The 72,089-nt window shown below is 34.8% G+C and overlaps 2 protein-coding genes and 2 long non-coding RNA genes across 7 annotated transcripts; 1 reads left to right on the top strand and 3 right to left on the bottom strand.

Annotated features, from left to right (window-relative positions):
• Nucleotides 1-14,040: 14,040 nt before the first annotated feature.
• On the top strand, nucleotides 14,041-16,343 carry LOC100790184 (transcription factor MYB61). Its single transcript, XM_003535260.5, has 3 exons — nucleotides 14,041-14,616; nucleotides 14,752-14,881; nucleotides 15,028-16,343. Exons 1-3 carry the CDS (start codon nucleotides 14,484-14,486, stop codon nucleotides 16,052-16,054), a joined length of 1,290 nt encoding a protein of 429 aa, XP_003535308.1. The 5' UTR covers nucleotides 14,041-14,483; the 3' UTR covers nucleotides 16,055-16,343.
• A 23,275-nt stretch (nucleotides 16,344-39,618) lies between these two features.
• LOC102659841 (uncharacterized) lies at nucleotides 39,619-40,695 on the bottom strand. The gene has a single exon (XM_006590088.1). It carries the CDS (start codon nucleotides 40,693-40,695, stop codon nucleotides 39,619-39,621), a length of 1,077 nt encoding a protein of 358 aa, XP_006590151.1.
• Nucleotides 40,696-45,679: 4,984 nt separating this feature from the next.
• LOC121172876 (uncharacterized) lies at nucleotides 45,680-48,264 on the bottom strand. Of its 2 annotated transcripts, XR_005886637.1 has the most exons (4): nucleotides 48,053-48,264; nucleotides 47,481-47,812; nucleotides 47,079-47,397; nucleotides 45,680-46,976 (listed from the first exon to the last, which is right to left on the bottom strand). It is a non-coding gene; the product is annotated as an uncharacterized lncRNA (long non-coding RNA). The 2 variants fall into 2 exon arrangements; XR_005886636.1 differs by having other exon boundaries at nucleotides 47,481-48,264.
• A 141-nt stretch (nucleotides 48,265-48,405) lies between these two features.
• Nucleotides 48,406-64,193, bottom strand: LOC106794913 (uncharacterized). Of its 3 annotated transcripts, XR_005886634.1 has the most exons (14): nucleotides 64,096-64,193; nucleotides 62,679-62,750; nucleotides 57,135-57,251; nucleotides 52,996-53,284; nucleotides 52,685-52,902; nucleotides 52,331-52,594; nucleotides 51,488-52,231; nucleotides 51,148-51,392; nucleotides 50,887-51,054; nucleotides 50,709-50,812; nucleotides 50,540-50,612; nucleotides 50,350-50,445; nucleotides 49,812-50,252; nucleotides 48,406-49,019 (listed from the first exon to the last, which is right to left on the bottom strand). It is a non-coding gene; the product is annotated as an uncharacterized lncRNA (long non-coding RNA). The 3 variants fall into 3 exon arrangements; XR_005886633.1 differs by having other exon boundaries at nucleotides 48,406-50,252; XR_005886635.1 differs by having other exon boundaries at nucleotides 48,406-50,252; nucleotides 50,709-50,771.
• Nucleotides 64,194-72,089: the final 7,896 nt, after the last annotated feature.

Below are 72,089 nucleotides of genomic sequence, written 5' to 3'. Positions count from 1 at the left end.
GTGCCTTTAAAAACTCTTATAATTTCGTCTCGTTTTCGAAGTTAATTTCCCTTACCTAATGGGCGGAACTTAGTTAAAACACAAGCTGGATTTGTATTAGTTTGATTCCTACAAAATATGTATTTATTGGGAGATATAAGAAATTTAAGTATGATTAAAACTTAAATTTAATATTAGTTTTATAGTCATCTCTAAAAAATCAAAGCTTATGAAAATATTTTAAAGTCAGAGGCAAAGATTCTACTTGGTTTGGTTAAAAAAAAAATCCCTTATTCATTGGAGCTTTCTCTCTCAGTCTCACTCAAAACACTTTCTAGATGCTTACATGTTCTATAAATAACAATATAACAACTAACTATCCCAGCGAGTAATGAGGAATGTAATGTAGAGTTTAGCTTAATAATGACACTTTATTGGCTATTAATCTTCCATATAAGGAAAGCAACGTCACGAAAGAGACACTCATGTTTTTGTCATAATCGTTTATTGCTTTGACAAGACGAAAGATAATTAAGCAGATATTAACTAAATTATGAAATATGCATGTGCTTGTGTTTCCAACTAGCCTTAATGGGCCAATTTATGAGGATAACTTGAGGGTCTTCTCAGATTGGAACTTTTGTGAACCTTAATAGATTCTGGCATCCAACAAATTAAGGAGGGGAGCTGGCACTACAATTTCTGCTCTATCATATCATAGTTTGTACTATTGATATTTCTTCTCATAGGAACTTACTAATTACTTAAGGAAGATATTCTATTTCTGATCCAATACGTAGTCATAATTGTGAAAGATGGCTCCTCTGCTTGCAATGTTAATAACATAACGCATGTAAGGGCCGGGGGAAGCTAGCCTAAACAAAAATGTTTCAGTTAATTAGTTTGGTGAGGGAAATGATTTGAATTTAAAATATAATAATAGATAAAATCAATTATAAAATTAACACAAGTAAATAGGAAAAAAATATGTTAATGATATTACGAATATGAAATAATATAAAAAGTGACTAATTAATACTAGATGATGCCCAATAAATAGAGTTAAGAAGAGAATATAATGAGTAAATCCAATCTATATATTATGCTCATTTTCTTTTTAAAAAAAATCATTATTTTCTCATATTCTACGATATAGATTATTTATAAAATCATGTTTTATATTATATAATGTCGGCTTTAATTTATTAAAATCTATTTATTTTGCTTATCTTTCTTCGAAGTATAGTAATTTATCTTAAAATTAAAAGATAAGATAAAATAAAATAATCCAGTTAATATGAAAGCTCCTTCATTTTATTTTTATTAATTAATGGTGATCTATTGCGTGATCGATGATGTAGTCAACAGAATTTCTCACCAACCTCGTTTTCCTCTTCTTTGGTTGCCCACCATTTCTCTCTTTCATTCACCACCTATTGCATTCCATTCCTTTCTCTTCATTCTACTTCATCTTCTTCTAACTTTGGAAACACTGCAGGGTTTTATGGTGGCAATGACAATGTGAGGAGATTATGAATTTCAATAAATCGGTATGAAGCTTCAACTCATTTACTTTGTGAATACCTCAATTTTTGGTGATTTAGGAATGGATAAGTATTCCAAGCTTCATGCAAATAAGTGAAAGACACTACCCTCCAAGCATTTACCAATTTGGTTGCTAGCTTTGCTTGATCGTGACCACTCACATGTACATTCACACTCTCGTATGGGATGGGATCAAAAGGTCTTTGATCTTTGAGAGGACAAGATTAAACAATCAATAATCTCTCTAGCTAGCTAGGTGTTTTAATTAGGTGATGGAAATCGTGTTTGTATTGGACAATTTTTCTCCTACAATTTGTTTCATAACTAAGTTTAATAACAAGGACTAAAGACATATATACTTTTAAAAAAAGTTAAATGAAAATCTAATAGAAAAACTGTAAAAGTTAAAACCAAAAAGGTAATATATTTACCTAAGTTAAAAATATATTTAAGGTTTTTCACATTAAAAAAATAAATTCAAGTTTTTAAGTCTAAAATAACTAGTCAACGTTAACCCACTCTTTAATTTAATACTATAATACTGTATATATTGATAAAAAAAAAAAAGAAGTAGATTCCGGTATAATCTCCTTGCTTCCTGCAGGGGTCTTACTAACGAGTCAAATCAGGACTACATCGACTAAAATATTTAGTGGGAGCTAGCTTTGACAGAGACCAAAAATTACAAACAAATTAGCATAATGGTGGTGTTGCAATTTGCAACTGTTGCTATAGTAGCATGCAACTTATTTTAATCAAATAGTTGCAAATAGATAACTATTGCAACTGCTTAAAGTAAAGAAAATTTTTCTTATGAAATAATGAGATATAGCTATTGCTCTTTCTTGTCAATTAGTTGTCTGTTGGAGAATTATATTAAGAAAAGATGGTTTTAAGGACAATGCAGAAGCATCTCCATTTTTCAAGGACATATCGATTATGTCTCCTAATTCAATATGATTTTTCAAATCTTTCGCTTCATGAATTTCATTTTCACAAATTTCCCATCAACATCATACTTTGCTTTACACGGATGCCATCGTTTACACTTGTTAAAATGATGAAAATTGTTGGTATAGTCGTACTAATTGACATTAAACTTTCCCTCATGATAAGATAGGCTTCACAACGTATGTTTCAGGTAGGTATAGCAGCTCCAGGTAATTTATAGAACCAAATTATACTTTAACTCATCTTCATATATATAGTCAACAAAGAATAAGAAGACTAAAGAGACGTTGTAGCTCTCTGCTACATGTTACAATCATAATCATGTGATTGCAGCAAAAGAATGCCTATTTAAGTAGTATGGTTTGTTCTATTGTTACTATGCAAAAAATGAATTTTGCACTCAACTTCCTTTTCCAATATTTTTGTCTAAAGTGCTTAAAATTCATTAGAGTTTCTAATTTCTCCTTCATAAAGTCAACCCACAGGGCCACAGAAACCTTGATAATTAAAAATCATTAATAAATATGATCACGTATCATTTTGTTGTTTGAAAGCTATTTTAGCAATCTAAAAACACCTAGATGCATTAACTTTATTAGTATCTCTACTCTAAAATCACCATATTTTTTCACTTTATTAGTTCTTGTTAGCACTTATAGCTAATAAGTCTCAGAGATTACTTGGCAAATGGATCGTCAAGATTACATTAATTTGTGCATGGTGTGTTAGATTGAGAAATATACATGAAACAACCGAGAGTTTCAAAAGTAAGGCTCTCCAAATTATGTGTGCAATTAAAGAAAGCACTATACAATAACAAGAACATGGTACAAAAAAATGCAATTTTTTTAGTACAAAATGGATATTTAGTGACATCAACAAACTTAAGCTTGTTTTTCAATGATCGAGATAACAAGAGTGTTATAATTCTAGTGTATGTATATGATCTTATAACCATTGAAAATGATGAAAAGTAGGTTCCCAAAATAAGGGGTAATTTGTTAGAACATTTTCAAATGAAGGAGGTTGTAGTACTAAAATATTTTCTAGGACTTAGGGTTGAAAAAACCAAGGACGGGTTATTTTTATCCCAACAAAAGTATGCTTGAGATCTAAAAGAAAAACAAGGCCTGACAGATTGTAAACCGATTTCAACTCCGAACAAGCTAAACATGCATGATATTATATTGGAATTATAAGATTGATTAGGTGATAAAAAGAGAAGAAAAAAAAATATCATAAGGTTGATTCTTTTAACAAACAATTAACATTTGTAAAAAAAAAATGAGATTATGTTTAATACTCTAGGGGATAGACTTGAAGGATACTACAATTTATAGATAGATAGTCAAGGCAAGGGTTAAGACATCATCGACTTTTAGATAGTATTATAAAAGTCTTACAACTTGCATAACATTGTTTTGGCCACTATTTTTTTTTTATCATATTCTTTATTTAGTTAAAAACAAATTTATACTATTTTTATGAATTTCCCTTACCTAAGTGACAAGCTTTGTACGTATTTTTCTTTTTCTTAAGAAACACACAGAACAAACATATTAAGAAATTTTTTTCTCTCATCCTCCGTTTATTCTTTTTACAGTTGGACCACATGTCAAAGCACACAAAGGGCTTTTGTGAATAATTGTTAATTAGGACCGTGTTGTTCAAGGGAGGGCTTGTCGAAAGGACAAGATTACTGCTATCTATTTCAACATTAGCAATCAATGATTTTTTGGACAAATATCAAGCAAATTGAGAACAAAATTGTTCAATAAAAGAGGACTTTAATCCTTTTTTAGTCTTCATTATTTGTGGCACTATGCGTTGGACCTAAATAAAAAGTTTAATTTTAGTATGGCCTACCAAGATTAGTATCACATATTCCCATTGACAATAATGCCACTACTCAATTATTTCTCTAATGCAGTTTTCCTTTCATGCAGGGACCGGGTGCTCCATATTTACTAAAATTTCCATCCGTATTAATTCAAATTTCCTAAAAGGAATCCCCAGCTCAGCAACTTGTGAGACAAATATTACACAGCAAAGTGTACAAGCGATATCGGATTGGATTTGTCTCGACCATTGTCTCCCTCTGATTATCTCAATGATTCAAGAAAAAACTTGAGATACATGTTGGCTCTTACCTTTTGTGACTAAGCTAGCTTTGTTTGAAAATTAAAATAAACATCAGATACCATGAACCAGCGTTTCCATACATGTATGTTTCTTCTTCTAACAAGAATTAAATTTCCACTTTACGTACTCTATCTAGTTCTATAGATGGAAATATTTGCCTTTATTTTATAATGAAAAGATAGGTTACTTCGCTACTGTTTGTGATAAGAGTAATTGCATGTTTGGATCTTAAAGGCTATATAGACAGAGAACCACTCTAGGGGCATTGTCTTTATTCTTTAATAATTTCTTTAGGCTATTCTCTAATAAGTATTTTATCATGATCCCTTCAATTATGTTAATTAACTCACGTTTCTATCGATATTTATCTCTACGCACAAAATTTGTATTGTAAGAAAATAAGCTCAATTTGGTTTTTGTTAAAATATTGTTGTTTCATATGTTTCAATCATTGGCCGTCAGAAATCGATTCCCATAAACAGAGTCATCAACATTTGATTGCAAGGAGGCAAAGAAAAAAAAAAGAGGAAAAAGACGACTAGAAAACATTGGTTCAAACTACGTGGCTGGACCAACTTCATTTTAGTCACTAATTAAATGGCCTGATTAATTATGTCGTTGCAAATATACAAAGTACAACGAAGCCGACACATATTATTAATGTAAAGAGGACGCATGCAAGAGTAATGAAAAGTATAAAACATTTTACAAATTTTTGGAGTTTGACTTAGCTGAACAGCTCATATGGAAATATAAGATAAGGCCATGAAGGTTTAATTTATAATTCAAATGTCCAATTGGATGGCTGAATTAGGACATGGCTAAGGCCATGGAACCTTCACAATGTCAGAGCCAAGAGACAGGCTATCACAGAAAGATATCAATATTAATTAATTTCACCCGTATTTTTTTTCATTGTTGAGAACGTGTTATTGAAAAATAAGCGCTTGAAGACAATTGACTAGTTTGGAAGCTTGTGTGCCACGAATAACTTGCCGAGAATATTGTGCTATTTATTTGTGCCATTTAAGAATGACAATGTATATGTTTAATTTGCAATGCGCACAAATGTCCTTTGATCTTTTTAACCTCGATCGAGTTTATGTATTTGTGTTTATTTTCTTAATAAAACAAAAACACACCGTTTAAATTTAATGTTAATTTAAGTTCATTTTTTTAATTATGATATTGATATGAAGTTATCTTGTAAAATGAATATTTTTCTCCCAACATGATTTATTTTGTATTTCAGAGTATTTCTAATAAAAATTTCTTAAATGAGTTTTTTAAGTTACTTTTTGTGATCTCCACAGTATTATATTATTCTAAGAAATTCATACATAATTTTGTTTTAATGGTAAGAAATTTTAAGAAATTTTAAAAAATTCATATTTTTATATTTTTATTTTTATTTAATTATGATACTACCATGTGTTATATAAATATTATTTTTTATTATTAAGAAGTAATTTCTTGCAAAAAATACAAATCTTATTTTTAAGAAACTCTTCCTAACATATAGATTAAATTTGCTATTAAAGATGCTTAGGAGTAACAATGATACACACTTTCATATATATTACATACTGTTAATTGTTACGCTATTATCTTAATTTTAATATAATATTTAATACTCAAACAAAATAATAAGATTTCCAAATTAGCTAAAAAAAAACTTAGCACTGCAATTCCTCAATATAATTTTAGAAAACATCTATAATTCAACAAGTTAACTTATTTTAGAGTTACTCCATATATGGTTTTAATGTGTAATTAATGCTAACCATTATATTTCAAGAGAGATGAATAATATTTTTTTAAAATTATTCTTAGAATAATTTTATTCTTCCTCTAATGAAAATCAATAAAAATAAATAAATATATAAGATTTGATTAAATTAGAGATAATATACCATAAGCATCTAAGGGGATGTAGAAAATATTTTTATTTCTATTTTTTATTTTTACTTTTAGTTACAAAGATTAAAGAATGTCATTTTATTTTTACGTTGTTTCTTGTTTTCAAAAATTTATATAGAATACAATGAAGTATTTTTTTGTTTTCATTTTTATGTTCACTATTTTCTATAAAAAATTATATATATATTTCATACTTATCACCTGAGTTTAATTTCTATAAATAATAAAAAAATTATTTTCTCTTTGTTTCTTATTTATTTTTATTTACCTTCCTTATTTCAATAATTTTCCCCCTATTTCTTTCTTTCAACCTTATTTCAATATTTTTTCCTCTATTTCTTTCTTTCAACTAAAGGACCCATAGGGTTTGAGTTTCTAATAATGTGTAATTACAATTAGAATTCAGAGAAAGAACTTGTTCACTCCTAATAATTCTACTTGACTTGACTCAACTTATAGTTTGATGTCGAATTTGATGAATACTGCATATCAATAATCCTAGACAAAGAAATTAGAGGCAATATTCCTCAAGGGAACTTTTGCTGTAATCTTGTCCTATGAAAATAAGATAGACCTAATTATTGCGATGTATGAAAATAAATAAAAACTATAAATCTTTTAAGTTTTAGACAAGACTTTTAATTATTTTTTATTTGAAATTTCTGCTACAAAGTTTAGTAGCCACATGCAGGCCTGATTTCATTAATTAGATTTCCTTGAAGACTAGACACAACAGAGAAGCCAATGAGATGCAGATCGAAGCTTAGAGACTCTCATTGAAGACTAAGAGGTGATCACTTTCGGAGACATCCCATGTCATTCTTCCTCAGAATTGATTCATGATGCGTCTTGTATTGATCAAATAATTTTGTGTTTTCATTCTATATATGAGTATACATAAATTCCCTAGTTTTTGTTAGGGTAAAGGCATTGCTTGGTTTGAATAATGAGGTATTAATTTAGATTTTTTTTGACATAGGTATTTAGATTCTTAATATTTTATTTATGAGTGATGCTATTTCGTACTAATAAAGGTTGCACAAATTACACGAACTGCAATATGTAAGGCTGAGATTTTTTAAATAGAATTTAATTTATAAAGGTTGACAAAATAAATGGTTTGATTTGATACAAATCATGATTTGTTTCTTTTCACGAAATTTTTTTCGTAACATTTGTCATTTTCCAATTGGAGTTATAGTTTTTTTTTTTGTTGTTGTTGAAAAGATTAGAACTATAGTTAATCTAGCGAATCGATGTATTAATTGTAGATAATAATTAATTTTGAATTCTAAAAATGTATTTATAACACATTAAATTTAACAAAAAAAAATTTAGTTTAATTGATTGAACCTAAATGAAATTGTTATAATTTTTTTGGTACTGACAGTTTGACCCTTATCTTCCAATGAAAAATATATGTAACAATAGTGTTAAATTTATTTATAATGTATAAAAGCTGAATTCTTTATTATTGCTATTACGTGAGCATAATTGATGATTTGGAGGAAGGAAAATATTTTTCTTTTGTGTCTATCACTTCTTTTTTCCTTTTACTTTCTTCAATATTATTCATAACATAACAAAATCCTATACCAAAAGAGTAAATATACTATCCTTACTTTATCATTAATTATAAATTTTGTTTAAATAATAATTTTGTATAATTCATCAATATATATTTCTTTACACAATAAAATGTAATATAAAATATTATATTTTCACATCTCCCTTTTTAATCGATTATTTTTAGAAATAAAGTTATTAAAGTTACTTTGCGGACAAACATAGCCTCAAATTTTTTTTTCTTTCTACTCTTTTCTTTTCTTTGTATACATAGATAATTCAACCAAAAAAATATGGATAAATTAGATAAATGGATGGTTAAATTGTACTTAATGTTTACATTAAACGATTGTCATATGTCATTTGACTATCAAAATTGAAATTATTTTTCTAAATTTAATTTTTATATTAAGTTTTAAATATATAATCTTTAAATAATATTTAAATAAAAATTGATCCATAATTTTCTATTTCTTTATTTTTATGTTAACATGTTTATTTAATTTGATATCTATTTATTTATTTGAGATGTTTCTTTATTATCTTAAGTATTGTTTTCAATTCAACTTATTTAATAAATAAATAATTTTAATTCAATTAAGTCTATATCATACTATTAGCTTACAATAATTTTTTTTATATTTTATTTACTATTATAATTTTAATTTACTAACAATTATATTTTAATAATTGTTTTTCAGACGAGTATTCAATCAACTCAACTTCAAGTATAAAGATCTATATCAATCTAGACAATCTTGATTTTGCAAAGTTCAAGATACGATAAAATGAACTTCCTTCTTTTATTTTATTTTATTATACACATTTTGTAACATTCAACAACAAACAAAATCTTTAGTTTATTCTAATTCTTTGATTGATGTAGTTAAAAAATTATAAATTTTATTTTAAATAATTACTTTGCAGAAAAAAATAGAACAACATCAAACTAAAGAACTATCTTCTTCAAATTCTACTAACATTGATCTTAACAAAAGAATGTCAAAAAATAGAAGATATTTGCAATATATAATGTCCATGAAATGAGTATTCACAGGTATGCTAACCTACCATGACCTTCATATTCATAATATTCAATAATACATGATTTTTTTCTTAGTTTTAACTTATATAAAATAATAGGATAATGTGTTCACAATTCATGCAACAGTTAATGAGATCGACGATATGTTTGGTTGAAATTATGTTGCATGTGAGAGATGCCAAAAGAAAGTTACAAAAGAGGGAAATCAATACACATGTAGAAAATACAAACAACCATCCAAGTACCCGACAACAAGGTTTAATATTTGTATATAATGAATTATTTTTTATAACATAATTAAATAAATATTACAATTTTTAAAATCTATTTTAGGTTCAAGATACAATTGAAAGTCTCTGATGATATTGGTGTAGCAACATTCATAATATTCGATCGAGATGTACAACAAATTCTAAATACAACAGCATCTGAATTCCTTCACACCCAAAATGCAAATAAGGTTGACATACCCTCAATATTGTATACCATTTGCAAACACACTTTTAATTTTGAAATCAAGCTCACAACTTGAAAGAAGGATTTCAAACCTATACCATCACAAGGACTTTTATCCCTAAAAATATCATTTAGCATGATCATCTCCTCAAAGAAATTATACAAGTAACCATATTTATAATTTATTTACATTTTTATTTCTTGTACAAAATATTAATAGTTTTATCCACTAATTAATATTTTTATTAAAAAAGGAGTCTACTTCACCAAAACAAATATCATCAAATAGGTGAGATGAAGAACTAATTATAAGTCAAAGTCTAAAGCTACAAACATCTAACAAGTCAAAAGGTGCATCTTCATCATCTAATGAAGAAGTTTACCAAATCTCACAAAGTCCATTAAGAAAAAAAGCGAATAAACAAACTGTCACAAGTCAAAGTCCAAAACTACAATTATCTAAGAAGTAAAAAAATGCATCTTCATCATCAAATGAAGTTTATTCAATCTCAAAAAAAGTTTAAAAAGGAGCACACCAAACAAAACAAAATTCAACTATAGGTCATCAGCAAAAGGAAATAAATACAAAAAGTCTATTTAAATGAACAATTTTCGATGTTTTATTCATATTATTTTTATGTGTTTTACCATTATGATTGACTATTTTTCTTTCATTAAATATATTTTTTGGTTGTTTTATTATGTCAATTTCACTTTATTCTTATATTGTTCTTTTGAAATTTATATACAACACTTACTTTTATTTTCACGTTAATCAACTTTAATTGAGTAGTCAACCTCTAATTTTAACATATTTTCTTATAAATATATTGATAAATAAAAAATATTTTAATTTATATGTAATTTTTTACCTCCTTTAACAAAAATGGTATAAAATATTATTGACAATTATATTTTTAAATTTAATTTATCAAATAAATAATTTATTTAAATATTTCATTAATTATTTATAAACTCGCGCAATGTGCAGATATTTATCTAATTTAGATAAAATACAAGTTGTGAAGTTTTTTTTTAATAAATGAAGATAATAGTAAGAGGTTTATAACACTCATTTTTATTCAATAAACTGACTTAAATTTCTAATATAAATGAAGATTCTAGTAACTTGAATATCTACTATTTTGTTATAAAATGTGATGTCATATTTTGTAACTGGGATCAGTTGGCAAATTATTCAACGTAGCTTAGGGATTTATTGTTTTACTAACTGCATGATAACTAGTTCCTGATATAACTAACTTGTGAGAACAGTTTCTGTAGCCATACTCAAAAGGGTAAATACTCGAATTTTTAGAGAATTGCCGTTTATGCATGCACGCATCAACGTCCCCACCCGTGTCCCCTTTTTTTTTTTCCTTAATTTTTATTATTACATACATGAAATTCCTTCATGATGGCACGGTCATTTAAATTTGACATTGTGTGATTAAAGTCAGAAAGCTTGTGGAATGGCAAATATACAGTGGCCTATTTGTACCTTGGATCTCTCTGCTCTGCTTTTCTGATTTGTCCCTAGAGGGGGGAAATGGTACTATTAGACCAAAACCGTTGAATCTTTTCTTCCCAAACACAAAAACTTTTTATTTTGTCTCATAATCATTTGGTTAATTTTTTTTTATTGCCTACCTATGCAATAGCCACAACCTAGATGAATAATTCCGATCCCACTCAGTGTTGGTCTGCCATTCAGTTGTGTTTATGAAGTGACACGACCCCTTTGTTGGACAACATCTCTCTTGGTAAGATTGTGATTTGTGCATCTTCCTAGACCGGTTTTTCTTTTTACATTTACATATAAGATCTCATAATAATTAGGGTGAAGTTAAACTATTTTAGTTTGGGCAGCTAAATCTATATAAAATATAAAGAAGGGCTTTTTTCTTCTATCTTTTATTATTTTAAAATTTTATGAGTTGCATAATGATCACTTTAAAAGTAATTTCATATATTTAAAAGAAAGTAAATCAAACTTCAAAATTTTTGTAACTCTAAAGTTTATCAAGTAAAATAAAATAAGATCTCGCATTTAAAATGTTATTGGTTTTGGTTTAAATTAAAGTCCTACTTATTTATTGGAGTAAGATAATTGTAATTAAGTACATGTATAAGTATTTTTTAAGATCGAAGGTTTTTCTTGCCTTAAATTGGGACAAGATCTCTCCCTCCTAAATTTTTATAAATCAACTTGTATGTTTTATAGATATTACTTATACACAAGTTTCAAGGATTGAAACAAGTTTACTTAATTTAATCCTGATTAGATTAATATCAGCACAACAAAAAAATATTGCAAGTTACATTACATACATTATATGAAAAAAAATAATAAGTTACTACCTCATAAATCAAAAGATTTAATTGAATAATAAAATTACTATTTGAAATCAAAAGTAGTTTTATATTGTAGTGTATGGTTAAGTTTTCCTCTTGATATGTGTTTCTTTATAATATTATTATATAGTAAATTTTTGTCTATGACAAAATAATCTATATATAATGAAAAATTTATCAAAAAATTTATAAATTAAGTAAATTTTGATAAAATCTTTCATTCTCACAAATTTTGGTAAACATATAAATTTTATAATATAATATAAAATAAAGAGAATTAAAAGTTTAGGGGGCATGATCCCTTAGAGCTTAATGTAGCTATATTCCTGTTCATAAAAATTCATTAAGTTAATTTTTTTTCTAATGATAATATTAGTATGAAGTAGTTTTGTTGGAAGTGGTGATTAATCTTGGTCGGAATGATGACACACAAGATGAGTATTCTTCTCTGGTCCAACATGATTTATTCTATATTCAAATATCAACGTGCAGGAATCAAACCTTATATCACTTGATTAAGAGATATAAATCCTTATCACTTCTGACCCGTTATTAGTACTTTGTCAAATTAATGATAGAAATTTTGGTAATTTATATAATATCTTATAATCAAAACTTTTTTTTCTAAACCATAATATTTTGTACGGGAAACAATTAATTTTATTTAAACTTGATAAGATCACTATAAACAATAAAACTCATTCAAAATATGTATTTATGGTAATTATTCTGAACTCAAATTCAGATCTCTAAACTAAAACATCTTCACCCCAATTAATACCCAATTCCACGCGTTCAGTGGTTATAATCAAACCTATCGAAAAAAATACAAGAAGTCATATTAATTGCATGCAGTAATAAAAGTTTTATCCATTAGAGGGTGGCTGCGATTTGTAATATGTGATCATCCAACATTGTCTGCTTTCTTATATATCAGAGAGGCAGAGATGCAGACTGCAATCAAAAGGGACAATTGCATTATTGTGATACTATCGCATTTGTATATAGAAGTACAGTTGTTTATTTCCATTATTAACTTTGGTTTTAGTATCCTACCTAAAAAAAACAACGGTTTTAGTATCTTACCACACGCACATAGAAGTCGTATGAAGTCAGAAAATTGACATTGAAGAAAACCACATTTAATTGACAAGATACGTAATTTTCAAATTGCAAAAAAGATGAATCATTCGGATAGTTAGTTGAACTTCCAGCAGTTTCTAAGGGGGGAAATATGACCTTAACCTGGACAGATGTCAAAAGCAAATTAGCATTCGTTCCCAAATGATGAAACTTTTCCAAACCATCATGGTTTTTAAAATCCATCCCGAAAAGCCAAAAAGAAGAGAAGGGCAGTTTTCTACATAGGGTACCTGGCTGGCAGGAAAAAAAGTTAGTCAAGAAAAGGAAAGGGCCATAGAGTGTTCAAATTTTTTAGTGTAATTACCAAAGCGGAACAAAAGAACCTAGAGAAGGTTCTGTTATCATCAATTTAATGCAGCATACTTTGTTTTGCACACCTTGCTACTCTCAGACTTTACTTGTCTATGAAAATTTTGCCCTTCTCAAACCATGTGGTTTAATTTATGCTTCATGTTTCTATTCTTGGAGTAGGTTTAGCCTAGCAAAACCACTCCTTCAATTTCCATACATAGTTCTTTCATCCATAACTCTCTCTCTTCTTGCTATTATATTATATCATGTGAGAATGGGGACGTTTCGTCACACTTGAGAAGTTTCAAACACACGAGACTAGAATTTAGAACTCCCAGCTCTAAGCAGCATGGTCCATAACCACCTAGGTCGGTGAAAAGTAAGAACCCTCTTAACTAGCTTTGTAGCATATGGCAATTACCAAAAATTGGTATATGCAGCCACATGAGGATGAGAACTCTTATCTGTTAAAATTTTGAAATCTCTTCTTATCCAATCTAAAATCTCTTATTAAACTAAAATAATCTCACGGGCAGTTACCCACACACGCTTGATGATAGACATAATGTATGTAACTGTATCTGTATCTACGAACAAACAAATCAAACTAATTAAATATAAATAAACTTGTGCATTACTCTCTTGGATAGAAACCGTGGGAGCATCAGGGACCGTCCAAACATGATGACCCAGATGGTGGGACCAAGGTGATTATGTGGATTGTCCCGTGAAGAAGGGAGAGGAGCCCAGTTCAGGAAAGTCAGATATAATTTTTTAAATTAAAAAATAAGAATGGTACTGTCCAATCAGCTCTTGGTACAACTTTCTCCTCTCTAAAGGCTCCTCTCCTATTTATTTGATTCCCTATCATGCTGCCATTTTATTTTCTCAACTTTGCTTGTCTAACCATAATAATAATCCTGTTTAATTAACTAAAGGCTAGCTTCATAACTCTTCCCCTCACCCCACCAAAACACCCCCTTTAGTTTCCTGGTATTCTTCTTCCACGTAGGTTTAATTTGGAGGACACAAGAGTTTTCAAAGCATCATTGGTGGTGGATTGAAAGACTTGGTGAGTGACATCGTACACATGGGAAGACACTCTTGTTGCTACAAACAGAAGTTACGGAAAGGCCTTTGGTCTCCAGAGGAAGACGAGAAGCTTCTCAATCACATCACCAAACATGGTCATGGATGTTGGAGCTCGGTTCCCAAACTAGCTGGTATATACATACATAGTACTATATATAATAATGTTTGTTTCAACACTTCATTGATGTTGTAGTGTGCACAATGAAGTACAATTCAAAACACAAGAGAGTCTTTAATTTCTAACCTTAATTGTAAACACATGCCAGGTTTGCAGAGATGTGGGAAGAGCTGCAGGTTGAGGTGGATAAATTATCTAAGGCCTGATTTGAAGAGAGGAGCATTCTCACAGCAAGAAGAGAACATGATTGTTGAACTTCATGCAGTTCTTGGAAACAGGTAGTTTTAGTTATATAGTTATATATTTATATATCTCATACAAGGCCATTTTTTTTTTTTTTTTTTTCAGCGTACAGTTATTACTTTGACTTTTGTTCTTGATGTATGGTTTTTATTAATTTTTAGCTTGGTGGGTGCTTTATCAGGTGGTCTCAGATTGCAGCACAGTTACCAGGAAGAACAGACAATGAGATTAAGAACCTATGGAACTCGTGCCTGAAGAAGAAGCTGAGGCAAAGAGGCATTGACCCAACCACACACAAGCCACTCTCTGAGGTTGAGAACGACAAGGACATGAATATGATGCCACCCTCAACCGACAAAAGCACTCAGAAAGCCTCTGTGGGATCCAATGAAGTAGTGAGTAATTTGGTTGATCATCATCAGCCACCAAAAACCATGCCTAATTCTTCATCAGAGAGATACCCTCTTGAAGTTTCCACTACTAGTTCCACCCAGGAACTGTTCCTAGATAGGTTTGGCACCACCACCACCACCTGCCACGAAAACAACAACAACACTTCTGATTTGGTAGGATCATACTTCTCCTTCCAGCACTTGAACTATGGAACAACAACAAGCATGGCCCTCTCTTCAAACCCCAACACCTCTCTTTGTTTCATTCTACCCTCCACTTCTTCAGACATTAATAATAACAACTCCATCATAACCTCCTCCTCCATGCTCCCTTCAATTTTCCCAACACAACATGTGAAGCTCCAATCTAATAACAACAACCCTTCTTCCATTTCATCTGATGGGGTTCAAAACTGGGAAACAAGTAACAACACAAACAAAAACAATGGGAATATGCAGTTACAAAGTAGCACAAACTACCTTGACAGCACGTGGGGGGTGGCAGAGTCTATGAAGATTGTTAACATTAACAAAGAGGCTCAAGTAGTGCCTCTACAAGCAGAACAAGAAGATCTAAAATGGTCTGAGTATCTTAACACCCCGTTTATTCTGGGAAACAACACAACGCAGAATCATCAAATTCAAACCTCTCAATCTATCTACACTGAGGTTATTAAACCAGAAACAGGTTTCATAATAGACGAGTCATGTACTAGTAATTGGCACCATCATCAGCCACCACCAGCTTTTCAACTTTCCGATATATATAGCAAGGATCTGCAGAGATTTTCAGTGACTTTCGGACAAACCCTGTAACGTGTGTGTACGTAATTAATATATGTGGAAACTTCAATTCAACGAAAGAGACAAAGATGTTGCTGCCGACTTAATTTTCCAATATGATGATGATCCAGGTCAGAATTTTCTCTAGTCAGTTCTGACCACAGGTGTGTGCTATAAAAAAAAAATTACTTTCTTTCTTTCTATATTGTAAATTGTGTTACAGTGTAATATTTGTGATTAATTCCAGCTTCTTATTCCACCCACCATTTTGTTAATCAAACATTTATGTAGAGGCGCTACTGCTGAATAAGGCTTGTTCCAATCCAAGGCTTCTCTTCTCCTCTTACAAAATATTCTTCAGTTGTTAATTATGGATGTGTAGCTTGTGAGTTGTGAGTTTTTTTTTTTTTTTTTTAATTCGTGTGTACACAGTTGACAGCATTAATTGTTATACATTTTTTTTACCTTAATTCAAGTTTCAATGTTGTTATTTTGTACCTATTAGTTCATGGAGCGTGCGTGTGACTGAATAGTTTCAAATCCTATTATCTTTAAGATGTCCGGGATTTGTTCTCTTCTCACTTTTTACAAAGTCAGCTTTTCACTTGATCCTTTTCAAATTGAGAATCCATTGAACTTCTCATCCTTTTTCTTTTATTTTTTTCTCTCTCACTATCAAAGCACCAGGGACCCTATTTCTTAAATGGGTGTCTGTCACTGTCTCCTACAGATAGAGATTGTTTTCACTTTTTGAAAGACCTCAGCACACACACTTCCCCTTCCCCTCTCAATGACTCAAGACAAGAAAGTATGCAATACTTGTCTTCCTTTGATTTACCTCTTTCAAAAGGCTCATCCAGTTGTACACACTACACACCACACACACAGAGACATGGATATATAGATTTGATTACCAATTTGAACAGTTGTAGGCACTAATAGCCACAAAGAGGCAAAAAAACAACACAGCAACTTCTGCCACACCACACCACCGACTAGTTAAAGGCCACAAAAAGAACATATTTAACAGCTTTCTTCGGTTAACATCTTCGTACGGACACAGTGAAGAATGAAATAAAAAGAAAGCAAAAGGAAATGGATTCATAATTCAGTGATAGATTAGAGGATATTTTGTTTATTGTTAGTGTATTGGGAAGTGACACGAATTGTACCAATTTTAAAACAGAAGGATTCTGTGTGAATGTTGTGGGCCTTTTCCTCTAAAAGCTTCGCACCAGATAATGGGTCCCTCAGTGGGCATCTACATGTTACTGTTTCTGAAAGTGAAAGTATATAGCAAGATGAAAAAATAAAATAAAAGAGGGGATGGGGTGTTCACTTCACACAGACATGACAGAAATCACCGAGAGAAACAACTTGAAAACGAAAGAAAAGAAAGCAAGCATCATTCACCTAGAACTTGTTCTCAAGAAGCACCCCCCACCCCCATAGAAACAAATTTATTTATTTTTTTCTTTTGTTTCCTTTCAAAGGAGTGAAACAGTTTCGATCAATACTCTTCCAACATCCATTAACAATTGAGTTGCTACACCAAAACCTTTGAAGTCATAAAATTTTCACTAGATAAAATAATAACAATAATAAAGATTTTTTTTACAGACAACATATATTTTTTGAGACAATTTTACGTGAGTCGAATAAAATAAAAATATGATAGACAGTAAAATTATTCCACTATCATCAAATATTTATCACAGTTGGGCGTATTTCGAAATACTAGTTAAATTAGAACAAGTATTATAAAATAGAAAACAATATTAAAGTTGAGGATAGCAACTAGTAGGAAACCCAGTGACTAGCTAGAGAAATAAGTATGTAGAAAGTAAAAAAAAACAAGCATAGGGTTTATAGTATATTTACCCCTTTGACTAGCTGCAAGATGAAAACTAGTTCCAAGTAAAAAAAAATATTGGTTACTCTTTTTTTATTTTGCAATTGGCATCAACAAAGAGGCTTAAGTCAAATAGTTTCGAAGCATCCGTGACAGTGATTTCTTTTTCCCTTTTAGCACACAATTCCTCCAATTACATGTCAAAAGGCTAAAATTTTACAAGTTATCTTGCCAATAGGAAGAAAAGATTCATACGTCATATTAATTAGATATGTCTCTATTATTAAGCGGAAAATGGAATATCTTTGAAATATTAGGATTTGCTTATTCATACATTAGGACAATATACACTCGCAACCTCGTTGATTGTCCATGTGCACACAAATACAACAAGTCCTCTCGGTCATTAAATATTTCCAAGCTTATTATTTCTTTAATTTGCAGGCGATAGTGATGGTGCGTTTTTAATCTCCATGCATGTGAAACAAATAATTGGGTCTATTTTGCTGGGGCCCTACAATCATCAGTGCACAGGAACAGAACAAAAATCCTGAGGAGGATAATGGGGTGGTGGCTATGCAATCCCAAGTTTGATCCCCCGTAAACTATTCATGTACTAGTTAAACAAGCTTCGATCATAAAGTTTTTTTAGTTTTTAAATTCCTTTGCACTCCTATAATTGAGTGAGGAACAAAATATATTTATATGCATCTGTTCACTATTCATATAGTGATTATTAAAAAGGCAAGGACAAGAAACTAATAAACCAATTGTTGATTATGATCATAATGATTGAACTGATAATGACGGTGTTGATGAAGCTATATAATATAGCCTTATCGATAGACTTGTTCTGGGTGACAGATAATTTGTGAATAGTTTTAAGAAAGTGAAGGAGAATGAACAACACAGTGACCAATCAAATGTGAACTCTCAAGGCGGACACTGTATTATTTTTCATCTCAATGTCTCTCTGTCTTTGCTAAACTTAATGCCTCTTCTATATTTTAAAAATACATCAAGTATATATATAATTTCTTTTTTTAAAAAAACCTTTATCAAATGCTAATTTATCCTCCATTTGTTTGAATGGAGTGAAAATGAGGGGAGAAAATGTTAAGGTCAACTTTTTTTTCTTCAACTGAAAAAACTAAAATATCATTATATGTGATGTGTTTTTCTCTCTTTTTTTTTTCTTCAAACATAATATTAGTAGTATATGTTGGAATTCTTTAATCTTTATTCTTTATGGGGAAGCTAAAAATTTACAGGTTTATGATCTAGGATAATTTACCAAAAACCCTAAGATATACAATATATTTGATTATTAAGGATTAGATAAAATACCTGGATTCATAGTTGGGTCTTGATTTAAGTGTTCTTTAACATTTGTCGTAAAATCTTAGTGGTTATCCATCACGATCACAAATAATAACATTATGATTCTTCCTTAATCGGAACCTCTTTATTCTTTAATAAAACCTTCATAACTCTTCAGATGGAAAAAATAAAAACTATGGGTGACGACTTGGTATTAGGGACCTTAGCCTTCTTATAGCATGTTAACCTAATAGGGTTCCCATTATCTTTTAATGGGTCAACACTAACATCTACTCATTTAAGTCCATATCATCTTATTTAGTTGTCTAATGGACTCACTTAATTTGACCATATAAAATAAAACCCTAATAATAAATAACTAATATAATTGTCTTATAATATTAACACACATTAATTATTGGAATAAAAAATTCCAACAATCTCCCACTTGGGCTACATATTGTAACAATTATATAAAAAATTCTTAGACGCGCATTTGTATGCTATTTACCTTTAGACTTTCACTTAACAATCTGGTTCATCTCATGTATCAATAATGAAATCACTACAACTTTCGTCACTACAACAAATGTGACTAGATCTCAATGACCACCACATTAATACACTTAATGACCTAGGTCAATATGGATAAATAACATGAAAATTACATGCAATGTGATCTCAATCATGTCTATTTCCAATTGCTCCAACTTAAGTCTTTAGCGAGATCAATCTTAAGTCCTTAAGTACAATTTAAATATTGCACTTGAACAAACAAGTTTCATAATAAACTTATAAACTCTAATATTTATTTATGCAAAAATGAAATACATGAAATCTAAATCCAAACATAGAACATAAAGACTCCCACTAAACCAAGACAATAATCGAAACAACACCATACGAGCAACAAATATGCTCACATTTTAAGTGTCAACCATTAATTAGTGGGTCAGTTAGCATATTGTCTTTTTCTATATGTTCTACAAATATCTTTATTTTTTTTAATTCTTTCTTTAACAATCATATACTTTATGTCAATAACCTCTGACCTGGTTGAACTCTTGTTGTTGTTGGAATATAATAGTACTGAGTTATTGTCACAATAAATATTTAATGTCCTCTTAATATTTGTAACAATAGGCAAGCCAATGACAAAATTTAGCAGTCATATCATATGGTTCGATGCTTCAAAACAATATATTAACTTTATCATCATGGTTAAAGGTGTATCCTATTGTAGAGTCTCTTCTAGTTAGGCGTCCCACAAAATTGGAGTCAGAATACCTTATGATCTCTAAACTTCTAAACTTTTGATATGTAAGCATGTAGTTTCTTGTTCTCTTTAAATAGTGTATTACACACTTTACTACTTTCTAGTGTCGCATACCATGATTACTCATATATCTTCCCAGGACTCCCACTAAAAAGTTATATTAGGGCAAAAACAAACTTAAGCATACATAAGACTCCCCATAGCTAAAGCATAAGGAATCATTTGCATTTTTTTAAGATTACTAATGGGACACTATTTGAAACTAGCTTGTCTCATTTAGCAACATGTGCATCTTCTGGTTTAATATCTTTCATGTTGAATAAATCCAACATTATATTATGATTAGAAAGTGGTCATCAACATGTATAATACCAAAAGGACAATTTTACTTCCACTGAAATTTTGGTAAATGCAATCATCAACCAAAATTGTCTCAAAACCATAAAAGGTAATAACTAGATGAAATTTGTAATACCATTGATGAGAAGCCTATTTAAAGTCATAGATGGATTCTTTTAGTTTGTACACCATAAATTTTGAATCACCTTAACAAAGTTTTCTAGTTGGACCATATTGTTTCATCAATGTTGTCATTTAGAAACATAGTCTTTACATCCATCTAATGCAACTTTAAATCAAAGTGAGTCATCAATGTCATTATAGTCTTAAGAGAGTCTTTCTATGAAACCAGAGAAAAGTCTCTTTATAATCATTGCTTTCCTTTTAAGTAAAGTCTTTGGCAACAAGATGAGCTTTATATATTTCAACATTACCCTTTGAATCCCCAAGTTATAGATATTTGTTTACAACTTATGGGGTTCACACCTTCAGGTAATTTGACGATATTCCAAAAGTCATTGTCAACCATTGATTTATCACATAATTAATAGCAATCATCCACCTTTTAAGGGTTAGAACATTGTATGACTTGACTAAAGTTTATTATATCTTACTCGGTCAACCTAATGTCATATTCATGTTCTTAAAGAGATGCACCATAATAATTTGAAGTTGCATTTCTCTTTTTTCTAGTGGATCTTTTAAATGACACTTCTTGAGACGGTTGAGTTTGAACTATAGGTAGTGCTTGAGGAGGAATCTCAGTGTTGTCTTGTCCTTAAATGATGTCAAGAATAACATCATTATTAATTACTAGATATGTTTCTTGAACAATGGTAAGTACAAAGACTTATCCATTGTCAATAAAAGATTATTCTTTAAGGACAACACTCTTTATGTTTCCTCCCCCTCCAAACTCAACTTCCTCAAGGAATTTTGCTTTTTCATCTCAAAGAATGATCTTATAGTGAGATTGTAAAACTTACACTCACGAGAGCGCTCAATCTAACCAACAAAGTAGTAATTGATGCAAGCTCCATTGGAGCTTGTAGGCCTAGGATCTTCTTCATCAATGGATCCCTTTGCTTCTTGGAAGATAAATGGCAGCGGAATGGAGAAGGAAGAGAGAGAGGAGACGCCACTTCAAGGAGAAGATGAGTCTAGAAGAAGCTCACCACCATAGGAGGCCATGGATAAGAGCTTGGAGGAAGAAGGAGATGAATGAAGGGAGAGGGAGAGAAGAGCACGAAATTTTGTGCTCAAAAGGAGCTCTGAAATCTGAAGTTAATATTCAAATGATCAAAGTTGAAAAAAAATGCACACACATGACCTCTATTTATAGCCTAAGTGTCACACAAAATTGGAGGGAAATTCAAATTTCACTTGAATTTGAAATTGAATTTGTGGAGCCAAACTTTGGAGCCAAAATTTCACTAATTATGATTAGTGAATTTTAGTTATGGTTCAGCCCACTAATCCAAGATCAATTCCAAGATTCTCCACTAAGTGTGCTTAGGTGTCATGAGGCATGAAAAGCATGAAGGACATGCACAAAGTGTAACTATATGATGTGGCAATGGGGTGTAATAAGCAAATGCTCACCTCCCCCTCTAAAATTTAATTGGATTGGGCTTCTACCAATTCAATTAAATTTATTTCCAATCACACACATCAAATATCCACTTAGTGCATGTGAAATTACAAAACTACCCCTAATACAAAAACTAGTCTAGGTGCCCTAAAATACAAGGGCTGAAAAATCCTATATTTCTAGGATACCCTACCTACAATATGGAGCCCTAAATACAAGGACCAAATATAATGACATCCTAGTCTAATATGTACAAAGATAATTGGACCCAACCTTGGCCCATGGGCTCAGAAATCTACCCTAAGGCTCATGAGAACCCTAGGGCCTTCTCTTGCATCTTTGGCCCAATCTTCTTGGAGTCTTCTATCCAATGCCCTTGGGGGGTAGGATTGCATCAGTAATTATATCTTTAAGTTTACTTTACCTTAATGTGGCCTATAAGGCCTTGCTTCAACTAAACATTCCCAAATGTGCATGTGCCTAATGATGGGCTTATTCCCAGTCCATAGCTCATGGAAGGTTTAGTGACTGCTTTAATTGGTAGCTTGTTGAGGATATAAACTGCAATCTTTAATGTCTTTCCCTAAAGTAACTATGGTAAACAAGAATCATACTGCTTACCATATCTTTAAGAGTTCAGTTTTGCCATTCTTATACGTCATATCTACCGTAGTAGTCACCATCACAATCATATTTGACAACCTTAATTTTTTTCCTAATTAAGGTTCAACTTCAACTTTAAAAGACTTGAAAACATCTAGAAATCAAGACTTCTCATCAATTAAAGAAAGAGTAGTCGTCTATGAAAACAATAAAATACATTTGTCCATTCCATGAATCCTTAGGGAAAGGACCACAAATATCTGTATGAATTATTTCTAAGACATCCTTAGCTCTTTCGGCACTTAAATTTCTTTTGTTTGTTTGTTTTCCCTTAATATACTCAATACAAACTTAAAAGTCTAACAAATATAAGGGTCCAACAATTTTCTCCAGTACAAGCTTCTAAGTTCTCTGTATAAGGATGTGGCCTAAATGCCTATGTCATAAAGTGACAAAATTCTCATTTAATTTATATTTCGTACCATGTGAGTCCTTCACAATATTTAATTATAGGAACACCAATATCAATTAAAGACCCATAATCAACATCATTTGAATCACGAGATTAACTTTATTATTTTCAAATGAACAAGAATAATTGGATTTGTCCAAAATAGAAATAGAAATTGAATTTTGTCTAACAGATGGTGCAATATATGTCCCAACCAAATTCATATAACAATTCTTTAAAAGCAACCTAAAAGTTCATATAACTTCAAATGCAACTTTATTTTCATTGTCCTGTATAGGTGATTCTTTCAACATCACTTGGCAAATGACTCCACAAGTAACCTTGCGAAAACATACTTATGTGAGTAATAACACCAAAATCTATCCACCAAATGCCTTTGGGTACGAAAACTAACTTAACTTTAGAACAAGAGAAGTTTTCCCTTCTTTACACATCAAACAGTGCACTTGGGACACTTTTACTTCATATGTGTACTGTCCAGGACCCACAAAATCTATGTGGCATCCTGTAGAAGCAAGCTTCATGATGAATCAAGATTTATTCAAAGAGTTTTGATGATAACTAAGATGATGACAAAAAGCTCAAAAGTCAAGAACACTTCATGATAACAAAGATGATGATCTCAAAAATCAAAGAATAAGTTCAAGATTGAATCAAGAACACTTCAAGGTTCAAGAGGAAATTTGATTTCAAGAATCAAGAGTCAAGTTTCAAGATTCAAGTTCCAAGAATCAAGATCAAGATTCAAGACTAAAGATTTAAGAATCAAGAGAAGACTCAATCAAGATAAGTATTAAAAGTTTTTTCAAAAACTGAGCAGCACATGAATTTTTCTCAAAAACCTTTTACCAAAGAGTTCTCTGGTAATCGATTACTAGATTATTGTAATCGATTACCAGTAGCAAAATGTTTTTCAAAAAGCCTTCAACTGAATTTACAACGTTCCAATTGATTTCAAAATGATGTAATCGATTACAATGATTTGGTAATCGATTACCAATGTGTTTGAACGTTGGAATTCAAATTTAATTGTGAAGAGTCACATCTTTTCACAAAAAAGCTTTGTGTAATCGATTACACTGATTTGGTAATCAATTGCCAGCAATAGTTTCTGAGAAAAATCAAAAGATGTAACTCTTCCAATAGTTTTCAAATTTTTCTAAAAGTTATAACTTTTCCAAATGGTTTTTAAGTTTTTTTTAAAGGTTATAACTCTTCTAATGGTTCTCTTGACCAGACATGAAGAGTCTATAAAAGCAAGACTTTGATTTGCATTTCAAGCATCTTTCAATTCATTCTTTAGACAACAAACTTTTGCCAATTGATTTCTGAATCTCTTTGAACTCCTTCTTCTTCTTCCTTTGCCAAAAGCTTTCTAAAGTTTTATAGTTTTTCCAAACCTTGAAAACAAAACTTGTGCTATTCATCTTTTTCATTCCCTTCTCTCTTTGCCAAAAAGAATTCGCCAAGGACTAACCGCCTAAATTCTTTTTGTGTCTCTCTTCTCCCTTTTCCAAAAGAATGAAGGACTAACCGCCTGAATTCTTTTGTGTCTCCCTTCTCCCTTGTCAAAGAATTCAATAAGACACAGTCTGAGAATTCTTTTGATTCTTCACTTTCCCATATACAAAAGATTTCAAAGGACTAACCGCCTGAGAATTCTTTTGTATCCCCATTCACAAAGTTTCAAAGGTTTAACCGCCTGAGAACTTTGTCTTAACACATTGGAGGGTACATCCTTTGTGGTACAAGTAGAGGGTACATCTACTTGGGTTGTTGACTAAGAACAAGAGAGGGTACATCTCTTGTGGATCAGTTCTAGTGGAGGGTACATCCACTAGGTTGTTCAAAGAGAACAAGGGAGGGTACATCCCTTGTGGATCTTTGCTTGTAAAAGGATTTTTACAAGGTTGAAAAGAAATCTCAAGGACCGCAGGTCGCTTGGGAACTGGATGTAGGCATGGGTTGTTGCCAAACCAGTATAAAAACTCTTGCGTGATTGTCTCCTTCTTCCCTACTCTTTTAATTTCCGCTGTGCACTTTAATTCCCACTTTTACTTTTGGTTAAGTTTCTTTTCTGTTCTTCATTTACTTAACAACATAGTAAAAGCCTTAGAAGAGTAAATTCTTAATTAGTAAAGAATTAGGAATAATTAATTCAACCCCCTCTTCTTAATTATTCTGAGGCCACTTGATCCAACACATCCTACTTGGCACTCAGAGACACGTGTCAACCCTCCACATCATCCCTGCTACAGGAGTGCGGACGCCTGGTCCTTAGCAGTCGGGCTCCCTAACAAACATGTTATCTCTAACCTAATTGATATTCAAATATATTTGAATATATTATCTATTGGCAGGTATTAGATTATCTATAATGTCACGTTATCTACAAGGTACGATTATCTTTTACCTTTATCTATAATTCAAATGTTTATCTCTAACATTATCTCTAAGCTTCTGGCAATTATCTATAAGCCGGGAATTATCTACAAGGCTACAACAACACCTATAAACAAGGACCAACACCCTCGCTCAACTAATATAAATATAGGTTCCATCGAACCCTTCTACACGATGGTCATATACAACTGGCTCACACACTCAGCACACAACAAGCCTGTGCCACCCCCTCTCTCTCTTTCGCTCATACGAGCACCATTACAACATATACTTGCTTTACTATCCTTACACATTGTCACAACCTACCCTTCGGCAGGAGGGTGAGGTGAGATCAAAAGCGCGTCTTCTCATGAAGAAAATGCGTGGAGTTACCGCCAACGTTTATTCGAGGAAAACGTTAGAAAAAACAAAAAAAGGTCTGCGAATATTAAAAATAAGGGTTTGGGAGTTGTTTACGCCTAAGGAAGGTATTAGCATCCCACGCGCCCATCACAAAGGACGGTAGCCTTTAATCGAGTGTGCAAAACATGACTTCAAAATTTTTTATTTTCCCTTTTTATATTTTTTATTTATTTTTGGGGTCGACAAGCGTGTTGCCCTTGCTCCTATGTATCCTCAGGTGCGATGAGGAACTCAGACCTACGTAGTTCTTTAAGTCTGAAAGTTTATATGTTACATTGGTTTTATATTTTTTGAAAGATTGATTTTAATTATGAACAAAAGTTTTTTAAGGTGTTGGACCTTGAAATAATGTTTTAAACTTTGAAAAAAGCGAGGAGAGTCGTTAAGGCGTTGGACCTTGAAACGACCTCAAGTGATGTTTGATAAAAAGCGGAGAGAATTGTTAAGGCATTGGACCTTGAAACAATCTCAAGCGATATTTGATGAAATGAAGAAGTTTATGAGTTGGTTTTATTTTGGTTTTGCTTATTAACCTTCAATCCTTTTTAAAGATAACTTGCGACACTAATGATCGGTTAAAACTTACTTTACAAGAAGAAAATGAGATTACTGATGATAGAAGAAGGAGATGAAGATGAACAAAGCAAGAAAGAGGACCCCTAAGGGTGCATAGATCACATTCAAATCCTTAAAACAAAAACTAACCGGATGACGAATGAAGAACGATGTAGAAGTCGATTACGGTCGTAATTCGGTAGCGCCTCGGCCTCGTTTTTCTCTTCTTTCTTCTTCTTCTCTCTGATTTCTCTTAATGATGGACCTTGGAACCCTTTTACTCAGCCTCCCTCACACCTATTTATAGCAAAAGATGACATTAAGGGTCATGGCAGCTCGCCCAAGCGAGTTGGAGCTCGCCCAGGCAAGTTATTGCTTCAACCTGAAGTAACCTTGCTCGCCCAGGGGAGCTGGTTACTTCACCCCTAAGCTATTTGGGGGCCTAGGCGAGCCAGAGGCTAGCTTGGGCGAGCCAAGGTTCAGAAAACCCCTTGAAATGACCCTTTTGCCCTATCCTTTCGGTATCTTTCACATTCTTGATCAAAACATTGAATGATCATCTGTTTCGCATTGTAACTGGCGTTCAACATAGTAAGTCGACTAACAAGGATCAAAAGATCAATAAATGTAGTCCCCAGATGAAATTAGGGTATGACAGTTGCCCCTCTTTACTTATCTTTTATTGGAAATAAAAGGGAAGTAAAAATAAGGACACTAATTTCTTTCGAGCGATCTTGTTATTCGACCGGGCAACTAGGAAAAACCAAGGAAGTGAAACTGAGAAAACATGAGGACATTGAAGTTTTGTAGAGTGGAAGACATCTGAAGTCTTTTTTTTTTCAAAGCATAGAAATAGAGGACGTCGAGTCCTATGAAGCACAAACAAGGACATTGAGTCCTATAAAAGACAAAAGATGTTGAAGTCTTTGAAATGTAAATGAATACGTTGTAGTCTTTTGAAAGCGTAAATGACTGAAGACATTGAAGTCTTTTGAAATGTAAATGAAGATATTGTCGTCTTTTGAAAGCATAAATGACTAAAGACATTGAAGTCTTTGAAATGTAAATGAAGACATTGTCATCTTTTGGAAGCGTAAATGACTGAAGACATTGAAGTCTTTTGAAATGTAAATGAAGACATTGTTGTCTTTTGAAAGCGTAAATGACTGAAGACATTGAAGTCTTTTGAAATGTAAATGAAGACATTTCCGTCTTTTGAAAGCATAAATGACTGAAGACATTGAAGTCTTTGAAATGTAAATGAAGACATTGTCGTCTTTTGAAAGCATAAATGACTGAAGACATTGAAGTCTTCTGAAATGTAAATGAAGACATTGTCGTCTTTTGAAAGCGTAAATGAATGAAGACATTGAAGTCTTTGAAATGTAAATGAAGACATTGTCATCTTTTGAAAGCGTAAATGACTGAAGACATTGAAGTCTTTGAAATGTAAATGAGGACATTGTTGTCTTGACAAAAGACATTGAAGTCTTTGAAATGTAAATGACATAGGGCTTTGAGTCCTATGAAAGCAAAGACAGAGGACTTTGAGTCCTATGAAAGATAAAGCGAGGACTTTGAGTCCTATGAAAGATAAAGGCGAGGACTTTGAGTTTCATGAAATCATAAAGCAAAGGACGTTAAGTCCTATGAAACAAGCCAATGGGAACTAGTACCAAAGGGCTCAACCTTATGAGAAAGCAAGAGATTGACTCTTTGAGAGAACCTCTCATCCTAAAGATAGGACATTTAGATTTGGGAAATTGGTATATAAAGAGAAATCTATGCACTTATAACCTAACATGATTTTTGGGATACAGATACATGCAACCTTCATCTTGAAATGCAGTAAAATGCAAAATGTTTTGAATCATGAAAATTGTGTAATGCTCATGACATTCTTTCCTATTTTTGTGATTTTGATTTTGATTTGATTTTTCCTCTTCTTTTTTTTGTGGGAAACACAGATTGACTGTCTCTTTCTGAAAGACGTGATAACTCATGAGACCTCATCCTATCTTTTTGCAAATCTCTTCGGGGGCTTCCTCAGAGTGTATGTTTTGTTTGATTTAGTCACTTGAAAATTTTGGGTGACGACAATGGAGCCGTTTGACATTTAATCAATCAACTGAAATATTGATCCTAGGGTTTTCCCCTTTCCTTTTTTAAAAACTTCGATTACTTTGCACAACAAGAAAACATAAGGCTTTGGGATAGATCGTGCGTCCTATTGAAGGATGGCAATGAATTGTCACACTTTGGTATGTGACCAAGTGAAACTTTCCTAATTTAAGGTCATAGAGTGATGCCAATGGTCTACCAATCCCGCTGAAACTTGATGACATGGGCTGATCCCGAAAGAATTTATACAACAAAGACCGCCCTTGGATTCAAAAGGAATCCTAAGGAGTTTGCATGAGTGACTAACATCAAATGTACCCTACTATCACAATAATCTTTGGGCATTTTCCAGGAGCTCCTGGTTGAATGAGTTTCCTTCTCAAATGTGCAAGTGCGAAATTACTCATTCCTTGATCCACATGGGCTTTATTGGGCTTGTAACGTGGTCAGGGGTAAGAGGGCTATGAAAGAAAAGATCAAAGAGTGTTTGAGGGTTATATTAAGTAAGAACCTTGAGAGTCTTGCTTGTATTTCAACTTTTGAGTTGGGCTCTACTACTTTTGTCTTATACATTAATCCTTATTGCACTTTTTGTGCTTTCCTTGTAAAATCTGGAGATCTTTTGTCTCTTTTTTTTCTTCACTCGCCTTTGGCGGATTTTGCTTTATTTTTCCTTTCATTGTTGCCCAACTTCATGCATGTGTTCTTTGCATTACTCTTCCCGCCGGTTTAGCGGTGGTTCCCACTCAGGGTTGCTATTTTTCTTTTGTTGTTTTTAGAAAACAAATATGCTTTGGCTCGGAGGGGGTAGCAAAGGATAAACTAGTGTTTGGGATGTTGAAACATGGCCATGTGTCATTTCAAATCTTAACTTAGATCCTTTTGTAGTTTGGATTTTGGGACAAAACCTTAATAACACGCCCCTGATTGTTTTTTTTTTTTTTTTTATCATTTTTTAGTTTTATTTTATTTTATATCAACCCTAATTTTTGCTTAGGCTGCCCTTTCGGGTTTTCAACCTAATGGGTGAGAACTTTTCATCTGCCCCTAGGTTCGCTTGAGGCTCATGCATGGTGCCTCTCATTGCCCCAGTGTAGGGCTCTGAGGTATCCATTGTTGTCTTTTGTCATGACCTTGTTGCAAGGAAAAATTAAAGAAACTGTGCAGGTTCTCGAAAATGAATTTTCAAGGATGAGAAATATTTAAAAGATTTTCAATTGACAGATTAAGTCAAATGACTCATGTTCCTGATTACTCACTTTTCTCTCAAAAAGAAAACTTTTAAGAATGACATCACATGAATGTCTGTACTTCTTATTTTGATTTAAAAATAGTCAATCAAACGTTCTTTTTCTTCTTTTTTTGCTTTACTTGTCGTTTACGACACCCCTACCAAACGTATAGAATGATCAGTATCTGATTAAATAGACTTGGAGATCAACTCAGGAGCGCAAGTGACTTGAGCAAAGAAACCAATGGCTTACATTCACATTCCAGTGAAAGATAAATAAGCAAAGATTTAATTGTGATAGAATGAGATAAGGACATCAAATTTATCCATATTATTAGCATTGTGATTGTTGTTTACAGTAATGGCATAAACTTGAAAATCCTAATGAGTCATTGGAGACATCTAACAACAACCTTCAGATTTCCCTATGCATAGTGTCGCTTGCCAACGTCAAAATTCATAAGCGATTATCCTCCTCAAAATTTAGCCAGCCTGCATCAATCAGATTTTGCACCTTATGTTTTAGGGTCATACAATGCTCAATGGAATGCCCCAGAACCCCTCCATGATAAGCACATATTGCGTTCGAGTTGTATCCTCTGAAAAATGGAGGTTGAGGAACCTTGGCTGGGGTTATGTCTACCATTGCATTATTGAGTAGATATGGGAGTAAGTTAGCATACGGCACCGGAATTGGGGTGAATTCTATAGGCTTCTTTGCTGGTTGGTGTTTTGGTTTGTGTTAAGGGTGGTGTTTGGTATTAGATGATTTAGGGGTGGCCTTTGTGGATGATTAAGTTTTCTTGGTTGATAGGGTGGTGGGTAATGAGAAGGGCTAATATTGGCTGAGTATTGATATTGTTGAGTTGGTGGGAAATTTGGCCATGTAGGAACGACAGTCACAACATGGGTTCTTCCCTCCTTCTCATTCTCTCCATTTGCCCCAAGCTTCCTATTCATGAAAGCAGGATAATCAAATTTGCCTCTTCTCAAACCCAATTCGATCCTTTCGCCGCGAAAACTAAATCAGCAAAGCTTGAAGGTGTGTAACCCACCATCTTCTCATAGTAGAACACCGGTAACGTGTCCACTATGATTGTTATCATCTCCTTCTCCGTCATTAGGGGCGCTACTTGAGCTGCCTGTTTGCTGATCGGCAAGTGTACCAATTTTCACAAGTAGTATTTAAACGATAAAATCGAGTATCGTATCCACAAGAAATTTGTTTCACTTAGATGATGTATATTCAGTATGTAAACACTTTTAACTTTTGGAAATGAAATAAAAGATTCAATAATGGTTAAATTTTCTGCAATTAATTACTCTACTTATCAACTTACGAAATAAACAAAAAGCTGTAAAATGCGGTAAATATCAAGGTAAACACGTCGAGGAGTCTTCTACTGAACTTTCTCTTGCTGTATTAAAAGGTTTTTCTCTATTTAACGTTATTCTAGTGCTCTTGCACCACCTATTTACTCAGAACATGATTCCTCACAAGAATGAGCTTAACTCTCTTAGCTTTTGTTCTTGATTCCTCAACAAATTCGTTCTAAAAGAGTTGCAATACACACACAGTATAAAATATACTAGATTACTACATTCTATTCCTAGATACACAAACCTCTAGCTGTTCTATCAAGTTCTAAGGTTTTCAAGCATTTTCCAACACTAAAAAACCTAACCAAACATACAAATGGATGATCAAGCCACAAGCATGTAAAATAAATGCAAACAGAAGCAAAGAACACCAGAAAATAACATTAAATAGATAGTTAGAAGTTTACATTAAGAGTGCTCATTAGAATAACTCCCCAACAATGATGTTCCTAGCCCTCCATTGACAAGGAGAGCTTAATACAAAGAAAAGATATTGTTTTTGTGAAATAAAATGGTAAAAGATGAAGAAGAATGTCTTCTCTGCAGTCTCTTTGCCTTATTCTTTCTATTTTCACATAGTATAAGCTTGCTCTTCCTTGGTGCCCCCTCATTTTCCACCAACTCAGTATTTTAAAGACTTTTGGACTTCTCAGCATACGAAGGCGCGCTTAGCGAGCATGTCTCGTTGAGCGAGAGTAAGTGAAAATCTGCTATGCGAGCCTGAGCGTGCTAAGCGCGAGAAGAGACAACGTCCTTGCTGGGCAGGTTGGCTGTGCGCTAAGCGCGTTGCTCTCTGACTTATCCTCTTCTAGGGTTTTGCATCCGCCAAGCGAGCTGGCTGCCTCACTAAGCGAATGAGGCTCGCTTAGCCAATCTGCCTCATTGAGCGAGTTCATCAGCATCATTTCACACCTTTTTTTCTTTAGCATACAAACTGAGTTAAATTCAACATTAGTTCACAAAAATGGAGTTTCTACTTTATAAATACATACAAGAATAAAAATATTTACAATTTCCACAAAAAGAACCGTAAATTAAAGGCACATTGCTATTTTCTTACTTATTTTTAATGCACTAAAAGCTCATGAATATCAATTAACAAACTCCACCAAATTTACAGTTTTGCTTGTCCTCAAGCAAAGAAAAGAGCAGTTTTCTTGTCCTCAAGCAAAAGGACTTAACAATGGTTAACCAAAATGGTGTTTGTCTCAAATGTATCAATCACAAAAAAGAGATGACTAAGCATGCATCAACCAACAACCTTTCAAAATGAAGTGCAATATTTTCAGATATGAGCATGTGCATTAAGTAGCAAAAATGAAATAGACTAACAAGCATGACAAGTACCAAGGAAGGTCAACCAAGCTTAATTCTCACGGCCACTATTTCTCTCATATGCACAAGTGTTTAAGGTAATTCTTCAAATAGACAACCAACACAATTTCCGACTTTTGCATTTCATCTCATTCCATACAGTCATAAACACACAAAATGAATCTGAAGGACTTTCTTTGGCTTGTAATGAGACTGGGCTAAAAACAATTCATGGTTTTTCTAGGATGCAAAACTTAGGTTCTAGGAGAGCATTCATCCATAGATTACCTTTTTCTTTAACCTTCCAGCTTTTATTGACATGCCACAATTAGAAGTGCAATTAACAGCGCACAGAGCTTCCTTTATTTTTGATATTCTTTTTCTCTCCTTTTTCTAATTTTATTTTAGAAGTTTATAATTATTGCTAATGGTTGAGACTTTAACTCTCTGTGTGGCTGTTACTTACATTCCTGAAATATAAATCACCCAAACACACTCCCCCAAATTTGGGACAAATTTGTCTTAAACCATATAATGCTCTCCTATAACCTAAGGTAGGGTGAACAGAGATAGCATTTACATTTAGGTTCAGGGTTCAATGATTCATTCATTCATATTCAAGCTCAAAAGGGTACAAGGGTTTAATCATTCATGAACATGGTAAGGCTGTTTGGCTAAGTGGCTAAATCAATTCAATTATGGCCTTCATCATTTCCAAATCATGCACTCATTCAATATTCAAAGATTCATGCAAAAATCAGTACTTGATGCTAGTTGTTCTCTCACAGTTTAAGATTCACACAACTCACCAGGTTACAACAATTGGTTACCTTCACTATTTTCCTGTCATGCAAGCTAACATTTTCATTGACGCCCCTAATTTTCATGCTCATTCTCTTCTACATAAAGCAAACTTATTCGAGGTATCTGATTTAGTAGCGCAAGTCACTCATATCATGCAATCAATTTAGTTCAAACCAATATCAAAACAAACACCACTGCTGAATAAAACCATAAAGTGCAAAATTAAACCACTGTTCAAACTTCAAAACCAGAAAAATGTTTCAAAAGCAGTAAAATATTAAGTAAATAAATAAAAGCTAAATTAAAAATTGCTCAACAAGTAGAATAATTAAATCAAGTCTTGTATGCTTCAATCATCCTGAGTTGGAGTGGGATCATCCTGAGCTAAAGTGGGCCATGGATCCCAAGTCCCCTGTGCCGCAGTGACATCTGCTACATAGTCCTCATCAATGCTTGCCTCTGCTGCGCCTCCCTCCTTAGCAACCTTCATCGGTGTGTCTACAGGTGTCTCCTCAGCTTTCGCCTCTGCTTCTGGGGTATCATCTGCAGCTGCTTCAGCCGAAGTATCTTCAAGATCTTCAGGAACATGTATCTGTGGCTCCTTGGCCACAGGAGCCTCACCTTCCCCCGAAAAGGAAGGCTGGACTCCAGGCCAAGCCACCTATGCCATGACATCCTCCATGCTAATAATTGGCCACTGCTGAGCTAAATCCTGCATCACCAAGCAAAGGTCGTGGTGAATGCTTTGTAGCATTGGCACGATGGCGTCACTGCTCGATGTGGAGGGGTCGGCTGGCGCTGAGATAGGTGCTGAAGGTGGAGGTGCAGATGCGGGAGCTGGAGCTGGAGCTGAAACTAAAGCTGAAGCATCTGAAGGGGCCCTGGCCCTGGCCTTGCAGGACCTAGGAAATGTGATGGAGGGATCCTCTAGGTTCTAGCAATTCTTCCTAATATAGGTCAAATTAATGGCCGGGCGGAGGGACTCGAAAGTCAGTGAATCAGAGACAACCCCTCTGGATATGCATAAGGCTATGATCAGGGAAGGAAAGCTCAACCTAGAGGAGTTGGACTAGGCCATCTGTGAGATCTGTTCGGAATTGATTGAGCCCAGGTCTATGTCCATCTTCATGACAAGGCCGTACACCAACCTTGCTCTATCCATATTAAGGTAATAGGTGTGAGACATAGGGGCGAGGTTGGAGTAGGAAAGGACACTCCATGTCTGAGCAAGAGTGGTCAGATCCTTCCTTAGCAACTTCCAAGGTGCCCCTCACCATTTAGGACAAATCCTCTCCATGGTATGCATAGTTTTGCTGCGATCTCCTAAGGTTCAGGGTGAGTATGACAGAACCAAGAGTAAGCTGAGTACCTCTCTCCAGGCTCGAGTACCACCGAAGTCTCTAAGAATGTGTTAAGCGTAATGGCATCGAACTTTATCATCTTCCCCTGCACCTTGCATTGTCTGGGGGAGCGATCCTCTAGGTCATAGAGGTTTGAATAGAACTCTTTGACCAAGGCGAGGTCAATGTGATTCTCCATTTGCCTTGTCAAGTTCCTATGCCACTGGCGCCTCTCCAGCTCCTAGAGGAACTCATCATAGTGGGAGTAAGCTAACCCACATTTCTCTCAGGAAGGATGTTCCTATGGTGGACATCAGTTTCATATCTCTCCCATGCGACCTCGAAGATGAAATGTGAAGTGTTGTAGGGCTCTTGGGGTCTAAAAGATGAAGCACATCTTTTCTTTGAAGCCATCTGCACCAAAACACAGCAAATGAATGAAGTTAGGCAGGATTTTATTGAAAAACAGACCTAAGAAAAACAAGTAGTAAAATAGGGTGGGCGCTAAGCGAGATGGGCTCGCTTAGTGTGCCTTGCAGAAACAACAACAATGCGCTTAGCATGCTGGGCGCGCTTAGCGTGACAACAGAAAAATAGGAACTATGGCTAAGTGAGACCCCCTTACTTAGCTGAAAGACAATAGTGGCTAAGCGAGAGTGACTCGCTAAGCCTTATTCACACACAGAGAGGTAATTGCGCTTAGCACGCAGGACATGCTTAGCGCGACTGACTATCTAGGCTTAGCGCCAATGGGCGCTTAGCGAGACTCATTACAGCTAACACTAGTGGCTTAGCGAGAAAGGCTCGCTAAGCCTTATTCTATGACAGAGAGGTATTTGAGCTTAGCGGGCATGGCTCGCTTAGCGCATGAACAAAACATACAAAAAACTAAATTGGCTTGGGCTTAGCGAGACAGGCTCACTTAGCCCAATTTTTATTCTAGAGACGTATTTGGGCTTAGCGAGCCACAAAGGGAATGCAAAAAGCCTCTAAGTTTCAGAACTATCTAAGTGTGTTTGCTAAGCACGGATGATCGGCTTAGCGAGTTCATACGAACCCAGAAATATAAAAGCAAAATTCAAAGACTCGCTAAGCCGTAGTGCAATGGCTTAGCGAGTTCATACAAAATGACGAAATTTAAACAAATTTGATGATATCACTTAGCGGAACAAGGCGCGCTTAGCGAGTTCATCCTGAAACCCAGAAATTCATCAAAACGTATGAACTCGCTTAGCGAGGTAAGCTTGCTTAGCGAGTTCATCACAAAGCCCAAAATTTGGGCTTGTCAGCCTCAACTCCCTAAGCCACCATTCAAGCTTGGAAGTTTGAGGCTTAGCCCTCAATGCAACCTATATTATATTCCTAACATCATACTAACTAGACAAAGAACTAACAATCATCAACAACAACAAACTTACATACTCAACAAGCAACTTTTTAAGTCCTCTACCTTAGGGTTCAAAAAATTGAAAATTAACAAGAGAGGGAAAAGAAAACTTACTTGGACTACAGAGATTGAGTGCAAATGCAAAGTAAGCAGAGTGCAATGGTAAGCAACACAAATGATTAGCAGAAGAAATATGAGGTGTAGTTATAGTGATAAAAAAATGTAGCTGCCCTAAGGAAGTTATGTTTTCCTTTTTGATTTGCTCACTAAGCGCGAGTGTCATGCTAAGCGAGCACTCTATGACGTTTGAATTTTCAAAATTTAAATTCACGCGCTTAGCGAGACAGACTTGCTCAGCCTAATTCTTTAAAATGTGAACCCGAGAGGTTTTTGGGCTTAGCGCTTAGAGGCGCACTTAGCGAGTTCTACAACTCTGATTGGTTTGCAACTTCTGCTAAGCGGGCCTTGGCACACTCAGCGGATTAAATGAATAAGGATGCAGTAGTGGGGTGGCGCTTAGTGAGACGGTCTCGCTTAGCACAATTTCCATTCCAGAGAGACTTTTGGACTTAGCGAGATGGTCTCACTTAGCCCAATTGTCATTAAAGCCCAGATCGGGAGGGTTTTGCGCTTAGCATGCTAGCACGCTTAGCGAGAGAACATGATGCACTTAACGAGCTGGCTCGCTTAGCCCAATTTCAATAAATGCACAACCCAAGAAGGTTTTGGGCTTTGCGTATGTGCTCGCTTAGCGAGACCCCATTAGCCACTACATGAGGGATTGGCACACTTAGCAAGAGTGTTGCTCGCTCAGCGCATAGGCTATGTCTTAGCGCGTGTGTCATGCTGAGCGAGTTGGATGACTGAAAAATTTGTCTAAGTCTTTCCCATCCTTAGCTTTAGAGAAGCTTGTGGCCAACCCCTTTTTCAATTAAATTCATGCTTTTTCACTCTACTCTAGCAGTCTCAAATGAACTCAACCTAACTAATATGCATTAAAACAACATAAAATGATTGAGAAAGGTAAGAAAAGTTGGGTTGCCTCCCAGTAAGTGCTTCTTTAACATCACTAGCTTGACGTGTGTCCCCCCTAAGGGTCATTTAAATACAAAATAGTGGTTAATCTCTCAATGCTCCCACCATGGTACAACTTCACTCTTTGCCCATTCACAATCTAGCTTCTCTCAGGAGTTGTTGATTGAGGATCTCTTAACTCCACTGCTCTGTACGACTTTACCTCTTTGATAGTAAATGGTCCAGACCATTTAGCCTTCAATTTTCTTGGGAACAACTTTATCCTTGAGTTGAACAACAGAACTCGTTGGCCTGGTTGAAAGTCTTTCTTCAGCAACTTCTTGTCGTGATATGCCTTCACCTTTTGCTTGTATAGCCTGGATGATTCATATGCATCAGTCTCATCTCCTCCAACTCCAAGAGTTGCAGCTTCCTTTTCTCCCCCGATAGAGCCTCATCAAAATTTAGAAACTTCAAAGCCCAATATGTTTTATGCTCCATCTCCACTAGTAAGTGGTAGGCTTTGCCATAAACCATTTGAAATGGAGATAGGCCTATGGGGGTCTTAAAGGCAGTCCTATAAGCCCATAATGCATTACCCAACTTGCTTGACCAATCTCTTCTAGTAGAGGTCACAGTTTTCTCTAAAATCTTCTTCAGTTCCCTTTTGGAAACTTCAGCTTGACCGTTCATCTGTGGGTGGTATGGTGAGGCCACCTTGTGTGTGACGCTGTAATGGCCTAACACCTTTAGAAGTTGGCTGTTGCAAAAGTGAGAGCCCCCATCACTGATTAGGACTCTCAGCACCCCAAAGCAAGCAAATATATTCTTCTTCAAGAACTTTACAATAGTTTTAGCATCATTCTTTGGGGCAGCCACTGCTTTAACCCACTTGGAGACATAATCAACAGCTACAAGGATGTATTCATTCCCAAAAGATGGAGGGAGTGGACCTACAAAGTCAATTCCCCAACACTCAAAGACTTCTACCTGCATAATATTCTGTAGGGGCATTTCATTCTGCCTTGAGATTCCTCCCATTCTTTGACATTAATCGCAATGAGTTGCATGTTCATGGGCATCCTTGAAAAGTGATGGCCAAAAGAATCCTGATTGCAGGACCTTGACTACTGTTTTGTCTCCACTATAATGACCTCCACAAGGTGAATTAAGGAAGTGCCATAATATGCTTTTAGACTCCTTTTTGTCACACATCTCTTTAAAAGATTATCAGCTCCAATGTTAAACAGGTGTGGATCATCCTAGACATAAAATCGGGCATCATGCAAGAATTTCTTCTTTTGCTGCCAATTCAAATCCTTTGGAAGGATTCCTGCTACCTTAAAGTTGGCTAGATCAGAAAACCATGGCCTTTCATTCACCACTAACAGCGATTCTTCTGGAAATTCATGTCTTATCTCAAGCTTCTTCAAAGTCACTTCCTCATTTACTAGTCTTGACAAGTGGTCAGCCACTAGATTTTCAAATCCTTTCTTTTCTTGAATGACTAGATCAAATTCTTGCAGCAATAGAATCCATCTGATTAACCTGGACTTAGAATCGACTTTGGTCAACAAATATTTAATAGCTGCATGGTCGGTGTACACAATAACCTTGGATCCCACCAAATATGATCTGAATTTTTCCAGGGCATATACAATTGCAAGCATCTCCTTCTCTGTGGTGGCATAGTTCAGCTGAGCATCATTTAAGACCTTGCTTGCATAGTAGATAACATGAAAAAATTTTCCTTCCTCTGGCCCAACACAGCACCAACGACATAGTCACTTGCGTCGCACATGAGCTTAAACACTTGGCTCTAATCCAGTGCTATAATGACTGGAGCGAACACTAAGCTGGTCTTTAAGGCATTGAATGCCTTCAAACACTCTTCATCAAATAAAAACACAACATCCTTATTGAGTAAATTACTGAGCGGTTTGGCAATCTTTGAGAAATCTTTAATAAACCGTTTATAGAATCCAGCATGCCCCAAAAATCTTCTTACTCCCTTAACATTCACTAGTGGAGGCAACTTCTCAATAACATCAATTTTTGCCTTATCTACCTCAATTCCCCTTACAGAAATTTTGTGGCCCAATACAATCCCTTCTTGGACCATGAAGTGGAATTTTTCACAGTTAAGTACCAGATTGGTTTCCTCAATACGTTGCAACACTTGCTCCAAATTGTCTAGACAACAATTTGATTATAACAAGAGTAGCTATCCAGAAAACAATAGAATGATTGACCAGCTAATCTCTCAAGCATCTGGTCCATGAAAGGAAGAGGAAAGTGATCCTTCCTTGTGGCATCATTCAACTTTTTGTAATCGATGCACATCCTGCACCCCATGACTATTCTTATGGGGATCAAATCATTCTTTTCATTCCTTATCACTATCATGCCACCCTTCTTAAGGACTACCTGTACGGGGCTCACCCATGCACTATCAGAGATGGGATAGATGAGGCCTGCTTCCAACAACTTGAGCACTTCTTCCTTCATAGAAAGATTCAGTCTTCTTTGCGGCTGTCTCACAGGTTTGTACTCGGCTTCCATGTTGATCTTGTGCATGCAGTAGGAAAGGCTAATTCCCTTAAGGTCGGATATGTGCCATCCAATCGCTGCCCTATGCTTCTTCAAATCTTTCACCAGCCGAGATTCCTCCTCATCAGTTAGAGAATTGCTAATAACCACTGGTCTTGCCTCATTATCTTCTAAGAACACATACTTCAAATGATCCAGCAAGATCTTTAGATACACCTTAGCCTTCTCTGTGGGAATGTCCTTATTTAGTTCTTCAAACACAACTTTTTCTGAAGGGCTTCCTTTTAATCCATCTAACTCTTCTAGGCATTTTTTCAATTCTTTTTCTTCTTCCTTTGTAAGGCAATCCACAACAATAGTCAGAGCTTTTTCTAATGGAGATTGTAATACCATAGCTCTAGCTACCATGGCCACCTCATGCTCAACTGCCTCCATCTTAAAATAGGACTTGTGGTCACTTAGATGCTTAATTGCGTCAAATAAATTGAAGGTAACCTTTTGATCATCTACACTTATTTCTAGGTTACCATTTCCCATGTCCACCACACATTTAGCCGTCAACATGAATGGACAGCCTAAGATCAATGGAATCTCAACATCTTCCTCTATATCCATTATCACAAAATCAGCAGGGAACGTGAAGTGACGCACCTTGACCAACACATCTTCTACTTCACCGTAGGGTCTTGTAATTGAACAATCATCTAGCTGTAATGTCATTCTAGTTGGTGCAATTTCCAAGTTCCCTATCCTTCTGCACATAGATAGGGGCATAAGATTGATGCTAGCCCCTAAATCAATAAGTGCTTTTCCAACCAACACGACACCTATTGAGCATGGGATAGTCACACTCCCTAGATCTTTGTACTTTGGTGGAAGGATTCTCTGAACAATTGCCTTCCACCACTATGTTTTCATTGTGTTTGTATTTACCCTTCTTGGTCAGCAAATCTTTGAGATACTTAGTGTAGAGTGACATCTGTTGTAATGCTTCTCCGAAAGGAAGAGTAATTTCCAATTTCTTGAAAATATCAAGGAAGCGAGCAAAGTATCGCTCCTTGTCTTTTTTAGACGGTACCAAAGCATATGGTGCTTCCTTTCCTGAGTTGGGGACAACCTCTTTCTTCTTCTCCCTCACTAGCTCACTATTAGTCTTTTTATCCTTACACTTTTTTTTCTTTACCCCCTCACTTTCTCTCTTTTTGTTGTTTTTCTCATTTTCTCCTTCATCAACCTCACTTATTTTTCTCTCTCCCGTCTGTTCTCCCTCTTTTTCTTTTTCTTCCTTAGCTCCTAACTCCCTTTCATTGCTCCTAACTCACTTTCTCTCTTTTTGTTGTTTTTCTCATTTTCTCCTTCATTAACCTTACTTATTTTTCTCTCTCTCTCATCTGTTCTCCCTCTTTTTCTTTTTCTTCCTCAGCTTCTAACTCCCTTTCATTGCTCCTAATTTCATCCTCCACAAACACTTCCCTTTTGCTTCTATTAACTACAACTTTACACTCTTCCTTGGGATTCTTTTTAGTATTCGGTCCAAAACCCCCCGAGGAATTTTCTGCTATTTGCTTGGCCAGTTGTCCCACTTGGATTTTTAGGTTCTTAATGGCTGACTCAGTACTCTTGTGATCGAACATTTAGACCTGCATAAAATGAGTCAAGGTGTCCTCCAGCTTGGTGGTTCTATCATACAGGTTTGGCCCTTGATTAGGAGGTCTATTGGAAGACCCTCTTTGATCCTTGTTGAACTGATTGCCTGGATGTGATCTCCACCTATGTCCTTGATTTTGATTGAAGTTTCCTCCCTATTGGTAACCTGAAAAACCACCTATGTGAAATCCTTGTCTGTTTTGATTCCCCATATAATTAACCTCTTTCGCTCCATCATCTTGGGTTATACAGCAACCCGATTCATGAGCCCCTCCATAAATATTGTAGCCCCTAACCTGCATAACTATTGAGTGAGATGGTTGAGCTGCTTGCAGTTGTGTTGGCAATTTTCTAAGTTTCTCCGTGAGTGACTCAAGATGTTTAGCTAGCAGCTTGTTCTGGGCCAACAATGCATCGTGTGAAGAAGGCTTTAACAGACTTCTTTTGGTGGGAATGTGCATTGTGTCAGGCAAAATAGCATGATCATTGGTTGCCATATTCTCAATTAGCTCCATTGCTTCCTCAGGAGTCTTTAACTTGATCTTCCCTCCGGCTGAAGCATCTAATAACAGCTTAGATTGCAGCCTCAAACCATCAATGCTGAATTGGCTCAGTGAATCCATGATTTGGTGTTTTCCAGAGCAAACCACGGAAACGCTCTAAAGCTTCACTCAAGGACTCATCCGGGAATTGATGAAATGAGGAAATTGTTGCCTTTCCTTTAGTTGCCTTGGATTCAGGGATATATTTCTTTAGAAATTTATCCACCACTTCTTCCCATGTCTTCAGACTATTTCCTTTGAAAGATTACAACCATCTTTTAGCTTCACACGCTAAAGAGAATGAAAATAAATTCAGTTGAATAGTTTTTCCAGGCACCCCTGCTATCTTGATAGTGTTACAAATTTCTATATAAGTTGCTAGGTGAGCATATAGGTCTTCATTGGGCAGACCATGGAATCAACTGAATCAAGGATAGTGGATAAGAGATATTTGTAGCTTGGACTTCCGGTCGCACAATACTGGTGAAAAAGTATGGCACGGTGGAGTTGGAATAATCTTCAAGAGTTACCCTCATCGGTTGATCGTCTGCCATAATGTTAGCTTCGGATGCACCAACTTCGGTTCCTCTCAAATCAGCTGAAAATGATGATGATGATGATTCAGATGATAAAGTTCTCTCGTCACTTGGGTTAGTTGTCCTCTCTTGTAGTGCTCTCCTCCTTTTTTTTTGTGTTGTTTCTCCTGCAAGTAGCTTCAATCACCAAATCCAATGGAGCTAAATCCCCTGCTGGAGTTTTACCTCGCATAGAAGAAGCAAGCTACTACAGAGCAGTTAACCAAGTCAAGAGATTAAATTTGAATTGAAAATATTCACAATAAACAATCAAAGAATAAATAATAAATGTTTCCAAATTGTTTATATAATCTAAGTGGAAAGAAATTCCTTGGCAACGGCGCCAAAAACTTGTTTGTTGATCGGCAAGTGTACCAATTTGCATAAGTAATATTTAAATGGTAAGATCGAGTATCGTATCCACAGGAAATTTGTTTCACTTAGATGATGTGTATTTAGTATGTAAACACTTTTAACTTTAGGAAATGAAATAAAAGATTTAAACACAAAGCTGTAAAATGCGGTAAATATCAAGGTAAAAACATTGGGGAGTCTTCTACTGAACTTTCTCTTGTCGTATTAAAAGGTTTTTCTCTATTTAATGTTGTTATAGTGCTCTTGCACCACCTATTTACTCAGACCATGATTCCTCACAAGAATAAGCCTAACTCTCTTAGCTTTTGTTCTTGATTCCTCAACAAACTCATTCTAAAAGAGTTGCAATACGCACACAGTACAAAATATACTAGATTACTGCATTCTATTCCTAGATACACAAACCTTTATCTGTTCTATCAAGTTCTAAGGTGTTCAAGCATTTTCCAACACTCAAAAACCTAACTAAACATACAAATGGATGATCAAGCCACAAACATGTAAACTAAATGCAGATAGAAGCAAAGAACACCAAAAAATAACATTAAATATATAGTTAGAAGTTTACATTAAGAGTGCTCAGTAGAATAACTCCCCAACAATGAAGTTTCTAGCCCTCCATGGACAAGGAGAGCTTAATACAAAGAAAAGATATTGTTTTTGTGAAAGAAAATGGTAAAAGATGAAGAAGAATGTATTCTCTCTAGTCTCTCTATATACATTTGCGATTCAATAAGGAATTATTTGAGTGCTTCATTGTGCAATCTATCTCTTTCAAGAGAGATTTCTTCTTCTCTTCTTCTTACTCAAGGGAAGTGATTAAGGGACTGAGGGTCCCTTGTTGTAAAGCGATCTAAACACAAAGGAAGGGTTGTCCTTGTGTGGCTCAGAACTTGTAAAGGGTTTTTACAAGATAATGGAACTCTCAAGCGATTTGCTTGGGGACTGAACGTAGGCACAAGGGTGTGGTCGAACCAGTATAAAACTGAGTTTGCACTTTCTCTTTCCTTAAACTCCTTTATTTATTGTTATTTATCATTTGCATTAAGGAAGTTTATTTTGAATTGAATTATAGTAATTCATAATAAGGGAACATTGATATTATCATTAAAGAAGAATAAAATTTTAATTGGGAAATAGTTTGTGATATCTTAATTCAACCCCCCATTCTTAAGATATCTGAGGCCACTTGTCTAAATGATATAAGTCATAGGTTGAATTACATTAACAAATTATGTCAACATATGAGACATTCACTACTAGAATAGCTGCATTCTACATCAGTTAATGGGCCCATTCTACATCGGTTAACGACCGTCGTCGTAGACGACATCGTAAAAAGGGGTAAGGTATTCTACGACGGTCGTGCAGACTGTCTTAGAATGGGTATATTTTTAAGACGATCACCTGTGGAGGACCGTCTTAGAATGGTACGCATTCTATGACGGTCATGCAGCAAGGATCGATGTAGAATGGTACCCATTCTACGACGGTCACGCAACAAAGACCGATGTAGAATGGTACCCATTCTACGACGATCATACGACAAAGACCGATGTAGAATGCATTTTTTTTATTTTTGTTATTGGAGCTATTTTTTTAGGTATTCATAGACTTCAAACGTTTAGATGCCTGCAATAAACACATGACAATATGAAATTAAATAAATTTTATGCAATCAATATGGATTATTCAAATATTTTCTAGTTTGAAGCACTTTGAAAAGTAAAATGAATTCCTATATGTATCGACCTGTTTTCCTACCCGCCAGAACATCCATCAAAGTAGTCTTACCAGCTCCACTTACACCCATCAAAGTTGTGAGAACACCAGGCCTGAATGCACCACTAACACCCTTCAAAATTAAGCACGAATCTGTCCTCTTGTAGACCTTGTTCCTTCATTTCATGCCAGTTGAAATTAATTGAGTTAGAAACGCAAATTGCTTCTAGCTGAAGTATATTCCTAATAGAAACACTATTAGAAATGTAACATGGTAAATTTATAACTTTAAATGTTATTTTTGTGTGGCATTTCAGCAGAGTATACAACTTCATCAAAGGTGAATGAATGTGGCTCGAAAGGAAGAACCATTCCTTTTTTTCTTTCCATGCATGTCTGGACTCCAGTACAAGAGAATGACCTCTTCCTGAACTTTGTGCGAGACATTTGAAAAAGTGTTCAACATCTTGGGGTATATTATGAATTGTTGATACTCAAAGAGTATGCTTGATATTGAGTATTCATGAGTGATTTATAAGTGTAAAATAGCTTACCTATGCATGGTAATTCAATATCTGCTATGGTTCCTTCGTTAGATGATTCATCTTCAGTTATTGTTTCTTGTGGCTTATCAAATGTTGCATGGACATTCAGATGCATACTTATTAATAAAACTTGCTTGCATTGCTTTTCTGAAAGTGATAAAATTTTCATTTATTTTTCTAGCTATAGAAAACTACATCCTATCATTCTATATAAACAAGAACAAATAATAAAAATTAGGCATGAATAGAACAAGAGAGCAGGGGAATAAAAGAGAAAAGAGTTTTCAAAATCCATATACAAGTCATCCACACCCACCTTTGTTTCATTAATGGAATTTTGTTGATTCGAGCTAAGTTCCATAATTTATAAGTACAAATGATTTGAAAAGTAGTCATGGCCAAGGAATTGAAGAGCAAGACCAAACATCACATTTAAAAGGAACACACGAGACTCCACATATTCAACTCCAATGCCCCTAAGCCTAACCAATACCAATATGAATATGTGAAGAATGCACAAGACTCCAGATATTCAACTCCTAAATTGTGGGTAACTTGTAATTGGAGAGCAAAAAAAATTAGAATCACACTTCTACTAACCAAAATTATACAAATTCTGAAGTTGTGAGTTCAAGAAATTACGTTGTGACAACTGTTTGAAAGAAATTCATTGACCAAGGTAGCATTCTACCCATACATTAAATGTGAAATCTAGTAACCCCCAATCCACCAGCTTTTGATATCCCATGTTTCATTGACAATGAAATGCAGAAGCATTACCTTAGGTTTTTTTAGTATGATAGAAATGCAACAATTTTTTTGTCACATGTTCATGTTAATCGAACTTACTTTTTGACAGAATGAAACCACCGAATGCATCAACTGTGATAATTGCAAAGGCTCCAAATGTGTTGGCAACAATCATGTTCAAGAACCTGCACAAAATTCAAGAACTCACATCGTAAGTAACACGAAAATTAGTAGAAGCAACAACATTCGCATGCTCCTAACTATTTAAAGTAGTTATTTTAGATGTGATCATTTGGATCAGATCCAATAACATAGTAGGTGAGGAATACCCAAACACCAACCTCCACAAAAATCAACAATTATACATTTTTTATACTTTTATGAATATCAACAGCAATGGTTCTAAAACAAAACCATTTGACTTCCCTATTTTCGCCTTTCCGCTTGATCGCTACATTTGAAGTTCAAAGCCGCAGTCGTAGGCTTAACATTGGACTTTGTAGAATTGAAAGCTTGGTTCATCCTATATAAACCTTATTATGTTACTCTCAGATCAGAATGAAATAAAACAAAAGATTAATCGTTACATATGTCAACAAACTTGTCTGCTTCTTGAATTCCTCTGGAAGCTGTTTTTGAAGCAAAAAGCTGGGATTCTGCACCCTTTCTTACTTTTGATGCATTTTCAGTATGAAAAATTAAAACCACGTATGACTGAGTCAATATGAATCATATAATATAACTGGAGAGAGTGAATCTGAAGCATTCCTAGTATAACAATTCCAACTGAGAAACAACAAATACATCTTGCTTTCACGAATAAGTTTCTTTGCACTTTTAGAAACCTGCACATAGAGGCCCATAAATTAACGGTTATAGCTGCCAATTCAGAAGCAAGCCATATAGCACAGAAATTATAATTAAAAATAATGAAATTAAATTGTTACCTCTTTGGTAGTTTTGCTAGCTAAACAAGTAGTTGGTGTTGCAAGTTTTCATGAATTCTTTTCCATTTGTACAATAAACTATCAATCAAAGATGAATTCCACAAAAGTTGGGCTAAAATTATTCTAAATTAGGTTCCACTCACGAAGAATACAAGGCGTATGAAATAATAAATTATCAGAATAAAGAAGAAAGTTCTGATAATTAGGTTCCACTCACTGTTGCAAAGTAATTGTGCAAGAAAAGTGATGCACTACTACAATTTAGCGGCTTTGATTCTTTTCTATGCGGGCAACAACCCCCTTCAACTCCAGGATCCAGCTGTTAGTCACAGAAAATTATGAGGTTGTCATTTCATATCATGCACAATAGAGATATCCATGTTACAAGGTCATTGCACTTACACTCATTCTCAGCCATGTAAGACCACTGATAAGCTATTCCTTCTTCAGCTTCCTTTGAAGCATTGAAGATAATTTGGTTTGACCATGCTGGTACTGCTTCTACCGGTTTTGGATTCATTTTAATAAAATTCCTTTCTTTTAGCTCTTTAAAAAAAATATAGATTCAGAGGAATGTATTAAGAGATTTAAATGCTCGAACTATTTTCATTAAATCCAAACAAAAATAGAATATATATCAGTGCTTCATCTAAATTCATTCTCTAATAGTGCTTCATCTAAATTATCCTTCCAGCAACCACCATTGTTTGTCAAGCACTCATTTGTCTCCACATCTGCCCAATAAAGTATGCCAGTAAAAAAGAATCAAGTCACAAAGTATATTTTGGTTGTATGAATAAAAAAAATAGAAGTAAACACTTGCCACTGCTCAAGCAAACAACTAGTTCAGTAGTCTCTTGAAACCCATAACATATAGCATTAAGAACAACACCTTTCTCCAATTTTCCTAGAAAGATTCTATTTAGAATTGGAACTCCAAATGACTACCTATCACAAGAGCATAGAGTACAAACCTCGATATTGTCGATTATTGACAACAACAGTAGGCAATACAACAACATGACCTCGCGATCCCTTTCCAATCTACCAAAACTAATATTGTTGATTATCAGTATTGGCATTTGGATCTCCCATGCACTTTTCAATGTTTTTGATATTAAGGCCTACAAATATTGAAGTAACGCAATAGTGCAATTACCTGGTTCATGTACATGTTGAAAGTATCAATAGAAAAATAATATATATATATATATATATATATATATATATATATATATGTGTGTGTGTGTGTGTGTGTGTGTGTGTGTGTGTGTGTGTGTGTGTGTGTGTGTGTGTGTGTGTGTGTGTGTGTGTGTGTGTGTGTGTGTGTGTGTGTGTATATTTGCAAGTTATTCAAGAGAGACATATTTGATGGAATGGGTCCCTGTAGTCCACTTCCATGTAGGATCTTTACACATTTACATTGATAAGAATATGGAACTGGAAAATAATATAGCCAAATTCCTATTGGAATTTTGATAAGAAAAATGAAGGAAGAAATGAAAGGAAGCACATACAAATGCTTGTCCATCTTCCAAAAATGGATTGAAAAACAATTCTTATTCTCTCCAAGCCTACGAGCCTATTACCTATAGAGTATGACTTAACTGACCTGCCCCCCAAAATATACCCCCCATCAATGTATGAATACAAAAAGGAATGCAGATACAACACACAAGTCCATTTATCCATCACAACACTACCAAAAAGAATATACTTGAAGGACACTAACCTTCTTCTGTATTTTTTCCAGAACAGCTGCAGAGTATTCATCATCACCTTTGATGAGCACTAGTAAGAGTACTACATGAGATTCCACTAGAAGAACTACATTGCTTTCCTTGTGGCTAATTGCATTTTCAAAATCTTTGAGAGAGTAAGGAGACAACCGCAACAGTTTACCAAAAGACATAAAAAAATCCTAAAGCATTAAGAGATCCCCTACACAATAAATTGGAACATTAAAGTCTCTTCATGGATAAGGACGACTACTCAAAACAAGATCATCTAGACTAGGCTTCACTAATAGATCATGAGTTGGATATTTGATTAACTCTTCCTGAACATAATAGATTTGAAACAAAAAAATCATAATTTTTTTTAACAAAAACAGAAATTATAATATTTGAGTGTTCTTGTACTCTTTTCTTTCTTACTTTTTTTAGGAAACATAAAGGAAGCTGAAACAACCACCTCTCTATTTCTACTTTACCTCATTTTTTCTTTTTTTGGTGCAGACCACAAGCCTATCTTTTGAAAATAATATATCCAAATTCCTATTGAAAGTTACAAGAGACAACCAAATTATCACCTCAAACTTGGTTTCCCAAGGTCTTACAAGGTCTGCAAGTTGATTAGTTTCCCAAGCTCAGTTGGAACATCACCTCAAACTTGGTTTGGTTCAATCATCTTATTAGAATGTTGATAAGAAAAATGCACTAGCATTAGTAAGGATGACAAATGACATACTACCACACACCATCAAAGTATACCTCATTGTTGAGGATTTCAATAAATATGATAATATGTACGACATATATGAATGAATTAAATTAAAGCTTCAAACATTCAGGTATGTGAGAGAAGTAATATTTCATAAATGCTTTGGAATTTCCCTAGATAACCGATTCACAAGAACAGAGTTGCATACAATTGTAGTTCAATATGTAATTACTAGAAAATAAGAACAATAAAATGAAAAGTTTGCAGTAGTTAGAAATAACCTAGACTCACATTCAAGTTAGGTTTAGAGAAGCCCTTTCCTCTGGAATTGTGTCGTGAAGCAATTGTAAGCAGAATCTCTGTCCATAAACAATGACAGAACATTTTGAAGAAAGCTAGGTTCATCGATCTCAACTGCACTCAATCAGTGTGCCACAACAAAAACACTTATCCTATGGGGATAAGTACAAATTGCAACCCGAAAAAATTGCACAATGATTAAGGTCAACAAAATATGAAGACAAACTTATATAATAATGTTGAATTAAATGTCATGACCATAATTATTCATGAAACATAAACAATGAAAATGTTAAGTTCGAAACAATAAACTTCCTATGTCATCTAAACTTGTGTAACATCCTTCTTTTGAACTTGTAGAAAATAGGCTGCCCATTTCTTGCGTAGTGTCGTCATGGTGTCACTGTCTAATGGTGTTCCATCATAAAACCACTACAAATTGGTAAAAATTAAATCAGGTAAGTACATCAACCAGTAGGGTAGGATTTGATACGAACAAAGTCATTAGTTATTGTAATAGTATGCATACCTTGTGTAGTTCATTCTTCAAACCGCCGCTGACTATGCACCACATCCAATGCATCACATAATATCCACACTCATAGCCTCCAGCTTGTACATGACTCTACATGCAATATCAAAATACCCAATTAAGGTTGGTCATTTTTTGGCAACCATGGTACGATTTTCAAATGCCTATTAATGAAATAACGGCATACCTTTGGTTCAATCCATTAAGGTGCAGGTGCATTTGCCTCGCCTTCGAAAGTAGTCGATATTTTCTTCATTACACTAATTTAGAAAATAACAAAAAACATATATAACATAAAATTTTATTTGCTAAACTACAAGTGCTAAACCAGAAAATTTTATATGCTTGGTAGTTACCTGTTAACTGCGGCCTTAATGTGAAGATCAGGCTTTTTCCGTAGAGAACAAAACCAAACTACACTATTCTCTCGTGGACACAAAACGAGAAGTTGCCAATGTGTCTTGAAGTCAACATAATGAAATTAACCAACTTTTAATGCAAACTTTTTGACAATAGTAACATGAATTTACTTACTGATTCAAGTAAGGTCCTAAGTACACTTCTCGATGTGATTCCTTGACCCAACTTTCTATGTATTGTTCACATTCTTCACATCTATCCTTTGCGTGGTGTATAGACTGGGGCTCAAGGAAACCATAAGCTGGAGCAAAACCTATGCTTGTACTCCAATAATTCATAAACCTTTTTGAAACAGGGTAAAGAATATTATATTGTTAGTCAAATATTTTAAAGATAATTACTTATGACTTACATTACGAGATATAATTTACTTACATCATCCACAGTTGTAATATAGATATGTTTAAGAGTTTGTCGCCTAAAATGATTTCAGTAACATCTGCATGTGCGATGAAGAAACCATTTTTGGAATTAAGTATCCCAAATTTCACCCCGTCCCACGACAACTCGATAGCCTTTTGATAAACGTCATACGGACTCTTAACCAATTCTCCCAGGGGATCAACTGCACCCACTGCAGTGCCCATTTGAGGTTAGCCAACCAACTTGGGGGGAGGCTTCTGTGAATAAAAAATGGTTAATGATAATAACAATTAGTGTACATGTAATTGATAATGACAAAAAATAAAATGGATTGATAGGAAAAAGAAATAACCTCATCAGATACTTTTTTCACAAGATGGGTCGGCCATGCAACGAATGTTCCAACGGCCTGGCTGACAAACCGAACCTCTAATGTAGGATAAGGGACCAGAGCTTCTCTGTGGTAAACTGTGACAACATTCACCCTAAGCACATCATCTGCATAAGGAACATTGTGTATGGTGGATGAATTGTCGTACACTATTCCCAAGGCCACTAGCATAGTACTCTGATCATGTACTACATACAAGCCCATTAGATCCACAACAACATCAGAAGGCTCTATAGGTAATCCTTTTGCCTTTGGATCAGCACAGCTACCCTTTGTGCTCACACACGCCCCTAAAAGCTATATTTCTGGGGCCTCAATGTGGGCTGATTGATGTGATGCAATATGAGATAACTCTATTTTAATTGTTTGTTGTAACTCTTGCTTCATTCTCTCCAAATTGCGTATGTGTTCATCTTCAACTGCTCTCTGCCAAGCCTCCTGCAGCTGCTTGTTTTCTTCTTCTACCTCTTTCTGTATCTCATCCTTCAGGTCACCAATGATTCTTGCCAATTATTGTTGGCTGATTGATGGCGAGGAAGTGCTCGAGGCACGTGACACTAGGCCAAAGTATTGGCTGATTGACACACCTGCCCCTTTAACATGAACATGGCCTGGATGTTCAGGTCGACCTATAGCCGTGTTCAGTATGTCTTGCCGCCCATGCGGAACAAATTTCCCCTGCGTAGCCTATTCCTCTAAAGAATCCTGAAATATAGACAATTTTTAAATTTAAAAAAAAACAAAGGTCATTGTTATCGCATAATTATTTGACAATGACTGTAAACGAACAACACTTTTACTCACAATTTTGTCTGAAATTTCTTGTGCCGCTGCAGAGGTCATTTGGCCATAACGCTTTGTGCGGGCCATCTTCCACTTCAACAATCGAGACACTTGGGATGGAGGGTCATGGCTGAGTGAAGGATTTTTAGTAAACTTAGCATAATGTTCTCTTTGCTTCCTCTTCTTGTCCATAAGTTTTTTGTCAAGTAGATTATAAACCCCACGAGATAGTGAGTGAGGGCAGTCATTGTATTTCTGAATTTCCTGCGCCATCTTTTGTATTCCCTTACAAACACAACCAACAATTGTTTGTATATTACATAAGAACATATGTAAGTCTGATTCCATTTTTGAATATAAGAAAATATGACAAACCTGCCAATTAGGGGTCTGGCAGCTTTTTGCGAATTCGGCCCATATTGCTGGATCAAGACCGTATTTCACTATAGGATCAGTTATTTGTTGTCCCTCATTGTCAGCATAGACAAATCTAGATGTCAAGGAAGACTTAAATTGCCTCCATATAGTTACGACTGTTGACATCACCTTCTTTTTCGCATTGTCACATTCAGGGATGTCAAATTTTCGTTGCACTTCAAAGGTGATATGTAACAGTAACTAAATGATTCATTTTAAATTCACTTATAAAGACAATAATAAGCATACGTGTACTTAAAACTACTTACCAAAATATCTTCCCATATTAGGGTCTTTAGATCGTCCGGTACAACACTCCAATTCGAGTGGACAATCGGAATTTTTTCTCTTGCCACAACCCCTAGATAACTGTGAAATTTTTCTTTATGGGGCCCTGAGCCTCTACTAGTAGTAGGATTGACGTTAACAATTGGTCGTGGGTTATCTAAGCTTCTAGTAGTCAGGCTTCTTAGCCTGGTGGATTGTCTAGTCCTCCTTGAAGTAACCTCTAGAGGATTCTCTGAATGTGGCGGGGACCCTAGGGGTGATGCCATCAGCCTGTGGAAATAAAAAAAATTAGGTTAGCACAATTTCAGTTATCTAATAGGCAATAACTTGTAAATTTAATTATAAATTTATGCATGACAATTATAAAACATGGAATAGGTATATGGTACTTTGTGCTTACGCAGTTAAGTAGGAATGTTCTCCCATAAACCCTCGTCATGATCTATACGATTTGCATATACATCATCCTCTTGTTATTCATCATTAATCAAAGGCATGTCTTTGGAGAAAGGCGGAATGTCAATGACATCAAGTGTTGACCCATCAATATGGTGACCGATAGAAATTGTTCTCCCTTGCAAAACCACTGACCATCTACAGTCGTAGGGATCTTCTACATAAAACACCTGTCGAGCTTGCGATGCCATGATGAATGGGTCGTCCTTGTAACCTACCTTTTTAAGGTCTACTAAAGTAAATCCCATTTTTTCTTGACGCACACCGGTATTTCCATTGACCCACTGACATTTGAAGAGAGGTACTCTAAATTCACCGTAATCAAGCTCCCAAATATCTTGAATGACTCCATAGTAAGGCATGCATGCTTGAATGGGATTGTTGTCTGAAGCACTACAAAAGCGATCAGCTTGACCATCAACACTGACCCCACTGTTCTGCACACTACTTTTATCATCCTGGGACTTTGTGTGGAAAGAATAATGATTGATATCATATCCCTTCCAAGTTGGAACATTCAAATTTGGACCGACAGCTAGCAATCTTAATGTGTTGGAGGCACTTTACTGGGCGAAGATTGTTTGTCTAAACCACTAAATGAAAGTTCTATTGTGCTCTTGCAACAACCTCATCATGTTCATTTTTGGGTGAATACCGCTAAGATGTTGTTTGTGAGCATCTATATATGGGATGACCTCTGCTATGTTGTGTAATACATATAGATGTGCTTGTGACAGCTATTGGTGATCCATGGTTACAACATTGAATACTCGTGTGCCCCGACCTTCAATGGAGCAGTCATAACGACTTTGAGGAACTCCCACTGGTGTAGCGGTGTGCATATATTTTGAACAAAACTCAATAGCTTCCTCAGCAACGTATCTTTCAACAACGCTAGCCTCTGGTCGATATCGATTCTTTGTATATCCTTTCAACACCTTCATGTAACGTTCAACATGATACATCCAACATAAAAACACAGGCCCACACAATCGAATCTCACGAACAAGATGAACAATTAAGTGAACCATGATGTCAAAAAACGATGGAGGAAAATACATCTCTAATTCACACAGGATAATGGCTGCCTGATTCTCCAAATCATCCAATTGTTTTAGGTCAATAACCTTACTACAAATAGCATTAATGAAAAAACACAAGCGGGTTATGGCAACCCTAAGTTTCTCAGGAAATATACCACGAACAGCCACTGACAATAGTTGTTGCATTAACACGTGACTATCATGAGATTTCAACCCAACCAACTTCAAATCATTAATTGAGACAAGGCTCTTGATATTGGAAGAGTATCCTTGTGGGACTTTTACATTTTTCAGAAAATGACAAAAATGTTTTTTCTCCTTGGTTGACATTGTGTAACATGCTGAGGGCAAATAAGTTCGTCGACCGCGTGTCTGCGGATGCAACTGTTGTCGTATACCCATCTCGACCAAATCTTGTCAACATTTCAAACGACCATCCTTTGTCTTGCCTTTGATGTTAAAAAGGGTACCAATTAAACTATCACAAACATTCTTCTCCATATGCATTACGTCCAGACAATGTCGAACATGTAGATTGGTCCAATAAGGAAGATCAAAGAACACTGACCTTTTCTTCCAAATGTTCTTGTCATCATGATCCTTCCATTGTGTCTTTCCCAAAACAATTACGATGTTTTTTACCTGATCATACACTTCATGGCCAGCTAATGGTTCTGGGGCACCTTCACTCTCATGGGTTCCATTAAATGCTTTCTTCAATCGCCTATACGGATGATAATGTTTCAAAAATCTCCAATGCCTTGTATATATTGTCTTCTTCCCATGTTTAAGTTGGATGAAACTCGTGTTTTTCTCACAAATTGGACATGTGTGGTGTCCTTTCACACTATATCCGCTCAAATTCCCATAAGCTGGAAAGTCATTAACGGTGCAAAATATCATCGCACACAACTTGAAGGTCTGTCCAACATTAGCATCATAGACATCAACCCCCGTCTACTCACAACTTCCGCAAGTCTTCAATTAACGTAGTCAGATACACATCAATATCGTTTCCTGGATGTCTTGGACCCGCTATCATCATACACAACATCATATATTTGTGCTTCATGCACAACCAAGGAGGAAGGTTGTAAATCATTAGCAAAATAGGCCATGAGTTGTGACTAGTGCTCAAGTTACCAAATGGATTCATGCCATCCGAAGCAAGACCAAGTCGTAGGTTTCTTGGTTCCGCTCCAAATTGAGGATACAAGTGATCAATTGTCTTCCATTGTGGAGAACCAATGGGATGTCGGAGTAACCCATCATTTATTCTACCAACTGCATGCCATTTAAGGTTTGAAGCATCATGTGCACTAGCAAACAATCGCTTAAACCTTGGTATAATTGGAAAATACCAACAAACCTTTGTTGGACGATTGTTGTTTATGCTTACATCATCATTGTGTTCCCCGTCGTTCAGTTTGTATCGTGATACCCCACATGTTGGGCAATTCCATATTTCAGCAAACTCATTTTTGTACAGCACACAATCATTACGGTAGGCATGAATTTTCTGGTACTCCATACCCACCGGACATAATATATTCTTTGCCTTGTAATGACTCTTTGGTGACTTGTTATCGGTAGGAAGCATATTCTTCAATAACACAAGCAACTCAGTTAGACTTTTGTCACTCCACCTAAATTTGGCCTTTAAGTTGACTAAAGCTAGCACCTCAGATAACCGAGTGAAGGTTGTGCACCCCAAGTACAAAGGGAGCTTGGAATTTGTTTGTAAGTCTTCATTATAGGGTGCATGAGCATGCAAAAAACCCTCTTGCCCAAGATCACGTATCATGTCTTCCATTCGATCTCTGGTTTCTACATGTACCAGTTCATTGTCGGCGGCTATTCGGATGTTTGGCAATTCATCGTGCCATATCCAATTTGTATAACTCCGACTGAAGCTGTCACAAATTAGATGTGATCCAATGACATCTAATGACTGACACCTTCCATTGACACAGTTCACACATGGACAGAAATAATTTTCATCGAACACTGGTGCATGTTGTTGCACAAACTGCAACAAATCTTCAACCCCCTTTTCATACTGGTCACTTATGCGCAGTGCTTGAATCCAACTTCAATTCATGTTTTTTGTTCTATCAGAGCGCCTCTGTTATGTCGTATGCATGATATTCTGACTTTTTTCATATCAAGGTGAGGTCCTATCCCATTCAGGAACAACCTTTTATGCTTCATTCATATGTACAAGTTAAGTATGTTATGCTAAATTTGATGAAATTTCGGCAGCGTTTCGCATTGGTCTCCAAGTACACCAAATGAAAGCAGTCACATAAATTGACCACAATCAAGTATGCACCTAGAGAACAAAGCAATATGCAATAAACTGAAATTTTATCAAATATAACACAACATACTTAACCTATAACTATGAATGAAGTAAAAAAAGGAGAGTTCCCAAACTGTCCGAATGGACAATTCAAGATTCCATACCATGACTAATCCAAACTATCCGTATTAATCATGGTATGGAATCTCAATCGGGAGACTAGGGTTCACTCAAAATGCACATATTTGTAATGGACAATAATAGTAATATATGAACAACCAACTTAGAATCCAATTAGAAGTCGGAGTAAGTTACATACCTAGATATATAGATGGTAATAACAACAAAGATGACTCAGGTAATGGCAGGTTCAAATACTATGACTTTATCTTCAGTCAACCAACAAAGAATTGTCCAAAGTATGTTTAACCTTCACCTACACAACAAAGTGAATTGTCGAAAACTTACATTGCTTACTCAATTGCCAAAAATATTTTATTCAAAGTAGTCAAAACACCAAAGTATGTATTTATGATGTCAACATTAATTAAAAAAAAATAGAATACTACCAAAGAAATTTCACTGTACACACACATGAGCAAGAAGAATTGAATAACATCTTACAATGATTCACACTTGAATAACAATTATGCAGCACCCTAACAGTTGATATATAATTAGATAGTGGTATTTGTATTATATAATTACATATTGTCCTCCTATGTTGGTTTGCTGGGGAAGAAGCTTTGGCACTAGAGTGACTCAAAGAAGATGAGATCATACAATACATATCAAACACAATTTCATGGTGCCTAAACTATTGGACTATTGATCTTGTTTTGTTAGTATACAAAAGTATAAAAGAAGGGTAGTTAAGATCAGTTGACGGGGTAAGCAAAACATTTATAGGACCTTCATGTTGTGATGGTTAACATTTGGTTGTTTGTGTATCCTTCAGCATAAAGGAGGTTAACATAATTCTGAGGGGTGGCATTGTATATCAGACCAAGATCAATTATACTATTAGGTTCAATGTCACCACCTCCCATAGCAAGAGGGCAAGCATATTGAAATGTGTTTCCATTATCCCTGATTGGATTTGGAGTTTGGAGTATGGTCAACGGGATTTTTGTTGTAACCAATGTAGATGTTATAGCAGCTACACTCCAATTAGGGTGTGTTGTTTTCAAAAGAGCAGCAACATCATATGCATGAGGAAAGTTCCCATGGATGTTGCAGACAACAAATTGTAGTCACTAGACAAAAAGACATTTGTGTCAATTCTGGCTGAAGGTTTATTTGGAACAAAGGTAGCCACAACATTGGAGACAGGTGCCATTACATCAGCCTTCAAGATCCTCGGGTAGGTTAATGTAGGACCTCTTGAACTATAATATATATGCACCAGCTAGGGCTGCCTTTATTCCAACAAATGTTTGTTGAAAGTTGATGTTGCCAAATCGTATTTCATCAGTTTTGGCTACAATCAAAGTGTCACTTATGAAATATATTTTGTGGTCTTTGTAAAGTAATTCAAATGTTTATTTTTCGATTACAGTGGCTAGAATCACAGACAGTGCAGCTGGTTTACTTGGTGAACTTTGTAACATCCCAATTTTTGTAATTTAGATTAAAAAAGATTGTTATTTATAAATAAATAGAGTTTTAGAAAAATGATGAGATTTTATAAATAAATAAATAAAGAGATATAATTATTAAGTAAAATAATGATTTGAGAGAAAATAAAAAGGGTATTTCATTTATTTGTTTGATAGAAAATAAAATAGAGTTTGTTTTTATAAAATAAATAAATAAATAAATATAGAGCAAATAATAGGCTGAATACCCTAGGTATAAATATTTATGTTAAGTCAGGTGCCTCTTTTTGGCCTCATTTTCGTTTTTCCCTTTCTCCTCTCAAAACCCTTTCTTTTTCCCGCAGCCCACCAAACCTGTCTCAGAAAAATGACAATCTCGTACTCGTTCACCGTTGGATCGTCGTGAAATTTGAGTACCACGTTCTAAACCCAATTTAGAACATTCTCACCGTTGGGAATTTCAAAATCATATCTGACCTTAGAGGAAAACCCTTTGCATTGTAGCATTTTAATTTCCCGCAGAAACCCAAAACTGTCTCGGTAAAACTACGATCCCAATTTCGTTAACCGTTGGATGTTAATGAAATTTGGATATGTTGTTCGAAATTCAATTGCGCACATTTCCACCGTTGGGAGTTTTGAGATAATATTCGTGGAGGGAGAAAAAGAAATCACATGAAGACAGTATAAGTGGAGGTTTCAATCTCTTCTCCGTCTCTCTGACGTTTGAGAATTCTATCGGAGCAGTCAGAGGAATAACTGAAGGAATCTCATGGAACCGCTAGAGATGTTACTATCGCTGGCTGAAGACACGTGAGTCCGCTCAGAGGTAAGGGTTGAGTTATTTACAATTGGGAATTAGTGAGAACATGTGTAGGGATCCTTAGAGATATCAATTGGAATGGGTTTTGGGGTGTTTTTGCAATTTTTATTTTATCCTTATAATTATTACAGTGAATTATATATGCTTGACAGACCAATTTTTGTGAAATTGATATGCTATTGTGTTGAGCGTGAACCCTATAAATCGAGTACTTTTTCTAATTAATATGAATTGATGAAATAAAGTAAGGAGAAATTTAGAGAGAGATATTGATTTTGTATTTTCTCTTTTTCTTGCTGTTTAGGTTTTTATATAATTTTAAAAAATTAATATCATAATTGAAACTGACCAAAGTGTTCATATAATTATTTAAAATTTGTGCATTGAAAGCTTACCTTGAAATTTGTGATTCAATATGATGTATGCTAGTTTATAGATATAGAGGTAGCTATTTATATTAATAATTTATGTAAATAATATTGTAGAGTGTTATAGTATGATTCCAAAAATTATTAAGTGTTGGAGTTTGAGAATATTATGGTTAAGTTTCATGAACATGTGTATGTTGTACCTTATGAATATCATTGGGAATGTTATGAGATGGCTGATGTGATGTTATGAGATGTTAAAGTGTGGACATGATATTCGATTGTGAATAAGTGGATGTGTTAACACTTGATGTTACATTAATTATATCGTGAGCTATGAATTATACAATGACCCGACCAATGTTTATGCGCAGTGTTAAAGAGAAAGTGTAGGTTCCTAGTTAGGAACCAGTGTTAAATTGTAGCGCAATTGTGTTAAACATGTTTGAAACATGAGTGTGAGGTCGTGGTATTGTATAATTCATGACCAATGCTTATAAATGAAATATGTGATGAATTGTGGAATGATATGTTGCCTTGAGATTATAATATTGTTATTGTGATTGAGTAAAAGTGTAAAGTAGAACAGGTGTTGAATTGTGAGATACGTGAAAACATGTGATGGTGGATTGTGACATTATGAGATGTGAAATTGTGAATGAGTTTTGGTTGTGAATAAGTGTGTGATTAACTCTTGATGTGACATTATTTGTGTTGTAAGCTGTGAATTGTACAATAACCCGACCAGTGTTATCTTGAGAAAAGTGTAAATGCACAGTGTTAAAGAGAAAGTGTAGGTTCCTATTTAGGAACCAGTGTTAAATTGTAGTGCAATATGTTGTACGTGCTTAAGACACAAGTGTGAGGTCGTGGGTATTGTATAATTCACTAGTAGTGCCTGTGTGCTAAAATGATTTTAGGGGTTGGACCTAAATCAGGAGGGAGAGGCCCTGATGGACTCTTCGGAGTGTAGGCCTTGGGGGTCACCGGGTTTGAGTGCTCCTTTAAGCTTATGCTGATCCCATATGGTTGGAGCATTCTCGCAAAACATCATGACCCTGACTGGTCTCCCTATGATCTTACTTAGTGAGAGTGACCTGATAAACCCATTGTATGGTGTGTCTTGTTATGTACTCCTAAGCGCCCCAGGGTGGTTTTTCACTGACATGGTACCACATTGCATATAGGCTTGAGTCTTAGCATAACTGTCTCATGCGCTTGCTAATTGTTTATTATGAAATTGATGTGTTATTATGTCTTGATCAGAGCATGTGATTTTTGTGTAATGTGATTGATGATTGAAAAGTGTGATTGATGGATGAAAAGTGAACTTTGAATGACAAAGTGGTGGAATTACGTGAATTACGTGTAAGTAAATTTTATTTGGTTTATATGATATGTATATCTAGTTGTCTTGTTTCTCTATTAGTTATGAATGTGATAACTCACTCCCCGTGTGTTGTTTGTATTTGGATCCTGTGATGATCTTGAACTTTGTGTTCGGGGGAGCAGACGACTAGGTGAATTGATTTAAGGAACCTTGTGCTGAAGAACGTCGAGACACAACGCTCTGATAGGATGTGGCATTGGGGTATAGGGTTTTATATTAATTGTATGAAGTCTTAGACGGTCTTGCTTAAACCGAGATAACTTTATTATTTATTTGGACAAGTTTGAATATGATGTAGAAGAAAGTGAATGTGAGCCTTTTATCCCTTTGAAAGACTTGTATTTACAAATGTAAAAAAAAAATACTATTAATTAATATTTGGATTTTTATTCCTTTGTCAGTATATATGTGAGGGGTAGAGGATGTCACAAACTTCGGTGACACTATTAAGTCCATAAGAAGGGCTTATGGTGTGGATGAACACAGTGTGTTAGAGTCCAATAAGTTGGCAGTGCCACAAAGTAAAAACAGCAGCATTGAACTCCTTGCTTTGATACCTATTATAGTTCCTCTAATAGGGAAGAGCTGCAAAGAAAACCCAGATAAATTATATTGTACATGTTACCAAGCACCACATGGAACCTACAAGGGGCCCTTTCTGTGATGAATCAGATGGTCAAAAATTCCCTGCCAAATTGGTTGTTGGTTTAGGTACTTATTTCTAAACCCTCTTCAAGAAGAATAAAAATATATATTTATTACAATTTTGGTTTTTGGTAGGCTAAACCCTCTTCACAACCTCATTGGCTTCATTGTGTGTTAAGCTCTCATCTATTCACATCCAGTTATGTAAGTTAATTGTCATATTTATAAGCGCAGTAGCTTAGATAAGTTCTCAAGAGAATTTATGGGGAAATATTGTTCAAGTTGGAAAAGTGGTTAATCATACTGAATCAGTCTTCAAGTTCTCAGATGTTGTCTAAGTGTTGGATTGCTCAAGAATATTGTTTAGGTTAGATAAGTTCTCAACTGTTGTCTAAGTATTGGATTGTGAAATTGCTCATGATAAGCTAACTTCGGATTCTTAGTTTACATGGAAAAACTGGGGAGTGGGAGTTAAGTAAGGGAACCTTCCACATACTCTCCTCAGTAATAACTCTTAAGTTTTAACACCTGTTGATACTTGATAGGAATGAAGGCTATGAGAGTAGGCTCAAAGGTAATGTTGTCTTTTGTTAGAGGAGCAGTCATACTTTGTGAATGTTCAGTCTGTCCATTACATCTTCTTGTGGCTAGCTAAAAGTAATCAGGCTAATTTAATTATTTTAAAAACCAAAAAATGTGCAAGGTAAATGATAGAAAGTGTGACAAACTAGGAGTGTAAGAAATTGAGGAGGGAACTCAGATTGAAATCTGATAGTTTGCCATATCTTTCAATTTCAATCGTTGGCCTATTTCATTTTGGGATCAGGCCAATCACTATATTTGAAGCCTCATATTGTTGTGGTAGGCTACTAAGTACTATGTACTAATACAGAAAATATAAACTATGCTTCAAAAAGTAAAACCTATTAATCATCACTTATCTTATTTTCATCATTCAAAAACTAAAAAACAGGTATATTTAACATCCAAAGCAATAAGCTAAATGGCTAAAATTTCTTAATCATAAAATATTTCATACCAATGATTCGAGGAATTTGATTCCAGCAAACTGCACAGCTATACCATGAATGCCCACAATAGCCTAGTTCACCTGCAGTACATGAAATTGTCAGACATGCATGAAATGTGGATGTTTCGAAGCATATAAAAAATCCTGAATGGATATCCTAACAAAATGTTACCTTACAGTTAAGTATAAGACATAGAAAAGATGAAGCAAAGAATAACATTAGGTTCTTAAAATTTGGAGCACTGTGATTTAGGTATCCTTTTGAATATACTGATATTTCAGGATAAATCAACCAAAATCTGGAAAGGATAACCTAACTCTCCCTTTAACTTTAGGGAAGATAACATATTCTTCTTCTACTAAGAGAGAGAAAAAGATAAGACTATGTCCAAATGCCTTCTTAAATATTTAATTAGAATTATTTAAAAATAATTTAGTTTCACACATTAGTAATACTTTAGTAATGTTTCAATCCCATACAAAACAACCCAGAAATTAGTTTCTGGTCAAAGAAAAATGAAATCAATTTTGCTATATTGGATAAAAAATGTTTGAAGCTAGATTGTTTAAAAAAATAATAAGGTATATATATCTTCAAATTTTGCTAAATTCATATTACTATGTAATTTCAAATTAAATTAAAGGTGAATTATTTTTGCACTTTATAAATGAAATGAATTTAAAAAGTTGCACCATTCACTTGTATGCATAAGAATAATATAAGAATATAAATATTAATACTGAAGATATTAAAATATAAATAAAATATTCACTAATTTAATGAAATATTATTGTTATTATAAAAACTATTTTATTATTATTTTTAATATTTAGATGATTTCAAAATTCTTCTTGATCCAGACAATGAATAATGGGCATGCATTTTTTTCTTATAAACTTTCTATTTTAAAAAATTAAATACAAAAATATATTATTTGAAAAGCAAATCCTATAACATCAGTTTAGGTACAATACAATTACAAATACCGCCTACACCAGACATAAAAACCACTCAACATATTTAATTTAGCATAACTCAAAACCTCTTTGCAAAGCATAGTCGTACATCACTCACAAATTGTTCAATAGTACACTGACTTGTTGAAGTGGAATAAGAAATTTTCATCCAATGGTCCACAATCAACTTACTTGCTAGATGAATCAAAGCAGTTAAAATAAAATATTAATATTTTCTATGAATAGTAAAAATGTACCGGTGACCTCTTTTTGGGTTGAATAACTTACAAATTTTGAGAGATTTGAACAGCCCACTGACACATTTCATGCATATAATTAGAGTTATGACAAAATTATTCCCTGAGTCCAGAAATATGAGAAGAAGGAAGAAAAAGGAAGCAGGCATGCAAAGAGTAATACTGAGACCAAAGCTGAAAGAAACTACAAATAGAAACAAATATTCTGGCACCTGATAAAAAAGAGCCTCCTTCTCTGCAGGTACAAACTGAAGCCTACAAATACAAATATTGATCAAACAAACTATAAGAGACATGAATCCATAACCACAAAACCTTATCCAATGTAAATCAACCATATAAGCAATAAAATATTCTTTGCTGACCTGTCTATCTATCTTCATGACATAATTATTAAATTAAAATAAGAACGACTTCATACAAAGGGTATATCTTTTTTAGGGGAAATGTGCGTCATGTTCATATTCAGTAGCTAGCGGTTGCCTTGGATTAATTATGTTCACATTCTAAGCCAACTCTATATATATATATGACTATGTCACTAGTCTTGAGTCATCAAATTCATAGACCATGCCACGTAAATACTGGAATCTAGATACTATTTTTATACCCTTTACATATTCATGTTTGCTTAGCATCCTTTCAATTAAGTTATATGTAGTTGTGCTTGATGGTCGTTCAACTCTTCAACATAGCAATCATAATGGATGAAAAGGTAAACTTATTAATCTAGTTAATTAGTTCCTCCTTTTTCTTTTGGTGTGTGTTGTATTCTCACCAAAAAAAAAATCACTCTTTAGTTTATTTTTTAGTTCTTCTACTTTGCTTTTTGGGTGCCCTTAACCTTTCAGAAACATATATTAAAGAGAGGTATAGTTAAGTTGATTTAATATAGTACATAAGTTGTTGTAAATGTTTTGATACCTGTTTTTGATTCCTATGGATAAACAAAACCTTTCAGAAACATATATTGAACATGAATCTCCTCTTGTGAACATTTTTACCTACAGGGTGAAAGCATATGTAACTAACTCTTAAAGCTTACAACACTGTTGATTTTATGATTAGGTGGAAACTATTAAAGTTGAGTTACAATGACTGACAGAGGAGAACAACACTCTAAGAATGATGCTTGAAGTTCTAAGCAGCAAGTACACAAAGCTTGAGATCCATCTTCAAGAAATAAACAAGACACAACACAAGGGCATGAGTTCAAATCAAATAGGGTCAGTAACAGTACCACCTATGTTTCATAAAAACAAGAGAGCGAGACTAGAATTGACTTCATGGAAGACAAGCCTGACCTCATCATTGGAAATTACACTGATGGAAACTTGGTCTGATCCTTAATGGCTTCTAAACTTCGAGTAACTCGAGTTGTTTTATGGTTTGATCATGCTACTATGGCCATAACAGTATAAAACACACCGCAACTAGCTAGGTTGTTTTGGTATTGGCAATTCTCTAAATGTTCGTCAATGTCGTCTAACTTGTATTTGCCGCAATAAGAAATCAACAATTAAATGGGAAATAGACTGAGGATTGTCGACATTACCTGTTTGAGGAGCTGAGTAAGGAGGCGTGCAAACACTTTCGATGGCTTCTAACCTAATAACAAGAAACTGCAAGGTTTGAGGTAAAGACTGTAGCTATGGTCCGCTTCGATGTGCCTGACTTTGATAGAGACAATGTGCATGAGGTTCAGGGAGAGAATGGTTGAGGGAGGAACAATGGAGGATGCCTGAGACAATGGCTGAGGGACACAATGTACAGGCGGCGCCGTTTAGGTCGTTTTAATTATGCTATACTATGACAGACCTAGGTAAAAAACCCGTCGTAGTCTTAATTTTACGTAATTACAAGATTGCCACCACCAGACGTAAAAAAATGTACGACGTAAAAACTAATTTTTGTTCGCCTAATTACAAAATTGCAACCGCGCCATATTCTAAAACGGTTCTCCAGAACCGTCGTAGATGGCGCGATGTAGAATACAACTATTCTAGTAGTGATTTTTGTATTACTTTAAATAAAATTGTATTACTTTAAGAAAAAATGTATTACTTTAAATAAAAGCTATATATTAAACCTTCTTTAGCAATATATATGATCTTTTTGTCAACATATGAGACATTTTTTTGTTTTTATAAAAATTAAGAACAAATAATCTTTTGCTTAGTGGGTTTAAAGTTTGCGTTTTGATTGTTTTATCCTTGAAATAGCTTGGCAAGTTTGATTTGAGAGAATGTTTGTTGTATTCACTTCTAATTACATAAATGTCATCTTATGCCTCCCTCCCCTGATTGAAGGAAAACATAATTGAAATGGAAATAGAAGCAACTATTGATAGGATGTAATACAAAACTCACATCTTGATAGGATATCTTGCATTTTTATCAAACTAGACTATTAGATAATCAATTAATTTAGGAACTCAATACAAAGTCTAGATAAGCAATTACAAAAAAACCCTTGAACCATGTGATACATACCACCATTCTCAGCAATAAGTTTTTTCTCAGCCTGTGAAAAATTAATGTAAATATCATTGAAGATATTCATGCAAGAAAAGAGACATAAAAAAGTATGAGAAATAAACTATTTTCTTTCCTTTTGTAACCATTACCATAAAAACAAATGACTCACTCACCCCAAAAAATGGTCAACACTAGAGAAAAGCTTTGCATGCAGGGTATTTATGTTTCTTTTAGAAATTAGCCCGCATAAAAAGGAAAAATAGGTTAATGAGTAATTGAAGGATAAAAAGATTGAGTTTCGTTTGTGGTGACCATAAATATTGATTAGATCAAGATCTCAAGATTGACTCTACCTAACTAAAATTAAACAACTTTGATTATGACTGAAGACTAGAAGCAGAGAACTTACATTTTCTTTATTGAGATGTTGAGCTGGAGGAATGTTACATGATTCCTCTTTATCTTTATTCATTTTGCAGAAAGGTATGGAGGATTGGATGTATGCGAGAGTGAGGAAAGAAAAAGGAACAATTGTTTATAAAAATTAAAAAACTAGGGGGAAAAAAGAGTCATAAATACAGCAACAAATACAATAGTATTTCGCGTGGAGTCAAAACACAAACAATGCTTATTACAATCAATTAACACAAGGGAAAAATATGATAGAGAAAGAAGTTAGAGAAACCTAGGTTGAAGCACACAATACGTTATCCATATGATGTTATGCACTCCTCCCTCTTTCAAGATATGCCAACATGTTGGACTGATCATGTGCAGTAAAAGATTCTGAATTATGTGTACACCAATGTTCTTGAATATAAAAAAAAATAGTCTTAAAAGAATAGAAAAAATAAGAAGAATTGTTGGTGCGTTTTCAACAGAGGCAGTAGAGGCCGTTCAAAACTAAACGTGTGTGTGTGTGTGTGCGTGTTTTTTATTGCTAGCTAGCCAAACAGCAGCGGCAACATGCATGACCAAAAATAAAATTGAATCTAAAACCTCTCCAAAATGAAAGTAAAAACATTCTACTCGGCCGGTTAATAAATAAATTCCTGTAAATTAGGAAATAACAAATTAGAAGATAACAGATAGAAAATGTTTGCATTTAAAATTTTAAATTAAAAATGAAGAATATTAACCAACATACCAGGACATAGTATCGGATTTGTGAGGTTCAAGTGATTGAAATGCAGTTACAAGCGTTATACACTAAGGGAGAGAGAAGGGATGGAAAAAGGTAATAGAAAATGATGAGAGAGAAGAAAGAATTCCCTAAGGGAGAGTTATCGGGCTTTGGGTGCGTATTATAGTGCTCTAAGACTCGATGTGTCTTTTCTCCTTGGCTTGATTCTCTTTTTATAGTTGTTGGAATAGACTTGGATCTTCGTGTTTGCGCTTAGCGCACTCTGCTTGCTTAGCGCAGATGTCTGTATTCACGCTTAGTGCGCGTTGCTCGCGTAGCGCAGATGCCTGTATCCGTGCTTAGTGCACCTCTTCCTCGCTTAGTGCCAATGCTTGTTTTCGTGCTGAGCGCATCCTACGCGCTGGGCGCGTCTTGGGCTAAGCCTTTTTTTTCAAATATTTGCTATTTTCTGCATCTTTTTGGCTTTTAATCCCTCCTTTTCATATATGCTAGCCATGAATATGAAAAACATCAATTCCTATAAATTAAGCATGAATAACGGCTAAATAATCATTTTCAAAGATATTTTCACTCTATTTTCATTATTAAAAACAACTCATATTTAACATTTATCAAAATCCCCCAAATTAAAAGCTTTGTTTGTCCTCAAGCAAAAATAAAAATAAGGCAGGCTTCGAATGCTCCAACACTTTCAATAGCTGCAATTTTTCAAATTCCCTCAGCTGGACCTTCTTGCATTTGTCATGATCTTGCAATAGAAGCATAAACAAATATTGAGATAGAATTGGTCAGTACCAAAAATCAATCAAGTTAGCTTGCCTCACTTTTTTCTCACAAGGCTTTAGTGTTTCTCTCTACACACAAGTGTCTTGGATGAGTGTTTAAAATTTCTACGACTTGCAATTAATGTTCCCAATTTTGCACTTCATTTCAGTTAAAGTTATCCTACTTACACTTGGTGGATCACTAAGGACTTTTATTGGCTTGTAATGTGGTCTGGCTAATCAAAGAAATTATAGTTTTTCTGGGATTTCAAAAATTAGGGTTATAAGAGAGCATTTATCCTAGAAAAACTTCTACTTATTCAGCCTAGGCTTATTTCTTTTTCAGCCTCAATTTATTATTCTAACAGCACTTATGGCACCTATTTATTTTCAGCCCTTATTCTTCATCTTTTTTTTTAGGAAATAATACTTTGGGCTTACAAGCTTTTTGAGGGTGCCTTATTATGTATAGTTTCACCTTCGCAAGACAATTTTTACCCTAGTCTTCCCCCAAATTAGGGCATATCATGACTAAAACCCTTATGCTCTCTTAAACCCTAAACAAGGTAGGAGAGAATTAAAAATAGGCTTGGGGGTTTTTAGAAAAATATTATCATTTTTGGCTCAAATAGGGTGCAAGGGTTAAATTTCTATCAAAGGTTGGCTTTTTGGCTGAAAACAAAAAGAAACAGGACCTTGATCATTTCCACCTCATGTAATTAATTTAACAATCTAAGAATGATGCAAAATCAACAAATTAAAAACAGACGTTCTCTCACAAGTAAGTTTCACACAACTCACCTGGACAAGACAAAGTTGTTGGCTTACCGCACCATGATTTCTTTTAGCCAGACTAACCTTTTCTCTCTTTGTTGTGATTCATACTCCACCACTTGAACTGATGCCTGCCTTCATGGAACCAACATTTTCACAAAATTGGTATGCAACATTTCAAGTGTTTGAGTCCTTCAGAAGTCTTAGCACTAGTGACTTCATAAATATCATGCAATTATTTGAGAGAAAAAATAAAAACAAAATATAATGACTAAATAAAATCTTGCTTTCTTCAACCCAAGTCAGGTCATGGGTCCCAATCAGCCGCCAGATCTGCAATGGTGTCATCCCCAGCTCCGACTTTAGTGGTATCTCTGGCCTCACCCCCACCCCCCCATCAGTAAAGGGTTGGACTCTTAACCAAGCAACCTGCTGGATGATGGCCTCTGGGGTCATCAGTGGTGGATTCATCCCCCAATCCTACTTTTTTTTTACACAATTGAAAAACAAAAATTAACAAAAATGCTTGGTTGCCTCCTAGTAAGCGCTTAATTTTTCATCTTTCGCTAGATGTTGTTCTTCATTTTATGGATCGTTCAGGTGGACAACACTTGTTAATCTTTCTAACTAGCCTCCATTGTAAATTTTCAAGCGTTGTCCATTGACAACCCATCTTTTTTCCGGTGTGCCTGTTATAGGGTCCACCAATTCCACAGCTCCAGGGGGTCTTACTTCCTTATTTACGAACAACCCTGACCATTTTGCTTTAGCTCTCTATTTGAAACTTCTGCTTGGACATTTGTCTGGGGATGATAAGGTGTGGCCACCTTATGTTTGACATTGTAATGCTCCATAACCTTCTTCAGTTGTGCATTGCAGAAGTGTGTTCTCCCATCACTGATTAGAGCTCACGGTACTCCAAAATGGGAAAAGATGTTTTTATTTAAGAATTGTATCACTACCCTGACATCATTCTTGGGAGTGGCTATCCACCCACTTAGACACATAATCAACAACTACCAGGATATAGATATTCTTGTATGAAGATGGAAGAGGCCCTACGAAGTCAATCCCACAGTAGTCAAAGATTTCTACCTCCATTATATTTTGTAGAGGCATCTCGTTCCTCCTGGAAATCCCCTATGTTCTCTGGCATTTGTCGCAACCACACACATAATCATGAGCGTCTTTAAAGATTGAGGGCCAAAAGAAAATTGCTCGTAGAACCTTTGTTGTTGTCCTATCTCCACTGTGGTGATCGCCATATGGTGAACTATGGCAATGCCAAAGGATGCTCTATGCTTCCTCCATCATAACACACCTCTTTAGTAGATTGTCTGCTCCTAACTTGAACAGATGTGGATCATCCTATACATAGAAGCGGGCATCATGTAGAAATTTCTTTCGCTGACTCTAGTTAAGCTCTTTGGGAATGATTCATGTGGCTTTGTAATTGGCCACATTAGCAAACCAAGGTCTTGTGGTGGCTTGTAAGAGGAAATCATCTAGAAATTCTCTTTTTACCTCTGGTTCTTCTTGTTGGATAAATGACCTCAGTTATCTTAAGAAGGGGTGAATTAATTTCCCACTAACAAAATTTTAACCCCCTTCTAAATGATAGGCTCAGAATGCAGAAGTAGAAGCAGCAATCAATTTAATAATGTTCTTTAAACATGTAAGAAAAAATTAATTGCAATGATATAAATTAGATAAGGGAAGAGATAAATGCAAACTCGATTTATATTGGTTCGGTCACACCCTTGTGCCTACGTCCAGTCCCAAGTAACCCGCTTGAGATTTTCCAATCTCTTTGTAAAAATCCTTTCACAAAGTCTGAACCACACAGGGACAACCCATCCTTTGTGTTCAGGAATCCTTACAACTTAAGAGACCCTCAGTCCCTTAATCAATCTCTTTGAATAAGAAGAAGAAGAAGAAGAAGAAGAAGAAGAAGAAGAAGAAGAATTCTCTCTTTAAGAGAAGAATATTACAATTGAAGTTCATGGATGAACTCTTAATGGATTTGCAAGTGTTTGCCCAAGAGTTGTTGAGAGGGCATTTGGCAATGAAGTTCTCTTGAAGTATCTCTCTCTTGCTTTTTGAAATTAGACACTCACACACACATATATATATATATATATATAGGCCCTTCATGCCTTTTCAAAATGGTTTGAAGAGATGTGTCTTTTCAAAAATCCTTTTCTAAATTTTTTTCACTGGTAATCGATTACAAGTTTCTGGTAATCGATTACACAGTTATATTTTAAAGGGTCATGACTTTTGAATTTGAATTTCAAGAGTTCCGTTGCTGGTAATCGATTACAAACATCTGGTAATCGATTACAAGTTCAAAATTCAAATTCAAAACCCTTTTTAACAACTATTTTTCAAACTTATCTTCTTTTAATTGATTACACTGCCTGGTAATCGATTACCAGAGCCTTGCATGTCTTAGAAACACTTTGTTTTGAGGCAAGGCTTAATCTTAAAGAAATCTTGAAGCAAGACTTTGTTTGTTGAAACAATCATGTATTAATCTTGAAGCAATGCTTATCCTTTGAAGCATCCTTGTTTGATTCTTCTTTGGCATCATCAAAATCATGTATACATACATTCACATTCTCCCCCTTTTTGATGATGACAATCATTATCAAGTGATTTCTTTTCGACATCATCAAAACATGCATGATTCACATTCTCCCCCTTTTTGATGATATCAAGCAAATTCTTTTTTACATCATCAAAACCTGCATGATTTACATTCTCCCCCTTTTTGATGATGACAACCACCTGTAGGTTAGGAGCAACAAAAAATATCTATTTGTATATAGTTTACCCCCCTTTGATTTTGCAACGATTGCTTATATGAGACAATTGAAGATTTCATAGATTTCATATATAAAAAGTTGTCTCATAAAGAATAGATAATTTCCCTACCTCTCTTATCTTTTATCTATCTTTCCCCCTTTTGATGATGACAATAATCCAAAATCAAGATAAATGATATGCAATTGATAATGCGTGCTCACAACCCTTACTCCCGCTAA

This window comes from Glycine max, chromosome 10, assembly GCF_000004515.6.
Source record: "Glycine max cultivar Williams 82 chromosome 10, Glycine_max_v4.0, whole genome shotgun sequence".
Classification (NCBI taxonomy): Eukaryota; Viridiplantae; Streptophyta; class Magnoliopsida; order Fabales; family Fabaceae; genus Glycine; species Glycine max.
Note: the sequence above shows the minus strand (reverse complement) of the source record. Positions and strands in the feature narration are given on the sequence as shown.

What these genes read in the sequence shown, in the direction of transcription:
- LOC100790184 (XM_003535260.5), top strand. Translation starts at nt 14,484, where the DNA reads ATGGGAAGACACTCTTGTTGCTACAAACAGAAGTTACGGAAAGGCCTT. An exon ending in CTCGGTTCCCAAACTAGCTG is followed by an intron (nt 14,617 to 14,751) that starts GTATATACATAC and finishes AACACATGCCAG; the next exon opens with GTTTGCAGAGATGTGGGAAG. An exon ending in CATGCAGTTCTTGGAAACAG is followed by an intron (nt 14,882 to 15,027) that starts GTAGTTTTAGTT and finishes GTGCTTTATCAG; the next exon opens with GTGGTCTCAGATTGCAGCAC.
- LOC102659841 (XM_006590088.1), bottom strand. Translation starts at nt 40,695, where the DNA reads ATGACATTACAGCTAGATGATTGTTCAATTACAAGACCCTACGGTGAA.